Raw genomic sequence first — 54,109 nt, forward strand, 5'->3', positions numbered from 1 at the left:
AAGAGCTCGATGGGCCAAATGGCCTCCTTCTGTGCTGTAATCATCCTATGATTCTACGTGGAACCTGACATCGTATTTTCAGATGATGTCGCTGAGGGACAGCTTGTGGATGAGAAATAGGTGGGGGCCAAGGATAGATCCTTGGGGGACTCCAGAGGTAATGGTGCAGGAGTGGGAAGAGAAGTCATTGCAGGAGATTCTCTGGCTACGACAGGAAAGGGATGGAACCAGGTGAGGGCAGTCCACCCAGCTGGACGATGGAGAGGCGTTGGAGGATGATGGTGTGGTCAACCATGTCAAAGGCTGCAAACAGATCGAAAAGGATAAGGAGGGATAGTTTACCACGGTCACAGCACATAGGATGTAATTTGTGATTTTGATTAGGGCCGTTTCAGTGCTGTGGCAGGGGCGGAAACCTGATTGGAGGGATTCAAATATGGAAGCAGCTGGAAAGATAAGCACCCGAATTTGGGACGTGACAACGTGTTCAAGGTATTAATCACCAATTGCTGTGTTTTCTGTTTTTTTTTTAAATGGAAGCACACATTCAGAAAACTGTCTCAAATATATTTGAACAATTCCTAAATGGTGCCTGCAACTGTGATTACAAAACAGGCAACTCTGCAAGACCAACACGAAATTTGATTTAAAAAAAAGGCACCCAATAATTCCAGAAACAAGAATGATTCATAGACTATGACCACACGAAGAAAGGTGCATTTTCAATTCCCCTTTTAAAATCTAGGGCTCACAGCGAACAGCTTGATTTAGTTAACAATAATTCTAGTTTCTTAAAATAAAGTAACACACTCTTTTACATGGGGGTGGGGGGGGGTTAAATATATGGTTGCGATTTGATTATTTCAACAGACCAGCTTATATATAAATCAACAAAACAGTTACTGTCTCCTCCATGAGTGGGTCCATTTAGTCTCTTGCCCTTGATATTTTGTCATACCAGTACTATCGCCTAGAGGGAGTTTGCTGGAAATATTGCTGACGATTGCATTTGCAGTGTGAAATAACGACGGCGTAGCATTGCAAAGCAGCTGCAAAACATGGCATCTAGCACTTGCAATCCGGAAAGCGAGATGAGATCTGTTAATTTTTTTTTCGTGACCATTATTGCACGAAGTATAAGCCGACCAAAGGGGGGGTGGGGGACACGATGCAGCAAAAAAGTACGGAGAAGAAGTGGTTTGTGAAGCGGAATCCCACGGCCAAAGACTGGAGCTAGGCTTGTTGCAGAAGGCTGCGGTTTTCATGCAATGATCGCACGAAGATACAAAAATCGATTTTATATGATTCACGGTGCACTGGTATTCGTAACAATTTATTAAAATACCTTTTTTTTCCTAAATAGATTAACCCATTCTGCGTGCAGCCTGTTTTTGTATGCATCAGTTATATGTGTGTGTAATAATAGATTATTTTTTGCATGCTTAATAAAATTCTATGAAATGGCGCGTGATGGTCATGTGTTTGTGATTGACAGGCCTGCAGCTTTCTGCCTTTATCGGGTGTGTATTTCCTTTTTTTTTAAATTCGACGTTTTTTGCAACCAGTTCTTTAATGAAATAAATGTTTACATATGGAGATTGCACATTTTCCAAGTGTTGCTAATGCTGTATCACTTCAAGCAATGAAATGATTGACATGAGCTGAAATAATTATAACATTAGAGCTTAATTTCCCCCTTTTAGTAATGCAGATTTACGGGGTTTAAACACAAATGTACGTGAACATGTTTTAGATTTCATCCACTGATGAAGTGACTAATGCAAAACTGGTTTGAGCCAATATAATCAATTACACAAATGTGTTAATTTTGCATATGGACATAAATGAAAATTTCATGATCTCAAACAAGTTACCCACAAACGTGTGAAATAATTTCAATCCCTTCCATGCCACTGAATCGAACATCTGTATGTCTGGTCACGAAAAACCATAGAACAAACAGAGCTCGCCCGAGATGGTTGGAAACAACACCCTTTCTATTCATGTGAACGACCTGCATAATTTATGGGGTCTTTCCGTGCCCGTGAAAGAGCCTCCATATTTTACAATCTCTAGTGAGTTACCCTGTTTGTAGAATTGTGAATATCCTTTCCATTGAGAACAGACGGCAGTTTTGGCGGAACCTCGCGTTCTATAGTTTAACAGCCGTTATCTCATGACACCAGTGGACTTGTGCTTTGCATTTCTTCTAGTGAAAGTTTTATATATATAGGAAAAATCAAATGATAAATGTTATTTTATAATTAATGATCTTAGCCTTTTCCATCCAAGGACTTTGCCCGGGATTGGATTTCATTGAGTACACATCTTCAGCTATCTACAGTATTATTTAGCAATCCACTTTTCGCAACAATTCATACTGCTTATAAATATCTAATGTCACGTGACTTTTTTTCTTATAACGTGCAGGTACTATAGATTATTAAATAACATACAAACGCTGGAAAAAAAATCTCATTGTTTAGTGAAGCTCTTGCTTTTTGTACAGTAAATGTGTTTTGTAAACTATAGTGTTGAATTTTAATCAATTTCTACTGTTCCATGGGCGAGCGCAAAATTGCTGCTTAAGTTTTAGGTCAAATGGTACCTTTGTGCGAGAATGGCTTCAGGAAAGTCAAGGTGGTATTTTGCATTTCTGTGGATACACCAGGAGGTGGCGGCTGCTGAAGGTGTCTGAAAGTAGGTCATTTTAGTTCTGTTGAGCTAATTCTAGTCATAAAACCAATGCAGATAGGAAGTCCACTTCCTTACAGATGGTCTTGAAACTTAAATCAACTTGCTAGACTCTAATTTCACGGAAATGGCATCGAGCATCATCCCATCGTCTCCATTTATCCAGAAATTGCAGTTTATTCATGTTCATTAAAAGCCTACTCCTCAGTGACATTGTCATAACCCAGTTAATGAATGTTTCATTGCAAAGTAGTTTGTTGATGCCTCCAGGGTGAACAATACTTGGTGTGAAAATTGTTACAATAATAAAGTACATATCAATTGTAAAAGCCAAATGTTGTGTCATTTTACAGGTCATCTTTCTGAAGGTTAGAATGTTTTATAAAATGACCAAAAACAAAATATATTGCAAGTACAGCCATTTACATTAGCAATCAAATGTTAACTTGTTTGGTTTTTGAAATCATCAAAGTGTATTTTGGTTCTGAGTATTTGTACCAGAATATTCTTTCAATCAGCTGAGTGGATTTTTACCTACCCACTGCCATCGTAAGATGTTACAATGTATGGGTCAAGTGTTTTATGGTAGCACATTATCATCCCTTGGAAGGAAAGTCAGCATTTTCCCCTCTAACCCTGCACCTTGCATATTTGCCTGTTGGCTCAGCCCAGTGGCAGTGACCGTGGTAGTTTTGCAAACCCATTAGCCCTCCTAACTGAAACAGTGTAAGTGAGTACAGGGCCCCGAGTCTCTTGCTCCCAGTTGGTGCAGGGAGCATATGGTGAGTGGGCGGAAGTGAAAGAATAATTGGGATAATTAAACAAAAATATGTTTTTTAGAAAATAAAAAAGTAATTCCTAAATACTTCAAAGTGAGCATTAGGACCTTTGAGTAGGCTCTCTTCAGCTGGGAAATTAACTATAACTCTATATCTACTGCCAATTTTCCTCTTGATTCAATGTGTAACGGTGGAAAGATATGAAATTGGACATGTAACCATATTGATATAGCCATATCTATGTACATTAAAAGTAAAAAAAAAATGGAATGTCTTTCTCTTAAAAATAGTTTTGTAGAAATTTATTTTCTATCTTCAAGAATGCAATCTTATTATTAATCACTTAAAGAGAAAACTGCAAGTCTATTTTTTAAAAATCCATATTTTAAAAATGATCAATTCACTATGATCTTAATTAAAACTACCGAAAGTAATTTTTTTTTGAACTAGTGTTTACCTGATCTATAATTCAATATAAATATAAGTCAATTTCCCACTACTAAAGCCTACTCAAAAAAATTTTAATTTACCTGGTATATGATTTTTACAGACTTGGAAATAAAGTTGATGGTTGAATTTGTACTGCATTTTTTTTGTTTTCAAAACTTACTGAAAAGACAGTGATGGGTGCAAGAAGATTGTTTGTTGAAGGGTAGCTCAATACCTTTATTGGTAGGGCAATGGATTCCTTCCAATGGAAATGATTGCCAACTGAGAACAGAATTGGAATCAGGGATCAAACTCGCTGTTATCATTGAGCAATTGTTGCCAGTTCTTGGTTGGGTTACTACAATGCGCACTGTGCAGTGGCATTACTGGTGGGACCAACCTACATTTCAGAAGCACGTTCCCTGTTACCTGATCAGGGACCAACATTGGTGTCATCTATATAAACATTTGCACCAAGATCACCCTGCCCTACATGCAAATAGAGGAAGCAGAGCAGCAGCAATCAGAAACATAAGAAATGTTTGGAAAGAAGGCCAATTATGCAGATTTGGTATCGATCTCTTACAAACCTATTTGGTATATACAGAAAAGTCAACAGTAGAGCTTCTCAACCTTCAATACTTTAAAATGTTCCACATGCACATGTTCTTTCAGTTCTGTTATGATGGATTTACAAAACAAAACACTCGCTCAAAGAAATGCTAAATTAACAAACCAAAAGTAGGCCTTGAGCTTTGAAGAAATTAAATGGTAAGATATTGGGAAATGTTGATGTTCAAAGGGACCTGGGTGTCCTTGTACACCAGTCACTGAAAGCTAACATGCAGGTGCAGCAGGCAATTAGGAAGGCAAATGGTATGTTGGCCTTTATTACAAGAGAATTTGAGTACAGGAGTAAGGATGTCTTACTGCAATTGTATAGGGTCTTGGTGAGACCGCACTTGGAATATTGTGTACAATTTTGGTCTCCTTACCTAAGAAAGGATATACTTGCCATAGAGGGAGTGCAACGAAGGTTCACCAGACTGATTCCTGGGATGGCGGGATTGTCGTATGAGGTGAGATTGAGTAGACTAGGCCTGCATTCTCTAGAGTTTAGAAGGATCAGAGTTGATCTCATTGAAACATACAAAATTCTTATAGGGCTCGACAGGGTAGATGCAAGGATGATTCCCCTGGCTGGGGAGTCTAGAACCAGGAGTCACAGAATAATGGGTAGGCCATTTAGGACTGAGAGGAGGAGAAATTTCTTCCACTCAGAGGGTGGTGAATCTTTGGAATTCTCTACCCCAGAGGGTTGTGGAGGCTGAGTCATTGAGTACATTCAAAACAGAGATCGATAGATTTCTAGATATTAAAGACATCAAGGGATATAGGGATAGTGCAGGAAAATGGCATTGAGGTAGAAGATCAGCCATGATCTTGTTGAATGGCGGAGCAGGCTCGAGGGGCCGGATGGCCTACTCCTGCTCCTATTTCTTATGTTCTTATGTTCTTCTCCACTTCCCTCAAAGTAAGTTAGTTTAGGCTATGTTGATTAAAAAGAACTCAATGAATATCTGGTTAGGTATGGGATTGAAGATTATAGAGATAGTTATAGATAGTAATTATCAAATGGTCTGGAACATGAAGGTTCGTAAATACACACAAAGGAAAGTGGGAATCTGGAACTCTCTTCCCCCAAAAAGCTGTTGAGGCTGGGGGTCAATTGAAAATTTCAAAACGGAGATTGATAAATTTTTGTTAGGTAAGAGTATTAAGGGTGGAACCAAGGTGGGTAGATGGAGTTAAGATAGAGATCAGCCACGATCTAATTGAATAGCAGAAGAAGCTCGAGGGGCTGAATGGCCTCCTCCTCTTCATATGGAATTTGGAAATTTCATACCAAGGAAGGCAGATGGCCAAGGGTGAATGAAGTGGGATGTATTATTTTGCACAAACCAATACTAGGATTGGATGGCACAGGAATGATGAACAAGAGTCTTACAGGGAGGACAGAGTCTTGTCAATAAGCAGATTTTTAAATTGACTCCCACACACACAAATTTGCTATTACACTAACTTGGTGGTAATTTTCACATCTAACCCACTGGTGTCACATTTTTACTGTGGCAATTGTTACTTGTTTAGGCTATGTTGAAAAGAACTCAATGAATATCTGGTTAGGTATGGGATTGAAGATTATCGAGATAGTTATAGATAGTAATTATCAAATGGTCTGGAACATGAAGGTTCGTAAATACACACAAAGGGAAGTGAGAATCTGGAACTCTCTCCCCCAAAATATAAACAAAAATGCAGAGTTCCAACATTTTCAGCACACCAGCAATTGGGTGGGACATCAGCTTTTTTTTACTCGAAGATGTAGAATAACTGAAGTAGTCCAGTGTGATTTTGGAGAACCAAGGTACTCATTGGGTTTAATTGGAAACAATATTTTCTAGACCTGCATTTTGCAGTTAGTGTGATGGGATCTTTATCATTCACTAGGACAATCGAGACAGCGGCCTTATTTTATTACTGGAACAAAGTTGCTTCCAATTGGCAGATTCCTTAGTTAAAATTTCCTTAATGGGACTGAGATCTGCAGATCTCCAGTTCTGAGATGAGGCCATTATCAGCTGATGTTTGTACTTTCAACTGCACCGCTGGTATGGATCTCGTTGAGGATTATGCTATCATTTCAGAGGTTTAAATAAGGTGGAATACTTGTAACTTTGTTTGACCAAGAATTTCTTGGTATTGGGAATTGGGCAGTCAGCATCAACACAAATGCAAGCCGTTGGCTGAAAATGTAGGCATGTAAATTTAGGATGGCTACAGGTACAGTATTACGAAATAAAGGTCAGGCAGCATGTGCAAAGTGCCAGCTTTATAAATTGGAGACACGAGTACGCTGAACTGTGCAAAGTAAATAAGCTATTCTGGCCCATGGAAGCATACCCGTTCCAGCACCTTAATCCCTTCCCCTAAAAAGAAAACAAGGGCATTTGGCCAAAATGTTTTGTTTTTTAAAAAAGTGCAGATTTTCATTTAGCAACATTGACAGGATTTGGTAACGAAGAGTATTTAATGCAGAATTAACTTTGAATGTTTGTGTCTGAATTTTGGAAGCAATGCTCCTTTAACAATCAGTGATGTGGGTGTGATGAGTGAGTGAGTGTGTGTGTGTGGGTGCTATGCTTGGTATCCATCGGCGGCAGTAGTGAGTTTTCATTTCCACCCATGGTTCTCTCGCTCGTTCTGAGCTGCTGCTGTTGCTGTTTGGCGCGGGGAGAGAACTTGGCGTTTGGTCACATTACCGACACACTGAGAGTAGATCGTCAAGACTGACTTCTTGCCTGGACTACAAATTCATCATCTTAAACCATTTACAATTAAAAATGGATATGAAAAGGCGAATCCATTTGGAACTGCGGAACAGGACGCCGTCTGATGTAAGCTCTTTTCCCCCTCTTCCTCACTAATTTTGTAACCAAGATTTTTTTTGGTGCTAGTTTTGTTGGCGTTACTTTCTTTTAAAAAATTAAGGTAGTCGTGACCTTTTGGTGACCACATGGTTTACATTTTATTTCTTTTGTAGCGGGACCGCCGTCATGTTAATTTTCAGCGAGTTCTTGAAGGGGAAGGAGGGGGGGAAATTTAAAAAAATATAGCCATAAAATATATTTTTAAGTGCGAAGAGAGAGTGGTTTAAGTGAGGCGGGAGTTGCTGTTATGTTGTAATTTAACTGTTTGAAAGCTGGATTTTTTTTGGAGGAGCAGAATAAATGAGAACTTTCTGCTGTAGTGGGAGGTGCATCTCATCTCAGGACGTGGAGGGATGATGAAGAGATGGTTTCTCTCCGTGGAATTTTTTTTGCAAGACTCTGGAAGCCATATTTGTAACAGAGTCAAGGCGCCCTTTTAAAGAGAGCGTGGGGGTTTTAATCTCCATGGAGAGTAATATTTTCATTTCATTTAAAAAAAAGTTCTTGCATTTTTTTTGTTGGTAAAGCTCTGGTCTTAACTGCATTTTCGCGTAGACCTAGATTACAATATCCATCTTATCTAAAAATCACCACGTAGGCTGTTGTGTTCCACGAATATTTGTGACATGGGTCAAATATTAAATATGCAGTTTTAGATTTGCGTTATCAAGGGATAATTTGCTATATTTTTAAAAAACTTTAAAAAAAATATCACCGGTAAATGCAGAGAGGGGGAAGCTTGTGATTTAGTTTATTCTATTTGGGTCAAATCATTTGCAAAGTGGCTTCGTTCAGTAAACTTTTGGAAATTCTGTATCGTTTCCTTTGGCGTAGAAAACGGCGGAACGGATGCTTCCCGCCACACGCGGTATTCGGTTTCCAACCGTGTTGTTTTGCTCAGGGAAAGGGGATTTGTCTTCCAACAAAATCCGAATACGAGGCTGCGCCAGGTTATTATATTTTAATATTTAAATTTTAATTTTGACTCGAGCTTCGGTTTACAGAACGACCTGAACTCCGGGGGGGGGGGGTCTTCTCCAGCCCAACACTTTAGGAGTTCGCCATGTTGGTAGCACGTTTCCCACACAAGCAGCACTTTAAAGTCCCCCCCATTCTTAATTTTTTAATACTTAAAAGAGAAATGCAACAGAAAACATAGGGATAGTTGAGGGGTAAAGAAGTTTCCTGGAATCTGATGACACTCGAGTAAAAGAGGGAGGGGGGAATCTATAGCTTTAAAAGAAAACAATTATACGTGGTGGTGGTTGTTGTTGTGGCTGTCGAAGCGGTTTCTCTGCTCTCTCCAGTCGGTGGTGGGCTGGATGCTCGTTCGCCTGCAGTGGTCCGGGTGCAGCCCAGGCAGGCTGGCTCGCGGTGCCTTTAAAAGAGGCGACCAAGTCGCTACATAGTAATCCGGGGACTGTTCCATTTCACCCATTGTTCGTGGAACGCTCGTCCTTTTCGCTACATCACGTTCCGAAATGGAACCTTCAAAGGCGCCGCTAAAGTATCCCCCGAGCGGAATGTATCCATTCTGAAAATGTCGCCGCCTTCGAATCGTTACTTTAAAGGGGAGGTGGGGAGAGGCAGAAAAAAGGACTGACGTCACCGGACGGTGCACCCACCAGTGAGGTGTGCGGGAAGAAGGAGCTGTTTTTTTTTAAAACTTGGCCTTTATTTTTCTTTTTAATGTTCAGTTTATCTCTCTTACCCCCCCCCCCCCACCGCACAGACACAAAGTTCGCACGGAATTGAAACGAAATCAACAACAAATAAAAAGTATGTGAAAATGATAAAATCGGGAAATGCACAGTAGGGTTGGTCAGCATCTGGAAAGGCGAGGTTAACCATTGCGGTGGCGATGCCTTGTCGTAATTGGTGTAAAGGGAATTGGAAATGAACCTGCCACTCATTAATTGGTCCTTGGGATACAATATTGCACCACTTTATGACGCATTACATCTTTCTAAAAATGTATAATTTTTTAAAAATGCTCTTTTAAACACATGAAACTTTCAAGCTGGGTCCTGAGACCCTACAGGATTCAGGAGTGAATCCTACAGAACACAAGGTCAGTGGATTTCTGGAATCACATTTTTGTTATTGTTCAACAGTACTCCTGTTGATTCTCATCCTTATTTTCATATCCCTCCATGGTCTCGCCCCTCCCTATTTCTGTAACCTCCTCCAGTCGTACAACCCTCCAAGATCTCTGCGCTCCTTCAATTCTGGTCACTTGCACGTTCCCGATTTCCTTCGCCCCACCATTAGCAGCCGTGCCTTCAGCTGCCTAGGTCCTAAGCTCTGGAATTCCCTCCCTAAACCTCTCCGCCTCTCTCTCCTCCTTTAAGACACTCCTTAAAACCTACCTCTTAGACCAAGCTTTTGGTCACTTGCCCTAATATCGCCGTACATGGCTCAGTGTCAAATTTTGTTTAATAACGCTCCTGTGAAGCACCTTGGGAAATGTTACTATATTAAAAGCGCTATAGAAACGCAAATTGTTGTTAGTCCCCATACACAAGGGTGAACACTACTGCTTTTTAAGGTTCTAGTGTGGAAATTTTCATTCCTGAATATGTTATGATACTAACATTTTAGTTTTAACTCTTTGTAACCTGCTTCACAAAGTTAGCATTGTTGATTTACATTTCTTGCTTAAAATGTAAAGTTTCACCAGCTATCTGAAATTGGTATCCCAGTCAAAATGTGTGTGGTCCAAAGTTAAATGGTTGTATGAGAAAAGTGAAGCCAATACGGACTGCAGCAGTTCAAGAAGGCAGCTCACCACCACCTTCTCGAGGGCAATTAGGGATGGGCAATAAATGCTGGCCTTGCCAGCGACGCCCACATCCCATGAACGAATAAAGAAAATAACAAGTTCCATAGTGTATATCCAGGCCCTTTTAGAGCCGATTTCTGTCAAGTGAACTTTGTAATAAATACAGTTATACTAGTGTGCAGAGGTCCTCTTGCCTTTAAAATCCGATAGTCTATAATCTGCCCAAATTGAGGTTGTAAACTAGACCTTCCTAGTCAGCCTAATAGGTGCCAGCTGTGGCTCAGTGGCTCTTGAGTCAGAAGGTCGTAGGTTCAAATCCCACTCCAGAGACTTGAGCACATAATCTAGGCTCATGCAGTGCTGAGGGAGTGCTGCACTGTTGGAGATGCCCTCTTTTGGATGAGACCGTTAAACTGAGGCCCGAACTGCCCCCTTGGGTGGATGTAAAAGGATCCCAAGGCACTATTTCAAAGAAGAGCAGGGGCATTCTCCCTGGTGTCCTGGCCAATATTTATCCCTCAACCAAACATCACTAAAACAGATCATCACATTGCTGTTTGTGGGACCTGGCTGTGCACAAATTGGCAGTCGCGCTTCCTACATTACAACAGTGACTACACTTCAAAAGTACTTCAGTATGGCTGATCTGAATCTTAACTCCATTTATCTTTTGAGATGTAGTAACTGTTGTTACTGTGGCAGTTGATTTGTGTACAAAAGATCCCACCAAAAGTAAATGAGATGAACAATCAGTTAACATATATTTTGTTGGTGTTGGTTAAGGGAGAAATGTTGGCCCAGGACTACGCTCTATTCTGCACCTATTGGAACAGGCAAATGGTGAACTTGATTTCAACATTTCATCGAAAAGGTGACACTTCTCACAAAGAAGCACTCTCTTGGTATTGCACTGAATGTCTAGATTATGTGTTCAAGTCCTGAAGTGAGGCTTAAAACCACAATCATAGAACCTTACAGCACAGAAGGAGGCCATTCGGCCCATCATGCCTGTGCTGGCTCTTTGAAAGAGCTATCCAATTAGTCCCACTTCCCTGCTCTTTCCCCGTAGCCCTGCAATTTTCTCCTCTTCAAGTATTTATCCAATTCCTTTTGGAAGTTACTATTTAATCTGCTTCCACTGCCCTTTCAGGCAGCACATTCCAGATCATAACAACTTGCTGCTTTAAAAAAAATCTCCTCATCTCCCCCTCTGGTTCTTTTGCCAATTACCTTAAATCTGTGTCCGCTGGTTACCGACCCTCCTGCCAGTGGAAACAGTTTCTCCTTATTTACTCTATGAAAATCCTTCATAATTTTAAACACCTCTATCAAATCTTCTCTTAACCTTCTCTGCTCTAAGGAGAACAATCCCAGCTTCTCCAGTCTCTCCACATAACTGAAGTCCCTCATCCCTGGTACCATTCTAGTAAATCTCCTTTGCACCCTCTCCAAGGCCTTAACATCCTTCCAGAATTGAACACTGTACTCCAGCTGAGGCCGAACCAGTGATTTATAAAGGTTTAGCATAACTTCCTTGCTTTAATACTCTGTGTCTCTATTAATAAAGCCAAGTTGTGAAACTGAATTCAATAAATGACCATGAAAGTAACGAATTTGTGAAACCTGACATTTCTTGCCATGTATTAAGCTCTTCGTATTTGTGGCATCACAAGTTATTTTATATAGATAGTGACAATTGGATTACATTCTCCACAATTGTGGGTATTTCTTACATAGACATATTGTAGAACATGGATGGTTATTTGGTATCCACACACTCTGTTAAGTTTCTTTCCCCTGCCTGTTTCTATCCTACATTCCACGACGAAGAGGACAGGCAAGATGACCTGTTCCTTCGAGCAATATTGCTTTGTAATCAACCACCAGGTGGTGTAGAGAGTGTCTAGTCTTTTAATGGATGTGCATGTTTTACACTTACATTTTTTTATACGTTTAAGGGGAAGGATGTTAATGTGGGTGAAGAGAACATTTTTCTATTTCACGTCCCCACTGCCAGGTGAATTAAAGCCAGTTGCCGAAAAAGGTCCCCCTACCTCTGAATTGCTCCCATACTGCACCAGTGTCACACTTTCCCTTTCCCACACCAGCCATCCTTGTGGCCACTCTTAGTGAGATTGACAATTAATGTTCAATTTGGGGGGCAGTTTTGTACTATGGACCTGTGCCCACTAGGAACCGGGTTGAGACTGGTTAAATTAAGCAAGGGTATTAAGGGTTACAGAAACAAGGTGGTAGATGGAGTTAAGATACAGATCAGCCATGATCTAATTGAATGGCGGAACAGGCTCAAGGGGCAGAATGGCCTCCTCCTGTTCCTATGTTCCTATATTATGTAGGACTCCTACAGCCAATAGAAATGAGACTTTCTTTTAATCAGCTTAGACTGGATTTTAACCCAGGTTCCTGAGGTGAACGCAACTGCACAACTCAGTCCGAACTTTTGATTTGTTTGCTGGGAGTTCCGCTGTTTGTGCAGTTAGCTATTCCCCAATGTGCTATTAAATCCTACAGGCAGTTTTTTTTTAATTGTTGGAACTTTTAAAACCAAAATATTTGTCTTTAACGAAATCATACTTTCCAATTCATGAACTTAAAAAATTGTATATCATTTCTGCTTAGCTCAGTCTCAAATATGTTGTGTAATAGTGTGTCCGCATAAATAATAAAAATATATTGAAAACAGATAACCTTTTCACACAAACAAAGCAATTTTTTTTTAATATACTGGTCATTTCCCAAGGGATTGTGCACAGACCATCCGGATCAAGTGTAGTCTTCAAAGGTAATGGGTGGGGGGACAATTGGACATTCTTAATTACATGTAAGTAGATATTTAAAATATGTGTTCAGCCCCCATTTAAATTTCTGACCTTATTTCTATATAACACTTCGAGTTATAAATAACAAAATTTCTGGCAATTTGGCAATCAAAGATTGTCGTAAAAACCCAACTGGTTCACTGATGTCCTTTTAGGGAAGGAAATTTGCCATCCTTACCCGGTCTGGGCCTATATGTGACTCCAGTCCCACACCATCGTGGTTGACCCTTAACTGCCATCTAAAGTGGCCTAGCGAGCCTTTCAGTCAGGCCACCTAAGGATGGGCAATAAATGCTGGCCTTGCCAGTGACGCCCACATCCCGAGAATGAATTTTTAAAAAGTAGAGTTGGTTGGAGCAGAAGAATTTCGCTGCAGTACAGGTTGAGGAGCTGGGAAGTGCAAAATTGAGGAGCTACAGCGCCTTCTGTGCTGGGAGGACATAATTTGCAGTGAATATTGACACCACTGTGTCAGCCAATGAGTTGGAGGCGGGGCGGGACTTAACGGCAGGATTTACAGCAAGCAGAGTCTATTTAAACAGAGTCTCTACGCACTACAGCAAAGTCTCCCGATTAAAAGCAGGGTAATTTATCCAGCAAAATGCAGTGATTGGAGGATAGTTACATAATACAAACTGTGTGCATAAAATCATTCCCAGTCACTTACAGCTGTGATTGATGGGGGATTTACCCAATCATCTCCATTCTGGCTGGGATTTGTGATGGCAGTATATACAGTTGACATAATTATAATGTGACATGTTAGGCGGTTTACATTGTAAATGTGCTGTAGGAATTTATAGTGGTAAAAGTTGACACAAAACTGGACAGAAACGTGACAACCGGAAGTAAAATTTTGTAGACACAGTGTCTCGATGAAAAATAAAATAAGATACATAGATATTTATTGCCCAAGAACAAGTATAGAAGAGACTATAACCTTTTAGCTCAATGACTGTTGCTTTTCCCTCCTTGAATCTTGAATGAAAGCACCATGACTGCTCTAATAGCAACATTTTCAAATAAATGTCATCTATTAGAAGAATACCTAAACGGCATATCATCATAAATCAAAATAGTTTCTAAATATTTTCCTATTCTTTCATCTCTCTTCCCGAACAATTTTCCCCGCTCCCCCCCCCTCCCAAATTGTTCTGCCCCAATACATCTGCCCCACTGTTATTTGCTGACTGCAGGCTAGAGGTCTCAGTGCGACTGAGAGAGGGTATGAAATGAGCAGCAGGCCTGTCGCAATGGGAAGGTTGGACAGTGATGAGAAGGGAGGCTGGGAGCAGGCGTCATTTGGAAGGACTGGTAGGTTGGAGCGATTGCGAGGGAAAGAGCACAAGCTTTCGAGATAATTTAGAAGCTTGAATCGTCTTTACATGACAGACTGTATTGGCAGCTGAAAGGGAGCTTCAATCATTGTCCTACTATATGATTTGTTTATTTGCAGTTGAAACACTGAACCAGTCAAAAAGTTTGTACATGAGACTTCGGACATCAAATTACAAATTATATAAACCGACACTGGGAACCCAACTAATATGATCTTATGGTGAGAATTTAGTGAGTTAATTCAAACCCCACTACGGAGACATGAGTACAAAATCTAAGCTGACATTCCCAGTGCAGTATTGAGAGAGTGCTGCACTGTCGGAGGGGTAGTACTGAGGGAGTGCTGCACTGTCAGAGATGCTATCTTTTGGATGAGATATTAAACCGACCTGCCCTCTCAGGTGGACATAAAAGATCCTACGGCACTATTTCGAAGAAGAGCTGGGGAGTTCTCCTCGGCATCCGGGCCAATATTTATCCCTCAACCAACATCACTAAAACAGATTATCTAGTCATTATCACATGGCTGTTTGTGGGATCTTGCTGTGTGCAAATTGGCTGCCATGTTTCCTATATTACAACAGTGACTGCACTTCAAAAATACTTCATTGGATGCAAAGCGCTATGGGACGTCCTGAGATCGTGGAAGGTGCTATATAAATGCAAGTTCATGTTTGGAACATATAAAATATGCAGACCCTTGTGAAAGAATATCTACACAATGTACATTAATATTAAGTAGGGATATTGACTTGTTTAAGTGTAAGTTGGTGATTCTCGAGCAGCAGCTGCTAACCTTTCTGTGGCCTGATATACAGCTGGAATGCAGAGGGATCCTGTAGACATACACTTCTGCACAAATCCAAATACCTCCATTTGAAGTGAGCTGACAACATTAATTAATCTATCTGTCTCTATCTATCCAATCCTGTCTGTCTGAAAGTGTCATACAGGATCTTTCCGATTCAGAGTAGCCTCATGTCTAATCTTTAGTTCACTATTTCTAATGTTTACGATTGGTGTCTATAGTGTGTCATTTTCTTTTTGTGATTAATTCAGTAAGAAAAAATCTTTCTACCAAAAAGAAGAATTGGGTACAATCCCAGCCACTGCGACAGTTCCCTACATCCTGGCTGTTAAATGGCTGCAGTTTCTTTGCTTAAAATGAAGACAGAAAAACGCTGGAAAACACCCAGCAGGTCAGGCAGCATCTGTGGAGAGAGAAACAGCGAGCGGCCCCGATATTTTTGGGGGGGTGGGGGTGAGGGTACAACCGAAGAACCCAGCAAGGCCGGGGACACGGAGATCCTGCCGATCTTAACCGGGGCAGCCTAGCCGGTGAACAGGAGGGAACATACTGGCAGCAGGCGGCCGCAGCCAGGGATCCTCTGGGACGGTCCCTGGCAATCGGGGCTGGGGGAACCCGAAGGCTTCCTTGAGGGGTCGGGTTGGGGGTGGGTGTTGGTGGGGAAGCACTCTTGCTCCTCCTGGCTCACAAGGAATGCCGAAACAGCCACTTACCTTGTGGAGCTGGCAGCTCCCGCTTCCGTTTCACTGCCGAGCTTCCCGACCTCTGGGGGAACCAATTTCAAATCGTTAAACTGGAGTCTTTTGTCTGCTCCTCTTCCCCCTGTTGGTTCATACTCTTTTCCCCTCAACAACAAGTCTGCTGTGGCCTTGTACCACCCACTGCTGCTTCCTACTTGCTCCTGTGCTGCCTCAACACTTATCTGCCCACTGTCCCCATTGAGTTTCTGCTATCCCGTCTTAGCATCGGGCTTTCTGTCACTGCATATCACCATTACAGCTCCTTACTCGCTCCCGGGCTGATTTTTGCACGCTTTCTTGCTGTTAGCTGCTCGTGCCTGCCACAGAATGTGTGTGACACTGGAAGGTTCAGTAGTGTAAATATCTTCACAAGTTGAGACCCTCTGATGTGTGCAAACCCATTTATAAATCCAGTTATTTCACTTGGGAAGTAATTTTTCTGATGTGCTTGCACTTATATCGTCCTATGTTTTTTATGAGCGTTATTTTTTGTTATAATGCTGCTCACATTCCTCACCAGTCCTGGCATCCTACGGTTAAATTGGGATTACTTTATATGGTTTCTCTGGAATCAGCCAAAAATTTTGAATGTTAAGAGGTTTATGTTGAATTGAGTATGCATTCCAAAATTGTACAGAAATGTTTTAATGTAGCTAATGTTTTTGTGCTTTACATTTATTTTAAAATATGGATCTTGGACAAATCTGGGTGTCAATTGACAGTAAGCTAGTAGTCTTTGCAAAATCAAATTCTGTTTGTTACAAGATATATAATATAATACCCCTCTCAAGGGCATGATTTTTGTTGTGAGGCTCTCTTTAAACCAGCTGTTATTGTTGTTCTTTAGTCTGGCGACATCAAGGCCTACTTTTAGCATTCCCAAGGCTGGGACAGTTGAAATTAGCTAACTCAGTACAGACCTAAGATCAAATAACAACAACTTGCATTTATATAGCGCCTTTAACGTAGTAAAGTGTCCCAAGGTATTTCACAGGAGCGATTATCAGACACAAATTTGACACCGAGCCACATAAGGAGACAGTAGGACAGGTGACCCTTGGTCAAAGAGGTGGGTTTTAAGGAGCACCTTAAAGGAAGAGGGAGATAGATGGGGAGAGGTTTGGGGAAGGAATTCCAGAGCTTAGGGCCTAGACAGCTAAAGGCACGGCCGCCAGTGGAGGAGGCGAAGGAAATCGGAGGCAAGAGGCCAGAATTGGAGGAGCGCAGAGATCTCCGAGGGTTGTAGGGCTGGAGGAGGTTACAGAAATAGGGAGGGGGCGAGGCCTCGGAGGGATTTGAAAACAAGGATGAGAATTTTAAAACCTGGTCTGAATAACTCAGTATCGCACCACTTGGTTTATTGACCCACTAAATCTTTGAGGTTTACTAACTCAACCAGGAGGAACTAGAATTCATCAGGTGTTTTGAGAGAATTCAGATCACAAGTCTGTTGCCAATTTCATGAAAGCGTTTCATATTTTTGATTCTAGAGCAGATTCCATAGTAACCGTCAAAAGGGAATTGGATATATACTTGAAAAGGAAAAATTTGCAGGGCTATGGGGAAAGAGCAGGGGAGTGGGACTAATTGGATAGCTCTTTCAAAGAGTTGGCACCGGCACGATGGGCTGAATGGCCGCGTTCTGCGCTGTATGATTCTATGAATTTTTAACCAGCTAATGTATCCACAAACAACTTAAATAGCACCAGAGTCAGACCTGCTTCAGGGTGGGGGTGAGGTGAGGGGATGGCTGAGTGCATCTATCCTTTATGCTGTTGCAAATTTCGAATTGCATTCATTTGTACATATGAAGTCATAATGGGAAACGGGCATCTGATTTCAGGATAAACCTTAAACAGGAATTTATAAGAGGGTGGAGGAGCATTAACAGTCTTTGGACTGGCAGTGGATTCATTATGAGCAGTAGGTTCAATTCCTTTTGGCTTAATCCAAAGAAAATTCATAATTGCTGCATCTTCCATACTTGTTTATATTGATGCCTAAAGCAATTGTCTGACAGGTTTAAAGCCGACTTGATGAATAGAGAGAACGGGTTTTATTGAAGAAAATAAAACACTGCAGCAGGTGTCTAGTAGGAATACATTTTTTCAGTTCGCTGCTGGGGGGATTAAAGTAAGGAAGATCAGTCATAAATGTTAAACTTTATTCTCTTTATTTATTTATTTCTCCAGAAAAGGGAAGGCTGAGGGGTGACCTGATAGAGGTCTTTAAGATTATGAAAGGGTTTGATAGGTTAGACATAGAGAAGATGTTTCCACTTGTGGGGGAGACCAAAACTAGGGGCCATAAATATAAGATCGTCACCAATAAATCCAATAGGGAATTCTGGAGAAACTTCTTTATCCAGAGAGTGGTGAGAATGTGGAACTCGCTACCACAAGGAGTGGTTGAGATAAATAGCATAGATGCATTTAAGGGGAAGCTAGATAAATACATGAGGGAGAAAGGTATAGAAAGATATGCTGATAGGGTGAGATGAAGAGGGGTGGGAGGAGACTTGTGTGGAGCATAAACACCGGCATAGTCCAGCTGGGCCGAATGGCCTGTTTCTGTGTTGTAAATTCTCTGTAATTCTTCAGTCTTAATTATACAAGACTTAAGCTTGCCATTTTATAATTGTGAGCTTTCAGAGGCACTCCCGACAGCTGTGCTTAGTAGGTTGGTCCAAAGCTGAGCCATAAAACCAGCAAGATACCAGGTTTGATTCCCCAGTCTGGAGTTAGCCGATCTTAGCTGAGATGGCAGAAGCAGCATTAAGGTTGGTCGATCAGTCAGGGTTCCTCCTCCTGATCACTATTGCAAGATAATGACAGAGATGGTGGGCCATTTGGCTCGTCCAGAAAGACCTAAAGAACTTCCCCCCCCCCCCCCCCCCCCCCCCCAACTCCGATTGCACCATAGAATTGGTGACCTCTGCTGGAAATGCATTTGTGTGGGTACCGGGTAGGGGCCGGGCTCGGCTCTTGTCCTCACCGTAGAAAAGCTTGTCTAGGTTCAAAGGTGGACATGTTACCACTTGGGTACAGTGCTGGGATTGCCCCAGGCACCCCTGGAACTGTACCCCAGCAAAGGATTGATGCCTTCAGAATAAGAGGAGGGGAGAAAAGTAAGGGGGCAATGGGGGGGAAGTTTTATCCCTTTTTGCTGCTTAGCGTGAGGCAACTTTCAACACCTGCCATGTCAAAGGGTCAGCCACGGCTCAGTGGGTAGCACTCTCACCTCTGAGTCATAAGGTCGTGGGTTCAAGTCTCACTCCAGAGACTTGAGCACAGAATCTAGGCCGACTCCCAGTGCCAGTACTGAGGGAGTGCTGCACTGTTGGAGGTGCCGACTTTCGGATGAGACATTAAATTGAGGCCCCGTCTGCCCCCTCAAGTGGATGTAAAAGATCCCGTGGCCACTATTTCAAAGAAGAGCAAGGGAGTTCCCTCTGGTGTCATGGCCAATATTTATCTCTCAACCAACATCACTAAAACAGATAATCTGGTCATTATCACATTGCTGTTTGTGGGACCTTGCTGTGCACAAATTGGCTGCTACGTTTCCTACGTTACGACAGTGACTTCACTTCAAAGGTACTTCATTGGCTGTAAAACTCTTTAGGACGTTCTGAGGTTGTAAAAGGTGCACTATTACAGGGTCAGCCATTTAAGACTGAGATGAGGAGGAATTTCTTCATACAGGGGGTTGTGAAACTTTGAAATTCTCTACCCCAGAGGGCTATGGATGCTGAGTCATTGAATATATTCAAGATGTGGAGATGCCGGTGATGGACTGGGGTTTTCCACACCGTTCACCTGAGGAAGGAGGAAGCCTCCGAAAGCTTGTGGGATTAAAAATAAAATTGTTGGACTATAACTTGGTGTTGTAAAATTGTTTACGAATATATTCAAGGCTGAGATGGATAGATTTTTGGACTCTAGGGGAATTAAGGGATATGGGGATCGGGCGGGAAAGTGGAGTTGAGGTTGAAGATCAGCCATGATCTTATTGAATGGCGGAGCAGGCTCGAGGGGCCGTATGGCCTACTCCTGCTCCTGTTTCTTACTTTCTTAAATAAATGCAAGTCTTTTTATTTCCCCAGCCAAAAGGAGCAGGTATTATGCCCCCCGGCCCTCTGCCAGTGCTACTTTAAGATGGAGCCAAGAGTGACCCATCATCTCACTGACCCTCTGTGTGTAATTGAAGGTGCAAACTCTTGTTTTACTCTGTGGGCCATTGTACTGGACAGTGTGTGGTGCTCTGGCACTGCCTGGTAATTTATTGTTTACACAAAAAGGCTCTCCCCATTCACTACTTTCCAGAGCGCAGCGTGTTCTGGGCTCCAACTGAAAGGATTGACAGGCAACCAGAGGCGTTACATACCCTTTGCCAATACCATGCTGAGTCCTGCCAGTCGGGGTGTTGATGTACACCCTGAGGTACAACCCACTGTCAGGGAGTAAGATGTCCAAGTTAGCAAGTCTGTCAATAAACGTTCGTGCAGTAATGATGAGCTCCCAATTGACACTGCTGAGTCATTTAGTAAACATTTGTGTTGAGTCAGATTTAGCATTGGAACAGGCCATTCAGCTCTTCGAGCCTGTTCCGCCATTCAGTTAGATCATGGCTGATCTGTATCTTAACTGCATCCACCCGCCTTGGTGGTTCTGTAACCCTTAATACCCTTACCTAACAAAAATCTATTGATCTCAGTTTTGAAATTTACAATTGACCCCCAGCCTCAACAGCTTTTTGGGGGAGAGAGTTCCAGATTTCCACTACCCTTCGTGTGAAGAAGTGCTTCCTGACATCACACCTGAACGGCCTAGCTCTAATTTTAAGGTTATGCCCCCTTGTTCTGGACTCCCCCAACAGAGGAAATCGTTTCTCTCTATCAACCCTATCAAATCCTTTAATCACCTTAAACACCTCAATTAGATCACCCCTTGATCTTCTATATTCATGGCAATACAAGCCTAGTCTATGCAACCTGTCCTCATAATTTAACCCTCTAAGCCCTGGTATCATTCTGGTGAATCTGTGCTGCGCCCCCTTCAAGGCCAATATATCCTTCCTGTGGTGCGGTGCCCAGAACTGAACAAAGTACTCCAGATGGGGTCTATAAGAAGCACGTGCAAATGAAGACTAATTAGCTGCGTTTTAAAGCTTTACGGCTGCACAGAGTGATACCCCAAGTCTCGGCCAGAATGGAGATGATTGGGTAATTCCCCCGTCAATCACACCTGGACCATACTAAAATGATACTGGGGCTTAAAGAGTTAAATTATGAGGACAAGTTGCTTAAACTTGTATTCCCAACTTTAGAAGGTTGAGGGGTGATCTAATTTGAGGTATTTAAAATGATAAAAGGATTCGATAGAGTAGGTACAGAGAAGCTATTTCCGCTCGTGGGGGAATCCAGAACAAGAGGGTGCAATCTTAAAATTAGAGCTAGGCCATTCAGGAGTGAAATCAGGAAGTACTTTTTCACACAAAGGGTCATGTAAGAGATTGGGATTGATTTTACGCACATAACTTGTATTATGTAACTATCCTCCACTCACTGCATTTTGCTGGAGAAATAACCCTGCTTTTATCGGGAGACTTTGCTGTAGTTTCGGCCATGAGTTCTATTTGCTGCAGTTCGTAGAGTCTCTCTTTAAATAGACCCTGCTGAGTAAATAAACTCTGTCTGTTGTAGTTCTTAGAGTCTCTCTTTAAATAGAGGCTGTTAAGTCCCGCCCCGCCTCCAACTCATTGGCGGACACAGTGGTGTCAATAGACACTGAAGCTTCATCGGCATTGGCTGGTTTGCTTGATGAATGCATGTGTTTGCATGTTCACCATTGCAGAGGTCAAGGTGCAGAGAGGGCCCTGTCTGTGGGTAAAATTAAAAGTATGCGGTAAACAGTAGCCGCACCAGATTGTAATTTTATTGCTTAATCCTCTCCTCTGTGGTGCAAGCAATCATTCTGATAATTTTTTGAAGTATTTAATGCAATACTTCTATACACGATCCTGGAATCATTTGTTTCCCTTCAGTGCCACAGTGTTTCCACCCTGGAGTAGAATATGGAATTGCAATACCCCTAGAGGCTCTGTTTCTCATTATCCTGTCAAAAGTATTTTTTTTCCTTCACAAAAAGGGTAGTGGAAATCTGGAAAACTCTCCCCCCAAAAAGCTGTTGAGGCTGGGGGTCAATTGAAAATTTCAAAACTGAGATTGATAGATTTTTGTTAGGCAAGGGTATTAAGGGTTACGGAACCAAGGCAGGTGGATGGAGTTTTTTTTTAAATTTGTTCGTGGGATGTGGGCATCGCTAGCAAGGCCTGCATTTATTGCCCATCCCTAATTGTCCTTGAGAAGATGGTGATGAGCCGCCGCCTTGAACCGCTGCAGTCTGTGTGGTGAAGGTTCTCCCACAGTGCTGTTAGGAAGGGAGTTCCAGGATTTTGACCCAGCGACGATGAAGGAACGACGATATATTTCCAATTCAGGATGGTGTGTGACTTGGAGGGGAACGTGCAGGTGTTGTTGTTCCCATGTGCCTGCTGCCCTTGTCCTTCTAGGTTTGGGAGGTGCTGTCGAAGAAGGCTCGGTGAGTTGCAGCAGTGCATCCTGTGGATGGTACACACTGCAACCACAGTGCGCCGGTGGTGAAGGGAGTGAATGTTTGGGGTGGTGGAAGGGGTGCCAATCAAGCGGGCTGCTTTGTCCTGGATGGTGTCGAGCTTCTTGAGCGTTGTTGGAGCTGCACTCATCCAGGCAAGTGAAGAGTATTCCATCACATTCCTGACTTGTGCCTTGTAGATGATAGAAAAGCTTTGGGGAGTCAGGAGGTGAGTCACTCGCTGCAGAATACCCAGCCTCTGACCTGCTCTTGTAGCCACAGTATTTATATGGCTGGTCCAGTTAAGTTTCAATGGTGACCCCCAGGATGTTGATGGTGGGGGATTCGGCGATGGTAATGCCGTTGAATGTCAAGGGGAGGTGGTTAGACTCTCTTGGAGATGGTCATTGTCTGGCACTTGTCTGGCGTGAATGTTACTTGACACTTATCAGCTCAAGCCTGGATGTTGTCCAGGTCTTGCTGCATGCGGGCACGGACTGCTTCATTATTTAAGGGATTGCGAATGGAACACTGTGCAATCATCAGTGAACATCCCCATTTCTGACCTTATGATGGAGGGAAGGTCATTGATGAAGCAGCTGAAGGTGGTTGAGCCTAGGACACTGCCCTGAGGTACAGATCAGCCATGATCTAATTGAAGGGCGGAATAGGCTTGAGGGGCTGAATGGCCTACTCCTGTTCCTATGTTGCATAATAATAGCTATATAAAATGATCAGACTTTGAGCTTGTAAATGGAAATATTGAGACATCTATAAATGTGCACCACCGCCTATCGAAGGGGTATTTATATAAACAGAAATTGTGAAGGAGTTTGTCTCTTTTTTTCCTCCCCTTTCCTAATGGTGTTTGCTCTTGCTGGGAAACAGTAGGCCATGTGTCCTTTTGGATGCTCAAATGGCCATTCTTTGTGTGTGATGCTAGGCAGGGAGTGTTGGCTAGCTATTTGACCATGGGATACTTTACAACCAAACCCAATTCTGCCCTCACACAACATCTGATTACATGTGGTTTCCGGCAGGTCCCACTGGATAGCAGTCAGGGAAAGGAACACTTGCTGACTTTTTTCCCCCTCTTGCTAATCTAGGGTATTGAGGTCAATTGTAGCGAACTCAGCACAAATCGGGAATCAAAGCTGGAATTAGCTGGTTTGCATAGGCCAGACTACAGGCTGTTTTTGCCAGTGGAGCTATTGGGGCACATTAGTTTTATCTTGACCATGTTGAAATAAGCTCACTTGATGGAGGGGAAAAGTGGAATCGAAAGAGGCAGCTCAGAAATTACAGAACAAGTTGGACAAAATATCATGGTGGGCAGAATGATGGCAGACAAAATTCAATGCTGACAAGTGTTAAGTACTGCACATAGGAAGGGAATATGGGCAACGTACATACTCCATGAATGGTGTTGAAATGGCTATGGAAGATGTTGAAAGAGTCCGAGAAGTCTTTGTAGATTCAACACTTAACAAGTCCAACCAATGCAGAGCAGCAATCAACAAAACCAATTGAATGTTATACTACATAGAGCCAAAACAGTAGTATACAAGTCAGAGGAAGCTGTATAGGGCTTTGGTCAGACCAGACCTTACGTACTTTGTCCAGTTATGGTGACCGAGAAACGAAGAAGACATTCAGGCAGTGTCTCTGTAACTTCCTCCAGCCCTACAACCATCCGAGATCTCTGCGTTCCTTCAATTCTGGCCTCTTGCGCATCCCCAATTTTCATCGCTCCACCATTGGCGGCCATGCCTTCAGCTGCCAAGGCCATAAGCTCTGCAATTCCCTCCCTAAACTTCTCTGCCTCTCCACCTCTCTCTCCTCCTCTTAAGATGCTCCTTAAAACCTATCTCTTTGAGCAAGTTTTTGTTCACCTGTCTTAGTATCTCTTTGTGTCTCGGTGTCAAATTTTGTATGATAACATTCCTGTGAAGCGCCTTGGGACATTTTACTCCGTTAAAGGTGCTATATAAATGCAAGTTGTTGATATTAGGGATTTCTGCTTACAAAAAGAGTGATCAACGCATGGAATATATTTCCAATTGGAGGCAAAAGTCATGAAATCATTTTAAAAAAACAATTAGATGCTGAAATGTTGGGACTGCAGGGTTTTTCTGGATGGGTGAATTAAGATGGGCCAAATGGCTTCCTCATCCATAATTATCCTGTGATTCTGTAATAAACAGGACACTAACCCATACTAGAGCAATTGTCAGGACACTGGGGCAAATAGTGTTAATTAAAATCAGCGTATCTACATAGAATTACATGGAATTTACAGCACAGAAACAGGCCATTTCGCCCAACTGGTCTATGCCGGTATTTATGCTCCACTTGAGCCTCCTCCAATCCCTCATCTCATCCTATCAGCATATCCTTCTATTCCTTTCTCCCTCGTGTGTTTATCTAGCTTCCCCATAAATGCATCTATGGTATTCGCCTCAATCACTCCATGTGGTAGTGAGTTCCACATTCTCACTACTCTCTGGGTAAAGAAGTTTCTCCTGAATTCCCCATTGGATTTATTGGTGAATAAATCCAATAAGAAGCAAACACCTTGCGCAAATTCTCCTCATCTGCACTGTGCTTGTGATCTTGCTCTGAATCTTTCTAAAGGTATTTAGTTAGTCTTGTAACTGTCGGATATTTTTTCAAACAGTCGCTTCATTTGAAATGCAGGGTTCGATTTTCATTTAATGGTGTCAGTTCTAAACAGTTAAGAACTGGTGCTAATCCCACTACATTAATGTGAGCTATTAGTGCTCTCTGTGCTCTCATTTCCTGAGTTGGGTCATTTGCATAATTATTAACAGATCCAGGTGCCGATTTGGGCGGGTGTAGGGAGTATACTTGTCTTGGGAGAGGAAAGTGAGTAAAAAGAAAGAACTTACATTTATATAGCGCCTTTCACGACCACAGGACGTCATAAAGTGCTTCACAGCCAATTAAGTACTTTTTGAACTATAGTCATTGTTGGAAAGACGGCAGCCAATTTGCGCACAAGATCCGACAAACAGCAATGAGCTAATGAAAGGGGTGGGAACAATTAAAAGTAGGTCTCACAATACAATTTTAAGAATTCTGAAAAGATATCGCAACCCATTAGCTTCCCTTTGCCAAGGCTGAGGGGAACGTGGACTAAAAAGAGAAACAGGCAAAAAGGAAAGGAAAGGAAATCCAAAGTGCAGATATGGGTCATAGGAACAGGAGTAGACCATTCAGCCTCGAGCCTGTTCCGCCATTCAGTTAGATCATGGCTGATCTATATCTTAACTCCATTTACCCGTCTTGGTTCCTTAACCCTTAATACCCTTGCCTAACAAAAATCTATCCATTTCAGTTTTGAAATTTTCAATTGACCCCCAGCCTCAACAGCTATTTTGGGGGAGAGAGTTCCAGATTTCCGCTACCCTTTGTGTGAAGAAGTGCTTCCTGACATCACCCCTGAACGGCCTAGCTTTAATTTTAAGGTTATGCCCCTCTTGTTCTGGACTCTCCCACTAGAGGAAATAGTTTCTCTCTAACTCCCCTATCGAATCCTTTAATCATCTAAAGACCTCAATTAGATCACCCCTTAATCTTCTATATTCAAGGGAATATTAGTCTCGTTTATGCAACCAGTCCTTATGGAACCAAGATGGGAAGATGGAGTTAAGATACAGATCAGCCATGATCTAATTGAATGGTGGTGAACAGGTTGTAGGGGCTGAATGGCCTCCTCCTATGTTACGCTATCAAAGGTGTTCCCTTGGTTTATTTAATCCCTGAAATGAAAGTTTGTCACAAATTTCTCCTTGACTCCACCCCCACAAAATTAATCGAGCCAATCTGGAGAAGATATATCCATTCTAGAATCTCCACTTGCTGGATACTTTCCATGGCTGGTCAGAGGAAGCTTTGTGTTTCACGGAGTACATTTTCATCCCCTATAACCTTCAAACCAGAGAGTCATTCTCAGATGCAGCAGCTTTGTGTCAATTTATCCTATTGCTGATAGTGATGACACATGTGCCTCTTTCTCCCATCATTAGATACCAATGTGACCCTGGAAAGTATTGTTAATTTAGAACAGCTTGCAGACAACAACTTGCACCTTTCAGTTTCAATTGCTAGAAAGATGAACAGGATTTTGCAGACTTCTGACTCATAGAATTACATAGAATTTACAGCACAGAAACAGACCATTCAGCCCAACTGGTCTATGCCGGTGTTTATGCACCACACGAGCCTCCTCCCTCCCTACTTCATCTCACCCTATCAGCATATCCTTCTATTTTTTCTCCCTCATGTGTTTATCGAGCTTCCCCTTAAATGCATCTCTGCTATTCGCCTCAACCACTCCATGTGATAGCGAGTTCCACATTCTAACCGCTCTCTGGGTAAAGAAGTTCCTTCTGTTTTGCCTATTGATTTATTGGTGATTATCTTATATTTATGGCCCCTAGTTTTGGACCCCCACCACACACACTCATACTCACACTCTTCTCTATGTCTACCCTATCGAACCCCTTCATAATGTTAAAGACCTCTATCAGGTCACTCCTCAGTCGTCTCTCTTTATTCTAGAGAAAAGAGCCCCAGCCTGTGGTATGACTCTCGTGGTGATTTTTGCAAGAGAATAAATCTGTGCAGCAAAGGGTAGTGGTTGCTGGTCAGTGCTCCAACTAAGAGAATATCATGAAGAATCAATGTTCCAATCAGTACAAATCTGTTGGAATTTGCTGAACGTCACAAGATGTCGTGGATCAACAATAACTGGCATTTCTGTAGCGCTTTTAACGTAGTAAAACATCTCAAGGCGCTTCACAGGAGCACTAATCAGACAAAATTTGACACCGAATCACATAAAGAGATATTAAAACAGGTGATCAAATACTTGGTCAAAGAGGTAGGTTTTAAGGAGCCTCTTAAAGAAGGAGAGAGAGGTGGAGAGGTTTAGGGAGGAAATTGCAGAGCTTAGGGCCTAGGCAGCTGAAGGCACGGCTGCCAATGGTGGATCGATTAAAATCAGGGATGCACAGAGATCTCGGAGGGTTGTAGGGCTGGAGGAGGTTACGGAGGTAGGAGGGGTGAGGCCGTGGAGGGATTTGAACAGAATGATGAGAATTTTAAAATCGAGACTTTCCCAGACCAGGAGCCAATGTAGGTCAGCGAGCACAGGGGGATAGGTGAACGGGACTTGGTGCGAGTTAGGATACAGGCAGCAGAGTTTTGGACGAGCTCAGGTTTACATAGGGTGGAAGATGGGAGAATGCTTTTACGGCCATTATTTTGACTTTTCTTTCTATGTAGCCTGCCAGTGTGCGCTACTTTGTAATAGTGAAAACCTAATCAAGATAAATCAACAAAACAAATTAATTTTGTCTTTGGATAGTTTTGTTTGTTGCTGTCATGCAAAGTATTTGTCCCAGAGTGAGCTCATGACCACTGCCTACCTCCACATATCTCTTTGTGCACTAGTTTTCATGAAAATTATGTGAGGGAGGGTCGGTAAACAGAGGACACAGATTTAAGGTAATTGGCAAAAGAACCAGAGGGGAGATGAGGAGAACTTTATTTAACACAGCGACTTGTTATGATCTGGAGTGCACTGCCTGTAAGGGTGGTGGAATCAGACTCAATAATAACTTTCAAAAGGGAATTGGATAAATACTTGAAAAGGAAACATTTACAGGGCTATGGGGAAAGAGTGGGACTAATTGGATAGCTCTTTCAAAGAGCCAGCACAGGCATGATGGGCCAAATGGTCTCCTCCTATGCTGTATGATTCTATGTAAAGGCAAAAAAAATTAAAATGAATACATCTTCATGCACATACGAAATTTTGCCCCATGCAGAAATCTTACGGTGAAACGTTTCAGGTTTTGTTTTTTGCAGCAGTCTGTTTGCTAATCTATTGTTTCTTCATTTTAGGTGCGAGAGCTCGTTCTCGACAACTGCAGGTCGAACGAAGGTAAAATCGAAGGTTTAACAGCGGAGTTTGAGAACCTGGAGTTCCTCAGCTTGATAAACGTTGGGCTGATGTCTGTCACAAACCTCCTCCGTCTTCCCAAACTGAAGAAGGTGAGTCTTGAGCATCTCAACGATTGGGCTGAATTGGGGAATAATTTTTTTCCGTTGTGTCTTGGCAGCGTAACGATTGCTATACTTGTTTCACACCACTGTGGTCCAGTATAGTATATTTATTGTAAGGACAGGCCTCAACGTCTTTGGACGGAAGACATCTCAATCCCGCCTACTCTTGTAATTATCAGCAAGACAACAGCAAAAAAGAAAGACTTGCATTTATGTAGCACCTTTCACGACCTCAGGATGTCCCAAAGTGCTTTACAGCCAATGAAGTACCTTTTGAAGTGTACTCACTGTTGTAATGTAGGAAACGCAGCAACCAATGTGCGCACAGCAAGATCCCACAAACAATAACGACCAGATCATCTATTTTAGTGATGTTGGTTGAGGGATAAATATTGGCCCCAGGACACCGGAGAGAACCCTCCCTGCTCTTCTTCGAAGTAATGCCGTGGGATCTTTTACATCCACCTGAGAGGGCAGACGGGGCCTTGGTTTAAAGTCTCACCTGAAAAACGGCACCTCCAACAGTACAGCACTCCCTCTGTACTGCACTGGGAGTGTCGGCCTGGATTATGTGCTCGTCTTTGGAGTGGGACTTGAACCCACGACAGAGGTCAGAGTGGTACCCACTGACCACGGCTTCTGATAGTGAGTCTAATCTAATTATGTTGCTGTTGGAGGAGGGGGGAATAATGTTGGGTGCCCAGGCATTTGTGGGAAGTGTCTCTTTTGATGCGTGGAACGAATGGAGGAAGCAGTAGTGCCTCATTCATTTCACTGCATTGGTATAAGTGGCAGCGCAGTAAAATTGGTGGATAGGCTTGGGGGTACAGAAAATTTAAACAAGACCCATTGATTGGCAGCACTGTGTGCCGGGGGAGCTTGGTTCCTCAAATTCCGGCCTCTTGCGCATCCCGGATTTTCATCGCTCTTCAGCCGTCTAGGCCCTAAGCTCTGGAATTCCCCTCCCTAAACCTCTCCACCTCTCAACCTCGCTTTCCTCCTTTAAGACGATCCTTAAAACCTATCTCTGTGACCACGTTTTTGGCCACCTGTCCTAATATCACCTTCGTTGGCTCAGTGTCAAACTTTGTTTGATAATCGCTCCTGTGAAGCGCCTTGGGACGTTTTACTAAGTTAAAGGTGCTATATAAATGAAAGTTGTTGTTGAGACGTTGCTTCATTCTCACTCACGTGTCTAAGCTGTGAAGACGCAATTGTTCACTATTTGTAAAAAAAAATAATCAAGGTGTAAATACAAAACTCCATCCAGTAAATCTGCAGAAATGTAATTTTGCACCGGTAATTACAAGAGCATTTATCCTGGTGATATAATTTATAAGACGTGTCAGATTTTGGAAATGATCCAAAATTAAGCTTTTGTCCTTGCGACATTGAAAAGTTTTAAGTGGCAAATAAAGACCACGTCGCAGAACCAGCTGATTAATCCTTTCTTGGCACACTTTAAAAAAAAAAGTAGTAACAAGAAGGCTGCCCACAGCTGTGAAAAGAAGGGAGTACCTTAATACATCAGACTGGTGTAGCCTAATAAAACAATTTAGTTTAATTCTGACATTGAGTTGAGTTCCAACACAATGTGCAGTGAAATGATGGGACACAGATTCGTGTCCCCAATACATCTGGCAAGTTACACACCTAGAATGTACAGCACAAGAATGGGCCATTCAGCCCAACTGGTCTATGCCGGTGTTTATGCTCCACATGAATCTCCTCCCACCTTACTTCATCTAATCCTATCAGCATATCCTATTCCCTTCTCCCTTAAGTACTGATCTAGCTTCCCCTTAAATGCATCTTTACTAATTGCCTCAACTACTCCATGTTGTAGCGAGTTCCACATTCTCATCACTCTCTGGGTAAAGACATTTCTCCTGAATTCTCTATTGGATTCATTAGTGACTATCTTATATGTATGCCCCTAGTTTTGGTCTCCCCCACAAGTGGAAACATTTTCTCTACGTCTACCCTATCGACCCCCATCATAATTTTAAAGACGTCTATTGGGGCACCCCTCAGCCTTCTCTTTTCTAGAGAAAAGAGCCCCAGCCTGTTCAGACTTTCCTGATAGTTATAACCTCTCAGTTCCGTTATCATCCTTGTAAATCTGAGATCTGAGGGGTGCCATCTCAGGGAGGCAGATTTACTTAAAATCAAGCGATCTTGGATCAAAATTGTAATCTGTCATAAATTTTAATATCATTTTATATCACATTAATCCACACTCTAACACATTAAAAGGACCAATATCTAATCCTCCTACACAAACATACATAGGAACATAGAAAGATAGGACCAGGATTAGGCCATTTAGCCCCTCGAGTCTGTTCCACCATTCAATGAGATCATGGCTGATCTGTGACCTAACGCCATATACCCCCCTTAGCCCCATATTCCTTAATACCTTTGGTTAACAAAAATCTATCAATCTCAGATTTCAAATTAACAATTGAGCTAGCATCAACTGCCGTTTGCAGAAGAGAGTTCCAAACTTCTACCACCCTTTGCTTGTAGAAGTGTTTCTTAACTTCGCTCCTGAAAGTCCTGGCTCTAATTTTTAGGCTATGTCCCCTAGTCCTAGACTCCCCAACCAGTGGAAATAGTTTCTCTAAATCTTCTAAATTCCCCAGTTTGTGTAATCTCTCCTTGTAATTTAACTCATGGAGTCCAGGTATCATTCTAGTAAATCAACGCTGCATTCCCTCCTTGGCCAATATATCCTTCCTAAGGTGCAGTGCCCAGAACTGAACACAGTACTCCAGGTGTGGTCTAACCAGGGCTTTGCATAGTGTTGCCACAGGCCAACCGAATTAACGTTGTGTGTCAGCCATGGCTCATTGTGTAGCTCTTTCGCCCCTGTGTCAGATGGTTGTGGGTTCAAGTCCCACTTCAGAGACTTGAGCACATGATCTAGGCTGGTACACTAGTGCAGTAATTAGGGAGTGCTGCACTGTCGGAGGTGCCATCTTTCAGATGAGATGTTAAACCGAGGCCCCGTCTCCCCTCTCAGGTAGACGTAAAAGATTCCATGGGACTATCTCAAAGAAGAGCAGAGGAGTTCTCCCTGGTGTCCTAGATTCATTATAGATTCATAAACCTGGCCAATATTTATCCCTCAACCAAAATCACTGAAACAGATTACCTGGTCATTATCACATTGCTATTTGTGGGACCTTGCTGTGTGCAAATTGGCTGTCGCATTTCCTACATTACAACAGTGACTACACTTCAAAAAGTACTTCATTGGCTGTAAAGCGTTTTGGGATGTCCTGAGGCGCTATCTAAATGCAAATTCTTTCTTTCTTGTTAGATAATAATGGCCATTTAAATTGCCAGCTAAACATAGTGAACTGCTTTTGTATAAAATGTAATTTGATGTAATGCGTTTTGCTGTTTGAAGCCAGATGCAGAATTGAAATTTTTTTTTGCAAGTTCCATTAACTTTCTTTAAGTAAATAAATTTATATAATTGGATTTTTAGCGATTTTTAAAAAAAAAAATATTTCTTCCCACCCTCACCTCCCAATTTCTCCTGAAAGTGCTGATTCCTGCTAGGTATGGTTCCATGGATGCTGTGTGCCTGTTAGTATTTTAGCCAATATGGTTATTCCTTGTGGGAGGCTAAAGAGTGAACATATGTAGAGCACACAATCAAATCAGTGGGTGGGAGGGGGGAGGATCAGGTAGTGATTTTAAGTTTATAAAGTTTAAACCTCAATTTAAAAAAGAAACGCAAGCATCTCGGTGTCATTACAAGTTACACGTTGAACAGTTCAGACTCATAAGTAACCAATCACCCCTTTTCTTGACAACAGGCTAAATTTACAACAATAACAACTTGCATTTAAATAGCGCCTTAATCGTAAATCGTCCCAAGGCGCTTCACAGCGATTATCAGACAAAATTTGACAGGTGACCAAAAGTTTGGTCAAAGAGGTAGGTTTTAAGGAGCGACTTGAAGTAAGAGAGAGAGATGGTTTGTCGGGGGGGGCGGCGGTGGGAAGTTCCAGAGCTTAGGGCCTAGGCAGCTGAAGGCACGGCCGTCAATGGTAGCGCGAAGAAAATTGGGGATGCAGCCGATGTTTTAAAAAAGAAGTATAATATTTTTTTAGCATCTTCACTTATAGAAGAGTGGTGAGAATGTGGAACTCGCTACCACAAGGAGTAGTTGAGGTGGATGCATTTAAGGGGAAGCTGGATAAGTACATGAGGGAGAAACGAATAGGAGGATATGCTGATAGGATTAAAATAAGAGGGGTGGGAGGAGGCTTGTGTGCAGTCAAACACCGGCATAGACCAGTTGGGCCGAATAGCCTGTTTCTGTGCTGTAGAATCGATGTAATTCTTTGTAAAGTGCATTAAGTTCAAACTGCAGTGATGGTGGATGTGGAGTAAACCTACGGGAAGGTGGGTTTAAGTGCAGTATTGTAGTGCATTTGGTCTGATCAGTGTTAATTCAGACCAGTATTGACAGGCAGGCTGGCTGTACCAGCTGGCTGTACTGAGTGCCTTTGGTTTCCCAGTGCGGTGAATTCCCAATTACAACCGAGGTCACAGGGGTGAGAGGGTAAACACACACACACAGAGTCCTTCCCCATTGGGTCACGCTCACATGTGTTTCCTTAACAGATGATTACGCAGCAGCATTGTAGGAAAACTGGGAGGAGTAGGACAGCTTGTGACCGGAGAATAGAGGGACTTTAGTAACCCCTATTCTATTTGTTTTAAATCCAGGTGAACATACAAGTTTGCTCGAGATCTTGCACAACCCATTTTCTTTTTTAATTCACTCTTGGGTTGTGGGCGTCACTGGCAAGTCCAGCCATTATTGCCCATCCCAAGTTGCCCCTTGAGAAGGTGGTGATGAGCCACCTTCTTGAACCGCTGCAGTCCATGTGGTGAAGGTTCTTCCACAGTGCTGTTAGGTAGGGAGTTCCAGGATTTGACCCAGTGACGATGAAGGAACGGCCGATATATGTCCAAGTCGGGATGGTGTGTGACTTGGAGGGGAACTTGGAGGTGATGGTGTTCCCATGTACCTGCTGCTCTTGTCCTTCTAGGTGGTAGAGGTCGCAGGTTTGGGAGAAAGAAAGATTTGCATTTATACAGCGACTTTCACGACCTCGAGACGTCCCAAAGCGCTTTACAGCCCATGATGTACTTTTGAAATGTAGTCACTGTTGTAATGTAGGAAACGCAGCAGCCAATTTGCGCACAGCAAGATCCCACAAACAGCAAAGTGACAATGACCAGATCATCTGTTTTAGTGATGTTGGTTGAGGGCTAAATATTGGCCAGGACTCCGGGAAGATCTCCCCTACTCTTCTTCGAAATAATGCCATTGGACTTTTACATCCACCTGAGAGGGCAGGCGGGGCCTTGGTTTAACGTCTCATCCGAAAGACGGCACCTCCAACAGTGCAGCACTCCCTCGGTACTGGCACTGGAGTGTCAGCCGAGATTATGTGCTCAAGTCTCTGGAATGGGACTTGAACCTACAACCTCCTGACTCAGAGACGAGAGTGCTGCCCACTTAACCACGGACTATTATGAACTTATATTCCACTGTCGTGGATAAATATCCCAAGATTATATTTGTTTTATCAATTGCTATGGCACATTGTCTAAACGTTGAAAGCAATGAAACCACGAATACGCCCAGCCTCCATCTAGCAATTCAGTTCTCCTCTTAGTTTTTGACTATTGTGCAGCACTTTACATTGGAATTTTCCATTTGTCTTCAATTGCCTTTACAGGGTCCCAGTCACATCCCCTGTCTATACGGCTCTACCAATGTTAGTGTCATCGGCAATATCGACATGCATACGTTTAGTCTTGGTTAATAATGGAGAATAAAAACAACGTTGGTCTAAGAACTGACCCTTCAGTAAGTCTCTTTTCCACCCCTGTCTGAAGGGAGCTCAGTTTTCAGTTTTTAATTGACGTCTTATCTACCCAGGATTTATGTGGCTTTTAGTTTAATTGGAAGTCTTTCATGTGGAACTTTGTTAAAAAGCTTCCTGAAAGTCCAAATAAATTATATCATGAGGAATTCACTATCTACTTTATCTATAACCTCCTCTAGACAGTTGACAGGATCTTCCTCTTATAAATCTATGCTGCCTGTTTCTTAACTTATTGCCATACAGATACACCTCCCCGATTGCCTTCGCTTCCCCCCCCCCCCCCCCCCCCCGGTGTATCTAAAGATTGAGTTATATACTTTTGATTCCCTCTAGTTTTTTTTTTATATATAGCAATGCAGGATTTTGCCCATCTCTAGTCTTAATCTCTGCGAGTGAACGATATGGTGTGAGACTAGAATCACATGTAGGTCAGACCGGGTAAGGACAGTTGGTTCCCTTTCCTGAAGGACATTAGTGAACCAGTTGGTTGTTTATGATAATATGGCAGCTTTCATGACCATTTATTGAATTCAGTTCCACAACTTGGCTCTATAAATGGAGGCATAGAATACAAAAGCAAGGAAGTTATGCTAAACCTTTATAAAACACTGGTTAGGCCTCAGCTGGAGTATTGTGTACAGTTCTGGGCACCACACTTTAGGAGCCTTGGAGAGGGTGCAGAGGAGATTTACTAGAATGGTACCAGGGATGAGGGACTTCAGTTACGTAGAGACTGGAGAAGCTGGGGTTGTTCTCCTTAGAGCAGAGAAGGGTAAGGGGAAATTTAGTAGCGGTGTTCAAAGTTATGAAGGGTTTTGATAGAGTAGACAGGAAGAAACTGTTTCCACTGGCAGACAGTTCAGTAACCAGAGGACACAGATTTAAGATAATTGGCAAAAGAACCAGAGGGGAGATGAGGTGAAATTATATTACGCAGTGAGTTGTTACGATCTGGAATGTGCTGCCTGAAAGGGTGGTGGAAGCAGATTCAATAATAACTTTCAAAAGGGAATTGGATAAATACTTGAAAAGGAAAAATTTGCAGGGCTGTGGGGAAAGAGCGGGAGGTGGGACTAATTGGAGAGCTCTTTCAAAGATCCAGCACAGGCATGATGGGTCGAATGGCCTCCTTCTGTGCTGTGAGATTCTATGATTCTAATCTGCCATGGTGAGATTTTAACTCTTGAACTCTTGAGTTGCTGGTCCAATATCATGACCACTGGGCTACTGTACTCATTCGAAATTGATCTTCAGAAAGGTGTCGATTTCTGAAGTGTGTTGTGCAGAGCAACTTGTGCTCTTGAATGTCCATTTGGAAGCAATTGTCTAAATCACCACCTCATATTCATGGTGCAGCTTGCTCAGAGTCTGGCTCAAATTTAAAATTCTCATCCTTGTTTTCAAATCCCTCCATGGCCTCGTCCCTCCCTATCTCTGTAACCTCCTCCAGCCCTCAACCCTCTGCGATCCCTGCGCTCCTTCAATTCTGGCCTCTTGCGCATCCCCGATTTTCATCGCTCCACCATTGGTGGCCATGCCTTCAGCTGCCTAGGCCCTAAGCTCTGGAATTCCCTCCCTAAATCTCTCCGCCTCGCTCTCCTCCTTCAAGATGCTCCTTAAAACCTACCTCTTTGACCAAGCTTTTGGTCACCTGTGCTAATATCTCCTTACATGGCTCCGTGTCAAATTTTGTCTGATAATGCTGCTGTGAAGCACCTTGGGACATTTTACTCCGTTAAATACGCTGTCTAAATGCACGTTGTGGTTTTTTAATTCACGGAAACTTTTTTTTGATTCCAGCTTGAGCTCAGCGACAACAGGATTTCGGGAGGTTTAGACTTCTTGGCAGAGAAACTTCCGAATCTCACACATCTAAACCTCAGTGGAAACAAACTCAAAGACATCAGTACATTGGAGCCTCTGGTACCTTTTTTATTTTTCCTCTTGTTTAGACTGAACATAAATGACATACATTCTCCTTGCACCTGCTGTTGGCTGTGAGTTTTCAGTATGTTGCAATCTGCTGTTTTTATTTTAGAAGGTCAGCAGATTTTGCAAGTATGTGATGCCTATGATGAATGTTATTGCATTCATCTAAAACTTATCACCTGCATAAATCTAAATTTAGACATGGTGTACATAATAAAACCATGATAATAAAACATCATAATAAAACCCAATCTTGGCAGCATCGAATCACTACTCCCAATTTACCTCATCTTCACTCTCATTTTTTTCAACTTTGGTGGTGTCCAGGCAAGTGGAGAATCCTTTCCAGCACCTACAAGGCACAAGTGCAGGAGTGTGGTGGAATACTCTCCACTTGCCTGGATGAGTGCAGCTCCAACAGCACTCACGAAGCTCGACGCCATCAAGGACAAAGCAGCCCGCTTGATCAGCACCCCATCCATCACCTTAAACATTCGCTCCCTGCACTACAGGATGCGAGAGTGCTACCAACTGCAGCGAACTGAGCCACAACTGACACCTAAGTGATATCTAAGTCATATTGTATATCCTCCATTGGTGGATGATATGCGAGTAGTGTCTTCATTACTGAATACTTCTAGGAGATAAATATTCGGTACATTAATTAATTTTAGTTCATCTTCTATTTCAATCCAATTTGCATCCTTGAAGAATCTCCTTGCTGTGGACAAATTTCTTGTTGTATTATGTCAGCTGTGGCTCAGTTCTCAAGTCAGGAGGTTGTGGGTTCAAGAGACTTGAACGCAAAATCTAGGCTGACATTCCCAGTGCCAGTGCTGAAGGAGTGCTAAACTGTCGGAGGTGCCGTCTTTCGGATGAGACGTTAAACCGAGGCCCCATCTGCCCTCAGATGGATGTAAAAGATCCCACAGCCACTGTTCTGAAGAAGAGCAGGGGAGTTTACCCCAGTGTCCTGGCCAATATTTATCCCTCAACCAACATCATTAAAAAAAAACAGATTATCTGGTCATTATTACATTGCTGATGTGGGACCTTGTTGTGCACAAATTGGCTGCCGCGTTTCCTACAATACAACAGTGACTACGCTTTAAAAGTGCTTAATTGGCTGTAAAATGCTTTGGGACGTCCTGAGGTCTTGAAAGGTGCTGTATAAATGCAACTCTTTACTTTCTCTTTACTTTCTCTTTACTTTCTCTTTACTTTCTCTTTACTTTCTCTTTACTTTCTCTTTTCTTTCTCTTTTCTCTCTTTCTCTCTTTCGCTTCTACAGCTATGCTCATTTCTACTTCCCTCTTTACCTTGCTGCTTTTTCTACATTTTGTTTTGCTGGTTCTAGATTCCTGTGTTTCTCTCTTTTTCCCTGTAGAGTTTATTTTCTTTCTTTTTTTTCTTGCCTTTATCAATACATTTAAGATAGTTAAAGTGGCTCGTCTGTTCTGTTCAGCGTCGAGCCTATGACAAACAAGGGGAATGAAGTCCAAACGACAGGCGCAAAGAAATCTCTAAAGTGCTCACTGGCATCGCAAATTAGTTTAACTTTTGAGTAATCAATTTTTTTTTAATTTTCAGAAAAGTTTTAATTGTGGCAAAATCTGGAATGCGTTCAGGAAGTGAGCTAAATTTGAGATAATTCCAAATCAATCAGGATTAGTCACTCTTTTGTCCGGAGTGCATTGGCACCAGTCTGGATACTCCTGTGAAGGGGCACCTTCCAGTACAGCTTAATACCACTGTCTCACTTCATAGCTGATTCCTTTTCATTTCATGCCAAGATAGAGATTCAAACACCACGTTTAAAAAAACTTTAGAAAAGAGAAGACTGAGGTGGTGACCCGATAGAGGTCTTTAAAATTATGAAGGGGTTCGATAGGGTAGATGTGGAGAAAATGTTTCCACTTGTGGGGGAGACCAGAACTCGGGGCCATAAATATAACAGTCCCTAATAAATCCAGTAGGGAATTCAGGAGAAACTTCTTTACCCAGAGAGCGGTGAGAATGTGGAACCCTATACCACAAGGAGTAGTTTACGCGAATAGTATAGATGCATTTAAGGGGATATTAGATAAACACATGAGGGAGAAAGGAAAAGAAGGATATGCTGAGGGTGAAATGAAGAGGGGTGGGGAAGGCTCGTGTGGAGTATAAACACCGGCAAAGACCAGTTGGGCCGAATGGCCTGTTTCTGGGCTGTAAATTCTATGTAATGTTTTGTTTTCAGAAAAAGCTAGAAAACTTGAAGAGCCTGGATCTTTTTAACTGTGAGGTGACGAACTTAAACAACTACAGAGAAAGCGTCTTCAAGCTCCTCCCGCAGCTCATGTACCTGGACGGTTACGATCAGGAAGACCGGGAAGCTCCTGACTCGGATGCTGAAGCTGATGGGGTCGATGATGACGAGGAGGATGAAGGTAACGGTTGCTGTTTTAGAGGACAAACCGTCCGAAGCCAAATTAGTGCATCCCATAATGAAGTGTAAATCTAATCCAGTAATTGATTTCCAAGAGTTTGGCATCATGGAGTCATACAGCACAGAAGGAGGCCATTCGGCCCATCGTGCATGTGCCGGCTGTTTGAAAGAGCTATCCAATTAGACCCATTCCCCGACCTTTCCCCATAGCCCTGCAAATTTTTCCCCTTCAAGTACTTATCCAATTCCCCTTTTGAAAGTTACCATTGTATCTGCATCCACCGCCCTTTCAGGCAGTGCATTCCAGATCATAATAACTCGCTACGTAAAATAACTTCCTCTCATCTGCCCCCTGGTTCTTTTGACAATTACCTTAAATCTGAGTCCTCTGGTTACCGACCCTTCTGCCAGTGGATAAAGTTTCTCCTTATTTACTCCATCAAAACCCTTTATAATTTTGAACACCTCTATTAAATCTCCCCTTAACCTTCTCTGCTATAAGGAGAACAATCCCAGCTTCTCCAGTCTCTCCACATAACTGAAGTCCCTCATCCCAGGCACCATTCCAGTAAATCTCCTCTGCACCCTCTCTAAGGCCTTGACATCCTTCCTAAAGCGTGGTGCCCAGAATTGGACACAATACTCCAACTGGTTTATAAAGATTTAACTTTCTTTTGGATTAATAAAATTATATTTTGCAACAGGTAAACGCGAATTAAGTCAGCTATATATTTTTAAAAATCATTAACAGGCACAAATGCAGCTGTGTTATTAGCAAAACAGCTCACCCATTCACTAAACCTGACTTATGTTGTGACGTGCTGCAGTTGATTTTGACGGCCTAATTTTAACCAACCTATTTCAAATGGAAGTAATACAGATGAAAAGTGGGGGGGAAAAAAGAACTGTAATTGCTGGAAATCTGAAACAAAAACAGAAAATGCTGGAAATACACAGGAGGCCAGTGATCTCATTGGAGAGAACAAGGTTTTTTTTCTTCCCTCTCTACAGGAGCTGACTGACTTTTGTGATTCCAACATTTTCAGACCTTTTTTTTCTTTTAAAATGAAGTTAATCTTGTTCCATCTCCCCGAGAGAAAAGTTATACAGTCCCCACCGCTTCTACAACAACTTGCATTTATATAGCGCTGTTAATATAGTGAAACGTCCAAGGCCCTTCACAGGAGCGATTTATCAGACAAAAATTTGTTGCACCAAGCCACATAAGGAGATATTAGGACCGATGGCCAAAAGCTTGGTCAAAGAGGTAGGTTTTAAGCAGCGTCTTAAAGGAGGAGAGAAAGGGAGAGGTTTTGGGAGGGAATTCCAGAGCTTAGGCCAGCAGCCATGTTTTTAAGCGCATGGCACGATCGTGTGAATGTGACCTGCCCACTATGCGCGATGCTCGGTATAACTACCATCGCATGTTTGTGCTGAACATTCTTGTCGGTGGAGTTAATCAGTGCAATGTGTGTAGTCATTCTCCCGAAAATATCTTGTTCAAAAACAATATAATCCCAATGTAGAAATGCTGTCAGCTGCACCTATCCAGACATAGTTTCAGATTTAATAAAATTTGTGAACAGGGTGACTAGAAAAGGAAAGAATTTATCACAGGAGGTTGGGAGCGCCCATTATCTGCAATCAATCAATCATTGTCTCATTATCCAATAAAACACTGCCCCCCCACCCCCCTTCCTCCCAGCTGTTTCTGCCCAAAATAAAGACTCTAAAGACTCTATAACCAGCAACTCAGAAATTGACGTTAATGCAAATGATTTTTGCTGTTTGGCCGATATAACCGGCTGCCCGTTTTAAAGTGGTGGGGTCTGTACCGCAATGGATTGAACTGTGAACTTCACCCCAGCCTGTAATCCTGTCGATTTTTCACAGGACAGACTTTTCTGGGAACTCAACAGCAGTCGCCCTCCCCTTCAATGTTCCCTCTTGATTTTCCTTTCCTTCTCCCCTCTTTCTACTTCACGTTGGGCTATAATTACATAGGTCGTCCACAAGTCACCTTGTACAAGTGGCCATTCTCTCCATGGAGTACAGTTTTGCTCTCCTTACCTAAGGAAGGATATACTTGCCTTAGAGGGGGTGCGACTAGATTGATTCCTGAGATTAGAGGGTTGTCCTATGAGGAGAGATTGAATAGAATGGGCCTATATTCTCTGGAGTTTAGAAGAATGAGAGGTGATCTCATTGAAATGTATAAAATTCTTAGCATCTACTTTGTCAAGCCCTCTGAGAGGCTGTTCCCCCTGGCTGGAAGAGTCTAGAACTAGGGGTCATAGTCTCAAGATAAGGGGTCAGCCATTTAGGACAGGGATGGTGAAAAATGTCTTCATTCAGAGGCTTGTGAATCTTTGGAATTCTCTACCCCAGAGGTCTGTGGATGCTCAGTCGTTGAGTATATTCAAGACTGAGATGGATAGATTTTTGGACTCTAAGGGAATCAAAGGATATGGGGATAGGGTGGGAAAGTGGAGTTGAGGTCGAAGATCAGCCATTATCTGATTGAATGGCGGAGCAGGCTCGAGGGGCCGTATGGCCTACTCCTGCTTCTATTTCATATGTTTTGATAGTGAGCACTGGCAGACTGTTCAACTGTGGCCTTCATTACAGGTGACCTTTCACAGGAACGCCGTCCCTTCCAGGGTTTCCTCCTTCCTCTTCTGCCCTTCTCCAGCCACCGCCCTCCTAGACAAGAGATGCTGAGGCCAATTGTAACTGCCATGGGTGAGAATGCCTAATGCAGTACAAACCTGTGATTGTGTCTGGAATATTACTGCTCAGTGATGAAGTTATTCAGTGAGCTGTTGTGGAGGGGGATTAGAACCAATACTTTAAATGTAACTTGCTAATGTAATACAAAAATATTTTCTCTTGACCAAGATAGGTTGAGAAGTGTTCTCATAATTGACTACAGATTTTTGTTTTATTGGCACTAGATATTAGCACTTTTTGTAAGTACAGTACTGCAGAATTTTGTTAAGTACACCAATCTATTATCTAGACACTGGTAAACTTGACAGCCGTGGCTTAGAAACATAGAAACGCAGAAAATATGAGCAAGAGTAGGCCATTCGGCCCTTCGGGCCTGCTCCGCCATTCAAAATGATCATGGCTGATCGTCTAACTCAGTACCCTGTTCCCACTTTTTCCCTATATCCCTTGATCCCTTTAGCATTAAGAAATATATCTATCTCCTTCTTGAATACATCTAATGACTTGGCCTCCACTGCCTTCTGTGGTAGAGAATTCCACAGGTTCACCACCCTCTGAGTGAAGAAATTTATCCTCATCTCTGTTCTAAATGGCATACCCCGTATCCTGAGACTGTGACCCCTGGTTCTGGACTCCCCAGCCATCGGGAACATCCTCCCTGCATCTAGTCTGTCTAGTCCTGTTAGAATTTTATATGTTTTGATGAAATGACCTCTCATTCTTCTAAATTCTAGTGAATATAGGCCTAGTCGACCCAATCTCTCTCCTCCCACGTCAGTCCTGCCATCCCAGGAATCAGTCTGGTAAACCTTCGTTGCACTCCCTCCATGGTAAGGACATCCTTCCTCAGATAAGGAGACCAAAACGGCACACAATACTCCAGATGTGGTCTTACCAAGGCCCTGTATAACTGCAGTAAGGCATCCCTGCTCCTGTACTCAAATCCTCTTGCAATGAAGGCCAACATACCATTTGCCTTCCTAACTGCTTGCTGCACCTGAATGCTCGCTTTCAGCGACTGGTGTACAAGGACACCCAGGTCTCGTTGCACCTCCCCTTTTCCCAATCTATCACCATTCAGATAATAATCTGCCTTTCTGTTTTTATAACCAAAGTGGATAACCTCACATTTATCCACGTTATACTGCATCTGCCATGTTCTTGCCCACTCACCGAACTTATCTAAATCACATTGGAGCCTCTTTACATCCCCCTCACAGCTCACATTCCACCCCAGCTTTGTGTCGTCTGCAAACTTCGAAATGTTACATTTAGTTCCCTCATCCGAATCATTGATATATATTGTGAATAGCTGGGGCCCAAGCACTGATCCCTGCGGTACCCCACTAGTCACTGCCTGCCACCCGGGAAAAGACACATTTATTCCTACCCTGTTTTCTGTCTGTCAACCAATTCTCAATCCATGCCAGTATATTCCCATCAATCCCATCTGCTTTAATTTTGCACACTAACCTCTTGTGTGGGACCTTATCAAAAGCCTTCTGCAAATCCAAATACACCACATCCACTGGTTCTCCCCTATCTATTCTATTAGTTACATCCTCAAAAAAACTCCAGTAGATTTATTAAGCATGATTTCCCTTTCATAAACCCATGCTGACTTTGTTCAATCCCGTTAATGCCCTCCAAGTGTTCTGTTATCACATCTTTTATAATAGACTCTAGCATTTTCCCCACTACTGATGTTAGGCTAACTGGTCTGTAATTCCCTGTTTTTTCTCTCCCTCCTTTTTTAAATAGTGGGGTTACATTTGCCACCTTCCAATCTGTAGAAACTGTTCCAGAGTCTATAGAATTTTGGAAGATGATCACCAATGCATCCACTATTTCCAGGGCCACTTCCTTTAGTACTCTGGAATGTAGATTATCAGTCCCTGGGGATTTGTCAGCCTTTAGCCCCATTAATTTCCCTAGCACTATTTTTTTAAACTAATAACTGGTTTCCTTCAGTTCCTCCCGCTCACTAGACCCTTGATTCCCTAACATTTCTGGGAGGTTATTTGTGTCCTCCTTTGTGAAGACAGAACCAAAGTACGTGTTTAATTGTTCTGCCATTTCTTTGTTCCCCATTATAATTTCCCCCATTTCTGACTGTAAGGGGCCTACATTTGTCTTCACTAATCTTTTTCTCTTGACATACTTATAGAAGCTTTTACAGTCAGTTTTTGTGTTCCCTGCTAGTTTACTCTCATACTCTATTTTTCCCCTCTTAATCAATCTCTTTGTCCTCCTTTGCTGAATTCTGAACTGCTCCCAATCCTCAGGCTTGCCGCTTTTTCTAGCAATTTTATATGTCTCCTCTTTGGATCTAATACTATCCCTAATTTCTTTTGTAAGCCATGGTTGAGCCACCTTTCCTGTTTTAGTGGGTAGCACTCTTGCCTCTGAATCAGAAGGTCATGGGTTTAAGCCCCACTCCGGAGACTTGAGCCCATAATGTAGGCTGACACTCCCAGTGCAGTGCTGAGGGAGTGCTGTACTGTCTGAGGTGTCGTCTTTCAAATGAGACGTTAAAGCAAGGCCCCGTCTGCCCTCTCAGGTGGATTTAAAAGATCCCACGGCCACTATTCGAAGAAGAACAGGGTAGTTGTCCCCTGGTGTCCTGGGCCAATATTTATCCCTCAATCAACATCACTAAAAAACAGATTATCTGATCATTATCACATTGCTGTTTGTGGGATCTTGCTGTGCACAAATTGGCTGCCGCGTTTCCTACATTACAACAGTGACTACACTTCAAAAGTAATTCATTGGTTGTAAAGCGCTTTGGGACAACCTGAAGTCATGAAAGGCGCTATAGAAATGCAAGTCTGTCTTCTTTCTTTACGTACCCTGTCGGGGGTGGGGCAGACAGAAAGGAGGAGCACCTCTTGGCTACGGTTTAGGTAAGTGGGTGTGTTGAAGGCCTCACACAAAAATATTACGGCCTAAATACAATTGAATCCTCCTTTTCTAATCACATTCTGCTAATCTGAATGAACTAGACAGAAGTGTGTCATTGAAGGGGTTAAAAGACGGTTGTGCAGGAGATCTTTCAGGTAATCCTACTGCTGGATTGGGATGTTTTTACAGGCCAGCTGTCACAGATTTAAATGAGCGTGTGGAGGTTATGTGAGCTCCCAGCTACAGACCGTGTTAGAATGTCCAAAGGTGCCAAGGATGAATAGAAATGTTTGCATGGACTAAAATTGAAGAGATTTTTAAAAATTATTTGTAGAAGGAGAGGAAGAGGAGGAAGAAGATGAAGAAGAAGAATTTGACGAGGAGGAGGAGGATGATGAAGAAGGAGAAGATGATGAAGATGAAGTCAGTGCAGAGGAAGAGGTAAGCACTCAACGGGTAAATTGAGCCAATCCTAATACTTGTGACGATTGCTTTTAGCACTAGCAATGGAACTAGCATTGTTGTTTAAACAATTAGAGGTTCACATTGAGAAAGTTGTTTTTGATGTGCTTTGGTGTTTAAATTGCACTGTTAAAGCTAGTTGAAAATCATTATAAGGAATGGGAATGTTTGAATTTTTTCTGGCTAATGTGTGGTAGTTGGAAGTAATTAAGTGTCGAGTTCAGCACAGCAGGTAAGGATTATTAAGGTGAGGTTTGATGGTTATTATGGAATCATACAGCACAGAAGGAGGCCATTTGGCCCATCGTGCCTGTGCCGGCTCTTTGAAGGAACTATCCAATTAGTCCCACTCCCCCGCTCTTTCCCCATAGCCCTGCAAATCTTTCCTTTTCAAGTATTCCCTTTTGAAAATTGCTATTGAATCTGCTTCCACCAGCCTTTCAGTCAGTACATTCCAGATCATAAAGCGCTGAGCAAAAAAGATTTGTCCTCATTTCCCTTGGCTTTTTTTGCCAATTATCTTAAATCTATGTCCTCTGGTTACCGACCTCCCTGCCACTGGAAACAGTTTCTCCTTATTTACTCTATCAAAACCGTTCATAATTTTGAACACCTCTATTAAATCTCCTCTTAGTCTTCTCTGCTCTAAGGAGAGCAATCCCAGCTTTTCTATTGATGTGCTGTTTGATAATATGCTATGAACTGTTGAACTATAAACTTAAATAATATTACATGCTTGATTGACTTGTAGAAATGAATGGATGAAATGATATTCCAAGTGGAATAGATTTATATATATTTTTTGTGTCCATTAAGGTGAGGATTGGAGAATGGAGCACTTTCCATTTCAGGCATTCCCAGGTCAGGTGCTATTCCACCCCATCAATGTCAAAATTTGCAGATGATACAAAGATGGGAGGGAAAGTAGAGAGTGAGGAGGACATAAAAAACCTGCAAGGGGATATAGACAGGCTGGGTGAGTGGGCGGAGATTTGGCAGATGCAATATAATATTGGAAAATGTGAGGTTATGCACTTTGGCAGGAAAAATCAGAGAGCAAGTTATTTTCTTAATGGCGAGAGACTGGAAAGTACTTCAGTACAAAGAGATCTGGGGGTCCTCGTGCAAGAAAATCAAAAAGTTGGTATGCAGGTGCAGCAGGTGATCAAGAAAGCCAACGGAATGTTGGCTTTTATTGCTCGGGGGATAGAATATAAAAACAAGGAGGTATTGCTGCAGTTATATAAGGTATTGGTGAGACCGCACCTGGAATACTGCATACAGTTTTGGTCTCCATACTTAAGAAAAGACATACTTGCTCTCGAGGCAGTACAAAGAAGGTTCACTCGGTTAATCCCGGGGATGAGGGGGCGGACATATGAGGAGAGGTTGAGTAGATTGGGACTCTACTCATTGGAGTTCAGAAGAATGAGAGGCGATCTTATTGAAACATATAAGATTGTGAAGGGTCTTGATCGGGTGGATGCAGTAAGGATGTTCCCAAAGATGGGTGAAACTAGAACTAGGGGGCATAATCTTAGAATAAGGGGCTGCTCTTTCAAAACTGAGATGAGGAGAAACTTCTTCACTCAGAGGGTGGTAGGTCTGTGGAATTTGCTGCCCCAGGAAGCTGTGGAAGCTACATCATTAGATAAATTTAAAACAGAAATAGACAGTTTCCTAGAAGTAAAGGGAATTAGGGGTTATGGGGAGCGGGCAGGAAATTGGACATGAAGCTGAGTTCGGATCGGTCAATGCCCTGTGGGTGGCGGAGAGGGCCCAGGGGCTATGTGGCCGGGTCCTGCTCCGACTTCTTGTGTTCTTTAGATTTGTGGTTGGGATCAGATCAGCCATGATCTTATTGAATGGCGGAGCAGGCTCGAGGGGCCGATTGGCCTACTCCTGCTCCAATTTCTTATGTTCTTATGTTCTTGTCCCTAATGGTGCAAGAGGATGTGATCAGAACAAGCAGGCTGTCCTGAGTGCCACTGCCAATAAGAGCAGCCTGGTGCTGTAAATCCTTGCCTACTAGGAGCTAGACTGAAATAAATTTAGGCAGTCACACTTTCAACCCATTTAAATCCAGATCCTAGAGGTGAAAGGTCGGTCTCTAACCCACCACTCTGTTCCCATAGATTTATATTTCAAAATTGGTACTGTGCGGAAAGCTCAATGAGAGGACTCCTGCGCAATTTGGGGCTAAATCAACTTTTATTTTTGGTTGCTGATTCCAAGGTTCTTTCCCCCCACCCCCCGTTTCCATTCCCCCACAGAATACAAAGGGGAGGAAGTTATGTTACAGTTGTATAAAGCTCTGGTCAGGCCCCATTTGGAGACTGCGTTCAGTTCTGGGCACCGCACCTCCGGAAGGATATATTGGCCTTGGAAGGGGTGCAGCTCAGATTCACTAGAGTGATAGGCTTAGAGGGTTAAATTATGAAGGCTGGTTGCATAGACTAGGCTTACATTCCCTTGAATAGAAGATTAAGGTGTGATCTAATTGTGGTGTTTAAGATGATTAAAGGATTTGATAGGGTAGATAGAGAGAAACTAATTCCTCTGTTGGGGGGGGGGGGGGGGGGAAAGAGTCCAGAACAAGGGGGCATAACCTTAAAATTAGAGCTAGGCTGTACAAGGGTGATGTCAGGAAGCACTTCTTCACACAAAGGGTAGTGGAAATCTGGAACTCTCTTCCCCCAAAAAGCTGTCGAGGCTGGGGGTCAATTGAGAATTTCAAAACTGAGATTGATAGATTTTTGTTTGGGTATTAAGGGTTATGGAACTAAGGCAAGTAGATGAAGTTAAGCTACAGATCAGCCAGGATCTAATTGAATGGCGGAACAGGCTCGAGGGGCTGAATGGCCTTCTCCTGATCCTATGACAGCTCTTCTGTAGCCTTTGCTGCTCGTAGGAGGATTTTCCTTGCTTTAGAGTGCTGCGCCCTCGAGTGTCTTCCAATGGAGGGTCGTGGTAGTTTATTTTGCCCATCTATACGACACACCACTGTAGAAACGGACTCTTGTAGCTGTAGCTCCTTTATCCACTTTGTTTTGAAGGATCGCTGATCAGATTTGTTAGAGCAGCTCTAGATCTTCCGAATGATGGCATGGTTCACGAAAGGGACACGGCCTAAAGGGGCAGTGACCTCGACAATCAGTAATGATGATGTTACCTTCTGGGAAATCCTCTACTTGGAAGCCTGAAAATTGAATTTATTTTGATGTTTTTATTGGCCATTGTGTCTGTTGAAAAGATGTGTTAGTCAATTTTCATGCAGGATTTTAAATTGAATGCAAGATTTTTGTTTGTCTTAGTAGTTTGCTTGGTTTGGAAATGAGAATTTAGGTAGGCCTGTTACCAAACAATGGTTAACAAATTGGGGTTTAAGAGTATTAGAGATTGGGGTTTAGAGTATCCATGTACTTCTAAACTAGACTTGACTAGAATGATACCAGGTATGAGGGAATTCAGTTATGTGGAGAGACTCGAGAAGCTGGGATTGTTCTCTTTAGAGCAGAGAAGGTTAAGGGGTGATTTAATAGAGGTTGTAAAATTGTTTACAATTGTCAACCCCAGTCCATCACCGGCATCTCCACATCAAAATTATGAGGGGCTTCGATAGAGTAGATAGGGAGAAACCGTTTCCACTGGCAGGAGGGTCGGTAACCAGAGGAGACAGAGTTAAGGTAATTGGCAAAAGAACCAGAGGGGAACATTTTTTTACGCAGTGAGTTGTTATGATCTGGAATGCGCTGCCTGAAAGGGCGGTGGAAGCAGATTCAATAGTAACTATCAAAGGGAATTGGATAAATACTTGAAAAGGAAAAATTTTCAGGGCTATGGGGAAAGAGCAGGGTGAGTGGGACTAATTGGATAGCTCTTTCAAAGAGCCAGCACAGGCACGATGGACTGAATAGCTTTCTCCTGTGCTGTATGATTCTATATTACTGTCTGGCAGGGACTAGAAAGATCCAGTGACTGAAGTTGGAGCACATGCTATTTGTGCATGGATAATGTGTGAAGGGTTCCTCCCGAGACCAGCTGTACCTGGAGCTGTTTGCGTGCTTTTGATCAGCATTATTGATTAGGCTTGACAGCTCAGGATGATGTACAGTTGGGGCTACATCTCTCTAAACTGGTCTGAAGTTGTAGATCCAGTTTCTACACTAATTTAGTGTACTGTGAACAGGTCTTGGGCAACTCTGGAGGCAACAACTTTATTTAATGTAATCAACACTGTCAGAAATAAATTATTGATCATATTAGGAAATAAATTGAATCCAAGCCGACCCAATAGATTATTGTGTACTTACATTTTTTTTTGCCTGTGACAATTTATTTCAATCCTGAGCACCCCATGTCAAATTCAAGCAATCAATAACCTACCCGGCATTCTCAGTCTGAAAGATCACCCTTTTTGCATCACTCTTCCTGTACTTTGCTCTGAATATGGATCTGAATGGTGTTGCATTAACAATTGGTGCTAATTGTGGCTTCCAGAGGCTATAAGGGCCTCACAGCCAAAGAGGGAGGAAGTACCTACTTAGGTATGAACCTGTGGTCCCCAAGGTCCCACACGCAGTTTACATCTCTATTCAGTGTGGCCAACTGAATTACTTTGTAACTAGAATACCTTTCTCTCTTTGGCAGGAGGGCAATGGACAAGATGGTGAGATCGACGAAGAGGAGGATGATGAAGAGGAGGATGAGGATGAAGGTATTGTCTCACTTCTGCTTTTCGCTTATATAGAATCGTACAGCACAGAAGGAGGCCATTCAGCCTTTGTGTCTGAAAGAGCTATCCAATTAGTCCCACGCCCCTGGTCTTTCCCCATTGCCCTGCAAATATCTCCTTTTCAAGTATTTATCCAATTTCCCGTTGAAAGTTATTATTGAATCTGCTTCAGGCATTCCAGATCATAACAACTCACTGCATTAAAAAAAATTCTCCTTTTCTCTCCTCTGGTTCTTTTGCCAATCACCTTAAATCTGTGTCCTCTAGTCACCGACCCTCCTGCCAGTGGAAACTGTTTTTCCTTATTTACTCCTAATAATTTTGAAAAACCTCAATTAAATCTCCTCTTAACCTTCTCTGCTCCAAGGAGAACAATCCCAGCTTCTCCAGTCTCTCCACATAACTGAAGTCGCTCATCCCCAGTACCATTCTAGTAAATCTCCTCTGCACCCTGTCTGAGGCCTTGACATCCTTCCTAAAGTGTGGTGCCCAGAATTGGACACAATACTCCAGCTGAGGCCTAACCAGTGATGTGTAAAGGTAGAACTTTGTAAAAGTTAGCATGACTCAAGTGTCAGTTGTAGCCACTTTTTAAGAAGGATAAAAATTTCTCTTTATAATGTCGATCAACCAAGCAGGATTATTATGGGTTAGGCCGTGACATTTGACGGAAACGTTTGATATCATTGCTGAAACCATTTGCTTTCATTTTACAGATGAGGAGGAGAGCACTAAAGGTCAGAAGAGAAAACGAGACACAGATGACGACGGGGAGGAAGATGATGATTAAGAATCCAAGTGACCTGAAAGACTATTTAGTACTGGACGGGCTGTACTGCCCCCCGCCCCCTCCCCCGCCCCCTCCCCCGTCCCCGCCCCCTCCCCCTTCCCCACCCCCTCCCCCTACCCCAGACTTGCAACTATTGGGTACCTGCACAGCACTGTGGGAAAGAGCACTGCATATCACAGAGCCAGCAGTTGCCGTCCTCTTGACATTCCGTGTATTTATAAATGCAGTTAATCCAATATTCCAAAACCCACACGGAGTAGTGAAACTGGGTAGAATTTGATCCAGTGCTTTTTATTATGTTGGGGTTTCTTAGGTTTCCTGCTAAGACTATTTCCATAGCAATGAGAACGGATGAGGTGATTGGGTAGTCATGTTTTGTAAATGGCTGCCTGTTACAGAGAGGTTATAGCATTGATCTTTATGTAAGTCAAAAGCTTTGTAAATAAAATCTTAAAATTTTGGGTTTGTTCTTCTACATTGCAATACCATTTTGGGTGTTATTTACAAATGCGAGATGTTTCTAAACTAACAGTTTTTGGAAAGTTAATAAATGGTTTTCTTTTAAAAAGACAGTATTCATTTTTACTATCTGTATCTGGGACGTAGTTCAGACACGCAAAGTAGCTCTCTCGGGTTTGTTCAGTGGATTACGCTAGATGCTATACAGACCAGAGAAAACCCAGGTTCAATCCCTGGACTGTGCAGAGTTAACTGACCTCAGCCAGGATGGTAAATAGTGATGCAACGATTTGCCTCAACAGCCCTGGATTAGCAAGGGTTAAAAAACCGGCCAGGGTTTCCGCTTGTGTTTGTTATCCAGCGACCCCCAGCTAAAAGTGTGCAATCTGCGGTTAAGGACAGGAGTGATGCCCAACGTGGTCAAATAGTCACCGTCGAGACTTGCGGATGAATAATGGCCACTTGTACTCAGCAACAGGTGAATGTATTCAGGAGAGGAGGGATGGGACAAAAAATGAGGAAAATAAAAGCATATTCTAGTAAATATGTTCATAAATCTATGTGTGGATGCCTGGAGATAATAGTTTTCTTGAGAAGTTCTCTTTAAACATCTACAGACAGGAAGGCCTATATACTACTGTCCAAAACAGGAAATGGTCATCTTAGATACATCTGAATAATCCAGCTGTTAATTTACAATTAATTAACTGGGTTCTTCACAAATACAAGGTAAGCCATATGACTGGTAAGTCCTGGGAATACTGTAGCCTTTCAAACTTATCCCACCTTGCTACTAGTTCTCGTGCTCTGTAAAAACCCTCAGTAGCAATGTTTGATATTTTCAGTTGCCATCTGTGTGAATTAATCCTATTCTTTGTCCTATGTTTTCTGGAAATTATGTCGCTGTTTTTAACCTGCACAGAATTCCTAATTGGTTTTATTTTCTGCAATAATAGTTGTGTCTTGAACTAGTTGCTTACACTTATGTCACATGATTTGATTGGTGCTAGTTCCCAGCCTCAAAATGTCACTTACTGTTGGGAAGACATTTCAACGACTGCTCCTAACACGCAATGTGAGTTCCATCATTGTTTTGTTTTGTATAGTTCTGCCACGGTTTTTAAAAAAGGCTCCAAAATATCCATTTCCAGGGTAGTTGATGCAGAAGGTGCAAAGTAACCGGCTGGACCTCCTGCAGACTAATCTACCAGGAAGCTGACTGCGAGGGTCAATTGTGCAGTTCAGTGCGTCGCAGTAATTCTTCCTACACGGAACTCATAACACACACCAGTTATTGGCGTCTTAAGCCTGTACAGACATGTGATCAGGCAAATCCCAGCACCGTCAGGGAGCAACCTTACCGTGTGGAATTGGTGGTGGAGCTAATGGTCTGGGTCATTGTTGAGGGAGGAACTGTACAGAGTTTAATGTACAAAGACCTCACATGCATAAACAATCTTTTGTGTATTTGTGTTATACAGTCACAACCTGGCACCCAAAGTATATTAAGGAGCTCTAATTTGGTAAGAAACTTGAGACAAAAGTAAAGGAAATTTTTACCAAATTAAAGCAGAAGGCACCAGACAATCCTAAATTTAACACACAAAGCAGAACTCTTGCATATAACCTGTCGGATGCAAGTCACACTGGTCAGGTCAGATTTTTTTTCTTGGCCTCAGGACTTTCCTTTTATCCTATTGCCTTGGGATGTAAATACTATAAGAAAGAAAGACTTGCATTTCTATAGCGCCTTTCACAACCTCAGGACGTCCCAAAGCACTTTACAGCCAATGAAGTGCTTTTGATGTGCAGGATACACGGCAGCCAATTTGCACACACCAAGGTCCCACAAACAGCAATGTGATAATGGCCAGATCATCTGACTTTTAGTGATGTTGGTTGAGGGATAAATATTGACCAGGACACCGGGAAGAACTCCTCTGCTCTTCGTCAAAATAGTATCAAAGGGATCTTTTACATCCACCTGAGAGGTCAGCCAGGGCCTCGGTTTAATGTCTTAACCAAAGGATGGCACCTCTGACAGTGCAGCACTCTCTCAATACTGCACTGGGAGTGTCAGCCTGGATTTTGTGCTCAAATCGGTAGAGTGGGACTTGAACCCACAACCTTTTGACTCTGAGGCATAAGTGCTACCCACTGAGCCACAACTGACACCTAAAGCTAATATTTTTTGATGGCCTTAGTCCTGGATGATGCTGAAACATTCTTCTGCACAGGCTCATTTTATATGTAAAAAGAACATTTTCTCCTGAGCCAGAATGAGTTTGAACACAAACTTTAAGATATGACTTTTGACTGGATGAGTCTAAATTGCCTTGTCATGTGTTTGTCAAGTGGGATTATTAAGTGATGAGAAAGTGAAGCTCATTTAGCCACCGACTCCATCGATATGAAAAGGCAGATTTTCAGGTCTGGTGTTTCATGAGTTAAAGGGGGAAATACCTTCATTTAAAACAACATGAAGGGATGCTCTTAATAAGCTGCTTTTAAAAGGAAAAGAACATGTCTTTGTTTCGCACCTTTCACATTCTCGGGACATTCCAAAGAGATTTACAACCAATTAATTAGTTTTGAAGTGTAGTCGTTGTTGTTATGTAGTCTAATGCGGCAGTCAATTTGTGCACAGCAAGGTCCCACAAACATCAAATGAGGTAATTTTTTTTTTGACATATGATTTTTTTTGAGTGATGTTGGCTAAGGGATAGATGTTGGCCAGGACACTGGGGAGACCTCCCCTGTCCTTCGAAATAATGCCGTGGGATCTCTTACATCCACCTGAGCAGGTAGACGGGGTCTCTATTTAACATCTCATCCAAAAGAAGGCACTTCTGTAAATGTAGTTAGTCATCTGAAATGTCAGCTTAGATTGTGTGCTCAAATTCTCCATTGGAATTGAACCCACAACCTTCTGACTCAAAAGATCATGGGAATGAGGTAGAAAATCGAAATCTAAAACCAAAGCTTTCACGGTATTGCGAGGATCGCGTTGGGACCTCAGTTTTGAAAACAAATCTCTTTTGAGATCATCGCAGGAGAATTGATGGGTATAGAGAAACTTCCCACTCCAGAGAATGGGAAGTCTGTTGAATGGTGAAACCATTGGGATGGGGTGGGGGAAGTGA

General features: G+C 42.5%; 1 protein-coding gene across 2 annotated transcripts; it reads left to right on the forward strand.

The window, feature by feature from the left end:
- The first annotated feature begins 7,131 nt into the window (after positions 1-7,131).
- On the forward strand, positions 7,132-51,075 carry anp32b (acidic (leucine-rich) nuclear phosphoprotein 32 family, member B). Of its 2 annotated transcripts, XM_067983499.1 has the most exons (8): positions 7,132-7,360; positions 28,447-28,596; positions 36,330-36,452; positions 38,698-38,887; positions 41,515-41,628; positions 44,855-44,961; positions 49,633-49,699; positions 50,434-51,075. In XM_067983499.1, the coding sequence occupies exons 1-8, from the start codon at positions 7,307-7,309 to the stop codon at positions 50,505-50,507; spliced, it is 879 nt and encodes a 292-aa protein (XP_067839600.1). In that variant the 5' UTR covers positions 7,132-7,306; the 3' UTR covers positions 50,508-51,075. The 2 variants fall into 2 exon arrangements, with proteins under 2 accessions (XP_067839600.1, XP_067839601.1); XM_067983500.1 differs by lacking the exon at positions 41,515-41,628 and having other exon boundaries at positions 7,136-7,360.
- Positions 51,076-54,109: the final 3,034 nt, after the last annotated feature.

Source organism: Heptranchias perlo, chromosome 4 (genome assembly GCF_035084215.1).
Source record: "Heptranchias perlo isolate sHepPer1 chromosome 4, sHepPer1.hap1, whole genome shotgun sequence".
In the NCBI taxonomy this organism is placed as follows: domain Eukaryota; kingdom Metazoa; phylum Chordata; class Chondrichthyes; order Hexanchiformes; family Hexanchidae; genus Heptranchias; species Heptranchias perlo.

Coding starts and splice junctions, on each gene's coding strand:
- anp32b (XM_067983499.1), top strand. CDS start 7,307: ATGGATATGAAAAGGCGAATCCATTTGGAACTGCGGAACAGGACGCCG. Junction 28,597..36,329: donor GTCTTCCCAAACTGAAGAAG/GTGAGTCTTGAG, acceptor TTTTGATTCCAG/CTTGAGCTCAGCGACAACAG. Junction 38,888..41,514: donor TGATGACGAGGAGGATGAAG/GTAACGGTTGCT, acceptor CCTTCATTACAG/GTGACCTTTCACAGGAACGC.